This window comes from Haliotis rufescens, unplaced genomic scaffold, assembly GCF_023055435.1.
Source record: "Haliotis rufescens isolate VD_foot unplaced genomic scaffold, xgHalRufe1.0.p SCAF_5, whole genome shotgun sequence".
Taxonomy (NCBI): domain Eukaryota; kingdom Metazoa; phylum Mollusca; class Gastropoda; order Lepetellida; family Haliotidae; genus Haliotis; species Haliotis rufescens.
In genome coordinates, this window is record NW_025964223.1 from 4,312,867 (window position 1) to 4,373,265 (window position 60,399).

At 40.2% G+C, this 60,399-nt stretch overlaps 1 protein-coding gene across 2 annotated transcripts; it reads left to right on the plus strand.

The window, feature by feature from the left end:
• The first annotated feature begins 8,873 nt into the window (after positions 1-8,873).
• On the plus strand, positions 8,874-39,695 carry LOC125373176. Of its 2 annotated transcripts, XM_048384098.1 has the most exons (4): positions 8,874-9,244; positions 26,593-26,622; positions 35,425-35,585; positions 37,842-39,695. In XM_048384098.1, exons 1-4 carry the CDS (start codon positions 9,112-9,114, stop codon positions 37,914-37,916), a joined length of 399 nt encoding a protein of 132 aa, XP_048240055.1. In that variant the 5' UTR covers positions 8,874-9,111; the 3' UTR covers positions 37,917-39,695. The 2 variants fall into 2 exon arrangements, with proteins under 2 accessions (XP_048240055.1, XP_048240056.1); XM_048384099.1 differs by lacking the exon at positions 26,593-26,622.
• Positions 39,696-60,399: the final 20,704 nt, after the last annotated feature.

Below are 60,399 nucleotides of genomic sequence, written 5' to 3' on the forward strand. Positions count from 1 at the left end.
CCAAGTAAGGCTAAATAAGCCAGACAGGATGATTTTTTTTTCAAATATAAGATAGCTACGCGATATATCGTAAAAAAGAACAATGAAGAATATATTTGAATATGAACAATTCTGATCCCTAGGATCTTTTGGTTTCGTGTGTTGTTTTATGCCGCACTCAGCAATATTTCAGTTATATGACGGCGGTCTGTAAACAATCGAGTCTGGACCAGACAATCCAGTGATTGATATCATGAGCATCGATCCACGCAATTGGGATCGATGACATGCTTCAACCAAGTCAGCGAGCCTGACCACCCGATCCCGTTAGTCTTTTACGACAAGCATAGTCGCCTTCTACGGCAAGCATGGGTTGCTGAAGACCTATTCTACCCCGGATCTTCACGGGCCCTGAGCCCTAAGAGGTGTAGGCATGCATATATACTGGAACATTAACTGGATCATTGTCTGGGTCATGGTCCAGACCTCTCTTTTCTCTCATTTCAGCTACATGTGTTCTTGATCATGTTAAAAATCCAATGTGTGCAATTGATAGACAAAAAAAATACCAGTTGTAAAATAAACGAACATCAACGATACCTCCATTAATACTTTTATAACCGTTGTCTTGAAATTATCAAGTTCGGTCATTTCTAATGATACTTCATGCTCTGAGTATTCTGGCCGTTTGAGTCATTTCAAATATTTCACTGACACCTCTCCGTTTCTTTGGAAGTGCCAGAGCCCAAATGGTCTCTGGAAGTGTTTTATAATTACCTTTTATATTAACTTTCAACAAAAACCTTATCTCTGGTATATTTCATGACCAAAAAACACCAGTACAGATTTCACTTTACTGGGTACTCGCACAGGCGGGGACGGACATTAGACCCTCGCCCCTCCGTGTATCGCTGATGCAGCACCCATACATCTGTCTGACTTAGTCCAGATACACACGCGCTCTGTAATATCTTCCGGGGGGGGGGGGGGGGGGGGGATAGGAGGAGGGAGGTGTGTGTGTTTGATCAAGGTTACGGCATTCAAGGCCCTAGTAAATTTTCCAAAACCTCTGTGGTAGACATTTTGACACATCAGTGACGAAAAGGATGTCCGATGCAATTCCCTAATTTGATTTGTACCATATGTGCCCGTGTTTTTTTTAGGTGGATAATTTGCTTGCCTTTGCATGTGTTTGTGTTGGCGCTATCTTGAAATATGAAGATAAAAGCGACAAAACGCTTTCCATATTCATAAGAAATCTGTCCCAAAAACAAAGTCGATGGTACGATTCCGACTTTATCAAGAGCATGTGTTTATGAATCACTATCAAATTGTGATGATACCGGGTGTTCGCGAAAAGGTGAGCGTATCCTGCCCCACAAACACATGCAAAGGCAAGCAAATTATCCACCTAAAAAAAACACGGGCACATATGGTACAAATCAAATTAGGGAATTGCATCGGACATCCTTTTCGTCACTGATGTGTCAAAATGTCTACCACAGAGGTTTTGGAAAATTTACTAGGGCCTTGAATGCCGTAACCTTGATCAAACACACACACCTCCCTCCTCCTATCCCCCCCCGATAACACCCGGTATCATCACAATTTGATAGTGATTCATAAACACATGCTCTTGATAAAGTCGGAATCGTACCATCGACTTTGTTTTTGGGACAGATTTCTTATGAATATGGAAAGCGTTTTGTCGCTTTTATCTTCATATTTCAAGATAGCGCCAAAAAGTTTCGCGTGAAAACGATATTATCAATTCATCCTGGCGTTGTGTCAATTATAGCTTTATTAGGCTATCAATGTATAACCTTTGTGAGATCAACATATTCTCAGATTATTACCAAAAACAAAATAAGCGTAAAACACTCGAACATATGACAGGCATTGAAAGCATGTGACACAGCAACTCCGTAAGCTTATCTCGAAGTGGGGACTAAAGGAAGCTAAGCAAATCTTGAAAAGTTTCCTTCTAAGTCCCTATTATGAGGTCATATCGCTCATTGTGAGGCGAAAGATATGACGACACAGTGGTATATAGAACGCACCAAATTTCAATCTCCAAATTAGAAATATATACATTCTTCGTTGATTTCTATCGTGATTTCTACACAATATGTATATGGCACACCCTTTAAATATTGGAGTAACTAAACCTTTGCATTTTCCATATAATTGTAGATACAGTTATTTAAGATTGCCTACCGACAATGATTGAAAAAGAAGTACTATTCTATAAATATTAGCTTCCGCGGTTATGCGGCTGTCAAATCAGCTGTTTCAATTAGAGATGTTTTATTGTGATTTGATAACCTCTGATTGACCCATCAGGCTCGAACAAACTCCAACTTCATGATTGAATAATTTGTTATCCATGAAGTGGCGCAAGTCAGTTGGTTGATCAGCTGTAAGAAAGTCACGTAAGAAGAGCGTAACACATTAGCGTCTGAGCTTACTGAACTTGCAGTGTCTCTGAACCATGTGCCATGTATTGAAGAGGCTATGGCAGTTTTCTTTAACAATTCATTCATTATATATTTTTCTGTAAAACATGACTGTAGGTATTTCTAGCTGGAAGCAGGCAGACATGAATGGTGGGTGTCATTTGAAGGATGAAATGATTTTACTTATGATGAGCATTGCCTAACACAGACTACCGTGCCATTGATTTGATAGGCATGCTCTGGGGAGATTCAAAACTTGACAAGACCCTTCTATTCTCCTGGTAATTGCGTAAAGAATGACAAGCGCCACCTCTTCCTCTGAGTGCTCAGTTATCTTTCCGTGATCAGACTGACTGAATCTAAAGAACCTACCAATTGATATGTGAATTTTTTATATTTTCCCAATAAAGCCGGGACAAAATGGTTTTCATGCAAAAAGCGATCGTTGGACTAGCTGAAATAAACACACACACACACACACACACACACACACACACACACACACACACACACACACACACACACACACACACACACACACACACACACACACACACACACACACACACACACACACACACACACACACACACACACACATGCATGCATGTCGCTGTATAAGTGCAATAATCTTGAACGCGACATTGAACCCCATTTCACCTCACCTGGATTCTCGGCATGATGTACATTGGTGAGATGTACTTCCCTTTCATATCACCACATGGGCATTATGCCTTAGTGTGCTGTGTATGTACCTAGCAACAACGTTTTGAGCAATTCCTGGTGTTGCCAGTCTGTCGGTACCAACCACAGAGTGACGATTAACATCCAAACACCTAGCAACAACGTTTTGAGCAATTCCTGGTGTTGCCAGTCTGTTGGTACCGACCACAGAGTGACGATTAAGATCCAAACACCTAGCAACAACGTTTTGAGCAATTTCTGGTGTTGCCAGTCTGTCGGTACCAACCACAGAGTGACGATTACCATCCAAACACCTAGCAACAACCTTTGAGCAAGTCCTGGTGTTGTCAGTCTGTCGGTACCTGCCACAGAGTGACGATTAACATCCCAACACCTAGCAACAACGTTTTGAGCAATTCCTGGTGTTGCCAGTCTGTCGGTACCAACCACAGAGTGACGATTAACATCCAAACACCTAGCAACAACGTTTTGAGCAATTCCTGGTGTTGCCAGTCTGTCGGTACCGACCACAGAGTGACGATTAACATCCAAACACCTAGCAACAACGTTTTGAGCAATTTCTGGTGTTGCCAGTCTGTCGGTACCGACCACAGAGTGACGATTAACATCCAAACACCTAGCAACAACGTTTTGAGCAATTTCTGGTGTTGCCAGTCTGTCGGTACCAACCACAGAGTGACGATTAACATCCAAACACCTAGCAACAACGTTTTGAGCAATTCCTGGTGTTGCCAGTCTGTCGGTACCGACCACAGAGTGACGATTAACATCCAAACACCTAGCAACAACGTTTTGAGCAATTCCTGGTGTTGCCAGTCTGTCGGTACCGACCACAGAGTGACGATTAACATCCAAACACCTAGCAACAACGTTTTGAGCAATTCCGGTTTCAACAATTGCAACCGCTCATTTTCAGATAGGCGTGGCGTAACGGTTATAAGGTTCGGCTGTGCTTTTTACAGTTAAACACTTCAACGATTTACTCTGTGTTTGAAATGTCTCGGCCCCACTTTCGGTGTGAATGTGTGACGAATATATATATATATAATGATCGGGATGCACGTGCAATGTCAGGGTCATCATGGGTAATCCTGTTTGTACATGTGGTTATCATGCATGATTCTGAAGCACCAATGACAACTATATTTTAATGTGATTTTTAGGGTCCACGGGAATGTTTTGCCGCTGGTGTACAATAAAACAAATATAGCTCTTTCATACAGTTAACGCCTCTTTTATGAGCCTTTTATGGAAACGTATTAGAGCCGCAGTCTAAAGGTTTTTTTTATCATCTACGTATATGATACCTACATCTACGTAGAAGATACTTTCATCTACGTAGAAGATACTTTCACCTACGTAGTATATACTTTCATCTACGTAGTATATACTTTCATCTACGTAGAAGATACTTTCACCTACGTAGAAGATACTTTCATCTATGTAGAAGATACTTTTATCTACGTAGTATATACTTTCATCTACGTAGAAGATACTTTCACCTACGTAGAAGATACTTTCATCTACGTAGAAGATACTTTCATCTACGTAGTATATACTTTTATCTACGTAGAAGATACTTTCACCTACGTAGAAGATACTTTCATCTACGTAGAAGATACTTTCATCTACGTAGTATATACTTTCATCTACGTAGAAGATACTTTCACCTACGTAGAAGATACTTTCACCTATGTAGAAGATACTTTCATCTACGTATGTGATATTTTAATCGTACGTATCGCTACACAGATAGTGATATTTATGTTTTCAATAAAGGTGGTTACGTAATTACTATTAATTTTATTAAATGTTTGGGAGCATTTTGGTTGTATATTTTCATTTGGCCTTTTTCCGTATATTTACAACAAACGGAAATCATTTCACCTTGTTAAACTATCAGCGCTAAAATAAAACTCAAACTGCAGAATTTTGTCTACAGTGTTTTATAGGATGATGATAAGTATTGGTTTGATATAGGTTAAAAGTTTGAATAATTCTCCCCCTTCATATTCGCGTTTTACGTCTTAAACCTAATTTCCGTCATGGAGAACTCATGAGGATCAACATATTCCTCTGGCTTTAACCATGGTTAAATGGTTTATATATGATCTTGCTAAAATTTTGAATAATGACCTATAGCTGTTTATTTGTTTGTAGTTTGAAGAACGTGTTGTGCTCTCCCTTCTTTAATACGGTTGTAAGAGGGTGTGGCGTGTGTCATTCTCCAGTAACCTCGACACACTGAAATGAAAATTTACTTTATTCAGTGTTCAAATAATACCACAATATAGTCATGTCAAGGTAGAAGTCATACAAATCGGTCATTATTACTTAAGCCAGTGGTTATATACAACTGACCCGGAACTAGGGTTGATTACTCGAGACAATATTGATACCTAGATAAAAGTATCTTCTACGAATATGTCAGCAGTATCATCGACGTAAATGAAAGTATCATCTACGTAAATGAAAGCATCATCTACGTAGATTATTGAATTATCTACGTAAATGTAAGTATCATCTACGTAAATGAAAGCATCATCTACGTAGATTATTGAATTATCTACGTAAATGTAAGTATCATCTACGTAAATGAAAGTATCATCTACGTAAATGAAAGCATCATCTACGTAGATTATTGAATCATCTACGTAAATGAAAGTATCATCTACGTGAATGAAAGTATCATCTACGTAGATTATGGAATCATCGACGTAAATGTAAGTATCATCTACGTAAATGAAAGTGTCATCTACGTAGATGAAAGTATCATCTACGTAGATTATGGAATCATCGACGTAAATGAAAGTATCATCTACGTAGATTATGGAATCATCGACGTCAATGTAAGTATAATCTACGTAAATGAAACTTTTTAAGTATTATCTACGTAGATGAAAGTATCATCTATGTGGATGAAAGTATCATCTACGTAGATGTAAGTATGTTCTACGTAGATAATACATTGATGACTGTGGCACTAATACGCTTCCATAGCTTTACAAAAAAACACCAATGGGGAATATATTTCGCCAAAATTAAATCGTGACCGAGAATGTCAATAATATTTCTGACCAAAATATCCTAACTTTGAGTACCATCGAAAAGGAAACGTTAGGGGGTGCAGTATCATGGGGAATTACACGACGTTAAATGTACTGAGGAATACAGGTAACTGACATGATCCACATGCGGAGTCATTATATTGAAATTTCCAGATTAAAATGAAAAATTGTAGCAATATTTCAATAATATCACAGCGTGGGACATCATATAATGGAGAATCGAACCTGGGATTGCAAGACCTGACCTATTATTCATTGGGTTCGGAATAACGGGATTTCACTGTATACAGCCACGACAAACAGCAGGCGTCCGGATTAAAGGGTGTTTAATTGACGGGGTCCGGAATAATGGTATTTCACTGTATACAATGCTTTAGTGGGTGAGTGATTTGTGTTTAACGCCACTTTTTACAGTTCTATCACGGCGTGTCAGCCCGAAGTGATGTAGGTCTCAGACGTTTACCACTTTGGTGAAACCCACGAGCACTGGTATGGTGCCGCCAAACCTAGAAACATAATAGGGGCGAACCGGGATACGACCCCATAATCATAGGTTTCTGGCGTGTCCAAGGGACGCGCCTCAGACAATTTGGCTGGCCGGGTCCCCACTGTCGACAGACACTACAAACAGTAGTCGCCGGGATTTAAGGGTGTTTGATTGACGGGGTTCGAAATAATGGGATTTCACTGTATACAGATGCTAAAAAAGTGTGTGTGTGTGTGTGTGTGTGTGTGTGTGTGTGTGTGTGTGTGTGTGTGTGTGTGTGTGTGTGTGTGTGTGTGTGTGTGTTGGGAGAGAGAGAGAGAGACGGGCGGTAGTGTACTTAACACTATAATTTGTAATTACCGATACCGCAGCACCAGCTATGAAACACACAGACGGTAACGACAATAATTTGCTATGATTAACCTGATGAAATTAACGATAGAATACGTAATCCATCTCTCTCGCTGTTGGAAGTATTAATTAATGTAACATTGGAAGTTCCAGGTGTGTGTCATGTGTGTGAAGATACACCTGTTGTTCACACGCTTCACACGCTTTCGGTGTTTAATTACCAATTTCACCTGTGACTTAACACCAGCGGTCGCATTAAGGTGTGTTGTTAGGTAACGGCGCTAATGACAATTATGTTTGCCTATGTATGAGGTGATGAGGTGAAATGGGGCTTAACGTCGCGTCCAATATTATTCCACTTCTATAGCGACGTGCATGCACGTGTGTGTGTCTGGCTGCTTGTACTAGTCCGAACTAATGGCGATTTGTTTTCAAGTATTAGCCCACTGAGATACCATACCACAGTTTAACATGAATACCCCACCCAGACACAGTATACCGACTCCGAGCCGACTTAGCCTTTTTAGCCCCTTAATACCGAGTGCCAGGCAGGGTAACAACAAGTACCATCTTTTGACGTCTTTTGGAATGACGCGGCCGGGATCGAAGTCCGGACCTTCCGAACTCCGGGCGGAGGCTATACCACAAGACCGCGGATGAGGTCTGATTATGCATGAAGTGTAAGTGTTACTTAGACCTGAATGTAGCGTTCATAGCTGCCTGTCACACACTCTTGCACACAACTGTATAGTCACCGTAGTATTTGAGAATGTTTTCACTTATCACACTGAAATTGGTTATCAGCACAAAGCTGAAAACTTCCCATTTTTCTTTGAAGACATAAAGTATAATGGTGTGGTCGTCACTGGTCGTCAGTTGTTGTTGTTTGTTTGTTTGTTGTTTAACGCCGCACTCAGAAATACTCCAGCTATATGACGGCGGTCTGTAAATAATCGACAATCCAGCGATTGACATCATGAGCATGGATCCACGCATTGTGGATACGATGACATGCATCAAGCAAGTCAGCGAGTCTGACCACCCGATTCCGTTAGTCGCCTCTTACGACTAGCATAGTCAGTCGCCTTGCAAAATTGAGTCTGGGCCAATTTGATATATGCCACTTGGTTTGGTTGACACTCATTTCTGTACCGTCAAGCAGTACAGAACCATCAACAAAATCAACATTAACATTATGTCACACACCCTTGGCTCTGTTAAGAAAACTGTGGAATGCCTTGTTTTCATCATTAGTCTTGACATGCTTTACACGAGGATCATCAGACAAATAAATGTGCACAAAAAAGCTACCATGAAGAGCCTCCACGTTAATGAAACCCATTATAATTGGTAAAATATAAGCGATTGAGGGAAAAGCGATTCTGGTAGGATCTATTGCCTGACATGATTCTTAGTGTGAGTGTCGACACCCTGAATATCTTGTTTCTTCGTCGTCTTCTTCTTCCTCCTGACTAAGACCGTGTACTCCTGCAATCGGGCAATCAAGTGACGGACCCAAAAAGACCTGTGACACGATGGCGCGTTTACTGATTTTGTTAAAACATTAATTGGGTAACGTTAATTTTCAAGTGTGTCTGCACGAAATTAGCACCTGGTTGTTAAGGTTACCATGATGCCATATCCGACACTGACAGTGTCGCTAATCAGAAACTTATTACAAGGGCACATTCACCCTATTCCATTCAACCACGTTTCCACCGATCAATTCCTCAACCACTAACGTGAATCTCCCACCCGATTGGTTTCTCCCACTGACAAGAGCTCGGCTTAAGCCCCGACAACAAGCATGCGTGGGCAGACGCGGCTATGACAACCTACAGGGAGCAGGATCGTCAGTCGATCACCAATACCCCCGCATGACACCAAGTAAATTTGAGACATGCTGATCGCGTTCTACCTTGAGGGAAATCTATATATGGCTATGCAATGTAGATCTTTATAGTAGTAAGCTGTTGATACCACTGCACAACAAGTTGAAACGTTTGACAAGTACGCCGGTGCCGCTTGGGCGAGAGGCTCATTCACAGAAGAATATACTTTCCAAATGATCAGGCACGGTTTGTTGGCGGTGTTCACTGTGCATCTGACTCTATTGTTCCCCATCTGCCAGTTTGCCTCGCTTCCGCAGACAACCAATGATATAAAAGAACATTACTTTGGGAAAAGGCAAACGCTTGGTAAGCTCGCACCTGTTTGTTGTGATATTGATTACTGTGTGGTGATGGTCGTCGTTTCTTGCTTGTGTACTTTTCTTTTAGAAGCCGGGTAACGCCAATTTGTTTGTTTCCATTTGATAAATTCTTTGTATTTTCGTTACGAAAGTCAAATGTGATATGAAATTCAATGCTAGTGAATCTTTTGCAACGTTTCATTAATTTTCAAACTTAAGGTATGTATCTTTAACTGATCTGTATTTCAGTTTCCCGTTAACCGATATCAGTTGTTTTTTTTAAACACGAGGTGATTAAGAATTTTTGTTTGTACATAATGTTGTCTTCATATCTCATGAAAAAATTAATATTGAATTACTATTTCGACAAAATAAACATGAAAAACAATGTAAAACTTATTCCTACAGCAGAAGGGCTACATACTTGCATATTATATACTAAAAAACTAAGATGGGGATCGTGCAATTTATGTGATATTGATTGTATTGAAGACTGAGCACACAATTTCATAAACATATCTAACAAAATATTCATGATGCCTTACTTTCTTGTTAAGTATACAAAGAAGAAAAATACATGTGTCGATATTTTCTGTTTGAATTCTGATATTAATTAAGTTAATTTCTAATATTTATGTTACCATTAGGAAAAAAAATATATATCAGTTTATCTCTACTATTCATTAGAAATAATGCTTTCTGTGAAAATATTTATATCCTATTACATTAGATGACGCGTTTGACTTAAAAAGTACGCATGCAGTTACCATGAATACATTAACCTTTAGTGAACAGATTGATCATATTGCAATTGTATATCAGAGTGCACCCTTTCGGGGTCTTACTTTGCGAAAACTTTAAGCCATGAATACATAATTGATAAGGATATTTAGGTCGTTCTCTTTCAAAACGATGTTGAAAACTATTTAAATAATCACGATACTAACGGCCTTGTATCCAACGAGGATGATAAAAGCCATTGCATTAATACTTCTATCAAATTATTGCTACTGCTTTTTACAGACGATACTGTCTTAAGAGTAAGTAACACTTAATTTACAGAAACAAATTGATACTAGAAGGGTATATACCACTGATACGTTCTCAAATAGCTGCAACGAATGGAAATTATAGAAACATATCAGTACAACAAAGTCCTTGGCGATACAAGAAAGGTTTATGAGACGGTATTTATGTTAAACAGAGTAGCCCTTGAAAATGACACAACGTACAAATACCTTCGAATTACCTTAAGTAAAACATGCTACCTTGTGAACACTAGACAGACATAATGTGAAAAAGGAATGAAAGCTATGCACTATGTGATAGCAATAAGCAGATTTAATCTTTTGTCCATCAGTTGTCAACTTAAATTATTTGATGTATCAGTAGTACCAATCTTACAATTTGGTAAAGAAGTATGGGAATATGAAAATATGTCTATGATCCATACTGCAGTTCTAAGAACAAATCTTAACCTTACAAGTACGCCCTTGTACTCGGCTAAAAAGGAAGGAAATCTTTATATAAATCCCCTTGAAGACCCGGGTCTTCAGCAACACATGCTTACTGCTTAGGCGACTAACGGGATCGTGTGGTCAGACTCGCTGACATGGTTGATGCATGTCATCGTATCCCCATTGCGGAGATCGATCCTCATGATGTCAATCACTTGATTTTCTGTCCCTGCAAGATTATTTTAAAGACCGCCGTCATTTTAGCTGAAGTATTACTGAGTGCGACATTAAAGAGAAAATACCCAAACTTTATATGTCAGTGTTTACACAAGGGTAATTAGATTCTTGAAAGAATACTCTGTTAAGGCCACAATATATCGTTCATTGTTCATAATTCTTTACTAAAATACACTACCAATGAATCGATGGGTTTTTTTTATGAACAATTTTTACCTAACTTGCAACACTGATATCTGGGACGAGCACACCTTATCATCTTTAGAAATATCATCTTTCACATCTTTAACATCTTTAAATATGACATTTCTACCGGTCTCCATGACCATTTCTTCAGAAATGGCATTGAGATGTAGAGAGGTCATCGAAAGTAAGATTCTATATATTATTCAAAAGCTCATGTAACTTTGAATGTTTTCTATTTACAACATTTCTTGAACCTGTTAAAATTCAAAGCTTCTTGTCATCAACTACCAATTGAGAAAGGACGATGGAATATATAAGAATATATAAGAATATTCTTACTTATCTGCATATTTTATCAGAACATTCTGTATGTGAAACGACCCCTTAATACAATCACATAGAATAAGTGTTTCAAAGAAATATCAAGTTCCTAATTTTTGCAGAATAATTGTAACAAATGTCAAATAGTCATCATCAAAGACAAACATGCTATTCCGCTAACTTTAACAAACTATGCACACAGTATATAGAGGTGCCAGCTCTCATTTCAGCTTTCATCCTGGACCCTTCAGATGATGAAAAGAGAAAAAAGCTTATCCTTTGTAAATTTTTGGGTATAAAACCTGTGGCTAACAGGGATAAGGCAACAAAAGACATGCATTATATTCTCTCCAGAACCAAACTACCCAGTGTATTTGCTGCTTGTCAGTATAATTTATTTGATGCTGTTGTCAGTTTGATGTGGGAGGAAAGCCTGAAGTGATACAGGTTTCAGACGTTTACAACTTTGATGAAACCCGCAGCGCGAGAATGGTGCAGACAATCATAATCGGGGCGAACCTGGATTCGAACCCATAGGTTTACATGTCCCTGAAACTGTGACAATGCCTGTATATATAACGTTACTTACGAGATTAGTTACCACCTGGATACAGCTTCGGACAGGAATCATCCAAGTAAAATATGATCATCCCAACTACCTTCCAAAGTATCGACAGGATGTTTGTTTGTTAGTTATTCTATAATATTTCAGCTATCTGACGGCGGTCTGTAAATAATCGAATCTGGACCAGACAATCCAGTGGTTAACATCATGAGCATCGATCCACGCAAATGGTATACGATAACATGCATTAACCAAGTCAGCGTGCCTGGCAGCCTGATTCTGTTAGTCGCCTCCTACGACATGCATGGGTTGCTGAAAACTAATTCTAACCCGGATCATCACGGGTCGTATCGACAGGAAAATTGGTCAATGTACAAACTGCTCCAAATATTTCAATCCCAAAATGTAAATTTTCTGACACTTTATATAAATGCATACTGTCAAGTAAAACCGTCATCTATCTGTTCATCTCTTTAAGCCCTCAATATACTATTCATATATCCATCCTTGTGTGTCATAAACGTCTGTTCTGATTAATGAGACCGAGAGCGAACACGATGCCTGCTTCCCAGGGGTCTTTCAATGGCAAAAAAATAACGAGGACTATTTCATCAGATATCGACAAAAAACGATCAAATGTCAGGATACAATGTTTAATGTTGTGGGTTAGAGGTACATGGTTTGTACAAACCCACCAGAGAAGAAACACGCCATGTAATGTTCATTTCAGAGAATACCAGGTTATTGTTACTTCAGTAAATCTTACTTCAGCGGAGGCACAGGTCATTCTAAAGTTTGTGGAAACCTATTTTAGCGGAGGCACAGGTCATTCTAAAGTTTGTGGAAACCTACTTCAGTTGGGGTACATGTTATTATAAAGATTGTGGAAACCTACTTTAGCTGAGGCACAGGTCATTCTTAAGATTGTGGAAACCTATTTCAGTTGGGGTACATGTTATTGTAAAGATTGTGGAAACCCACTTCAGTTGAGGAACAGGTCATTTTAAAGTTTGTGGAAACCTTCTTCAGTTGGGGTACATGTTATTATAAAGATTGTGGAAACCTACTTTAGAGGAGGCACAGGTCATTCTAAAGTTTGTGGAAACCTAGTTTAGCGGAGGCACGGGTCATTCTAAAGTTTGTGAAAAGCTACTTTAGCGGAGGCACAGGTCATTCTAAAGTTTGTGGAAACCTACTTTAGCGGGGGCACAGGTCATTCTAAAGTTTGTGGAAACCTACTTCAGTTGGGGTACATGTTATTATAAAGATTGTGGAAACCTACTTTAGCGGAGGCACAGGTCATATTAAAGTTTGTGGAAACCTACTTTAGCGGAGGCACAGGTCATTTTAAAGTTTGTGGAAACCTACTTCAGTTGAGGTACATGTTATTATAAAGATTGTGGAAACCTACTTTAGCGGAGGCACATGTCATTTTAAAGTTTGTGGAAACCTTCTTCAGTTGGGGTACATGTTATTATAAAGATTGTGGAAACCTACTTTAGAGGAGGCACAGATCATTCTAAAGTTTGTGGAAACCTACTTCAGTTGGGGTACATGTTATTATATAGATTGTGGAAACCTTCTTCAGTTGGGGTACATGTTATTATAAAGATTGTGGAAACCTAGTTTAGCGGAGGCACAGGTCATTCTAAAGTCTGTGGAAACCTACTTTAGCGGAGGCACATGTCATGCTAAAGTTTGTGGAAACCTACTTCAGTTGAGGAACAGATCATTCTAAAGTTTGTGGAAACCTATTTCAGTTTGGGTACATGTCATATTAAAGTTTGTGGAAACCTACTTCAGTTGAGGTACATGTTATTATGAAATTAATGGAAACCCACTTCAGTTGGGATACAGGTCATTCTAAGGTTTGGGGGAACCTACTTCAGTTTGGGTACAGGTCAAATTAAAGTTTGTGGAAACCTACTTCAGTTGAGGTACATGTTATTATGAAATTAATGGAAACCTACTTCAGTTGAGGTACAGGTCATTCTAAAGTTTGTGGAAACCTACTTCAGTTTGGGTACATGTTATTATAAAGATTGTGGAAACCTACTTCAGTTGAGGTACAGGTCATATTAAAGTTTGTGGAAACCTACTTCAGTTGAGGTACATGTTATTATGAAATTAATGGAAACCCACTTCAGTTGAGGTACAGGTCATTCTAAAGTTTGTGGAAACCTACTTCAGTAGAGGCGCATGTTATCATATAGTTTGTGGAAACCTACTTCAGTAGAGGCGCATGTTATCATATAGTTTGTGGAAACCTACTTCAGTAGAGGCGCATGTTATCATATAGTTTGTGGAAACCTACTTCAGTAGAGGCGCATGTTATCATATAGTTTGTGGAAACCTACTTCAGTAGAGGCGCATGTTATCATATAGTTTGTGGAAACCTACTTCAGTAGAGGCGCATGTTATCATATAGTTTGTGGAAACCTACTTCAGTAGAGGCGCATGTTATCATATAGTTTGTGGAAACCTACTTCAGTAGAGGCGCATGTTATCATATAGTTTGTGGAAACCTACTTCAGTAGAGGCGCATGTTATCATATAGTTTGTGGAAACCTACTTCAGTAGAGGTGCATGTTATCATATAGTTTGTGGAAACCTACTTCAGTAGAGGCGCATGTTATCATATAGTTTGTGGAAACCTACTTCAGTAGAGGCGCATGTTATCATAAAGTTTGTGGAAACCTACTTCAATAGAGGCGCATGTTATCATATAGTTTGTGGAAACCTACTTCAGTAGAGGCGCATGTTATCATATAGTTTGTGGAAACCTACTTCAGTAGAGGCGCATGTTATCATATAGTTTGTGGAAACCTACTTCAGTAGAGGCGCATGTTATCATATAGTTTGTGGAAACCTACTTCAGTAGAGGCGCATGTTATCATAAAGTTTGTGGAAACCTACTTCAGTAGAGGCGCATGTTAGCATATAGTTTGTGGAAACCTACTTCAGTAGAGGCGCATGTTATCATATAGTTTGTGGAAACCTGCTTCAGTAGAGGCGCATGTTATCATATAGTTTGTGGAAACCTACTTCAGTAGAGGCGCATGTTATCATATAGTTTGTGGAAACCTACTTCAGTAGAGGCGCATGTTATCATAAAGTTTGTGGAAACCTACTTCAATAGAGGCGCATGTTATCATATAGTTTGTGGAAACCTACTTCAATAGAGGCGCATGTTATCATATAGTTTGTGGAAACCTACTTCAGTAGAGGCGCATGTTATCATAAAACCTGTGGAAACCTACTACAGTTGGGGTACATGTTATTGTACAATTTGTTGAGACTTTCAGCTACTTCGGTGCAGGTAATTTAAGCAACTTAATTCAGTTGAGGTACATCTTATTATAAAGTTTGTGGAAAACAATTTCGACAAAGATATAGATTATTATGAAGGTTGTGGAAACCTACTTCAGTAGAGGCGCATGTTATCATATAGTTTGGGGAAACCTACTTCAGTAGAGGCGCATGTTATCATATAGTTTGTGGAAACCCACTTCAATATACTATTCATATATCCATCCTTGTGTGTCATCAACGTCTGTTCTGATTAATGAGACCGAGAGCGAACACGATGCCTGTTTCCCAGGGACCTTCAATGGCAAAAAAATAACGAGGACTATTTTATCAGATATCGGCAAAAAACGATCAAATGTCAGGATACAATGTTTAATGTTGTGGCTTAGAGGTACATGGTTTGTACAAACCCACCAGAGAAGAAACACGCTATTGTAATGTTCATTTCAGAGAATACCAGGTTATTGTTACTTCAGTAAATCCTACTTTAGCAGAGGCACGGGTCATTCTAAAGATTGTGGAAACCTACTTTAACAGAGGCACAGGTCATTCTTATCTTTGGGGAAACCTATTTTAGCGGAGGCACAGGTTCTTCTAAAATTTGTGGAAACCTACTTAAGCTTTAGCGGAGGCACAGGTCATTCTTAAGTTTGTGGAAACCTACTTTATCGGAGGCACAGGTCATTCTAAAGTTTGTGGAAACCTACTTCAGTTAGGGTATATGTTATTATAAAGATTGTGGAAACCTACTTTAGCAGAGGCACAGGTCACTCGAAAGTTTGTGGAAACCTACTTCATTTGGGGTACAGGTCATTCTAAAGTTTGCGGAAACCTGCTTCAGTTTGGGAACAGGTCACTCGAAAGTTTGTGGAAACCTACTTCAGTAGGGGTACATGTTATCATATAGTTTGTGGAAACCTACTTCAGTAGAGGCGCATGTTATCATATAGTTTGTGGAAACCTACTTCAGTAGAGGCGCATGTTATCATATAGTTTGTGGAAACCTACTTCAGTAGAGGCGCATGTTATCATATAGTTTGTGGAAACCTACTTCAGTAGAGGCGCATGTTATCATATAGTTTTTGGAAACCTATTTCAGTAGAGGCGCATGTTATCATAAAGTTTGTTGAAACCTACTTCAGTAAAGGTACATGTTATTATAAAGTTTGTGGAAACCTACTTCGGCGAAGGTACATGTTATTATTTAGTTTGTGATGCAGGTCTCAGACGTTTAACCACTTCGGCGAAACCCACGAGCACGGGTTCGGTGCAGACAAACCTAGAAACATAATCAGGGCGAACCGGGATTCGAACCAACAATCATAGGTTTCTGGCGTGCCCAAAGGGACGCCACTCTGCACAACGAATCGCGGCCTTAGATGACTGGGTCACCCGTGCCCCCGTACAAGTTATTATAAAGTTTGTTGAAACCTACTTCAGTAAAGGTACATGTTATTATAAAGTTTGTGGAAACCTACTTCAGTAGACGTGCATGTTATTATAAAGTTTGTGGAAACCTACTTCAGTAGACGTGCATGTTATTATAAAGTTTGTGGAAACCTACTTCAGTAGACGTGCATGTTATTATAAAGTTTATGGAAACCTACTTCAGTAAAGATACATGTTATTATAAAGTTTGTTGAAACCTACTTCAGTAAAGGTACATGTTATTATAAAGTTTGTGGAAACTTACTTCAGTTAAGGTACATGAAATTATAAGGTTTATGGAAACCTACTTCAGTAGAGAGATGTTCTTGTTTAGTTTGTGGAAAGCTACTTTGGAGAATATACAGGTTATTATAAAGTTTGTGGAAACCTACTTCGGCGAAGGGACATGTTATTATAAAGTAACTGGAAGTCTTCTTCGGCGAAGTTATAGATTATTAAAAAGTTAGGAGCCGTTGGTTTGGCAGACCATATTTTATTCCTCTAAAGGTTTCCGGGACAAACTAAAATATTGCTGCATATGTATTAAAATACAATTCACTTATTCACTTTGTCGGGTAGATCACTTTTTTTAATTAGTTCAATAGTAAAATGATAATTCTGTTTGATTTGTTGAAAGAGAATAAGTCCATCTTCACTAGTGTACATTGTGAGATCAAAGCATGAATAGCATTGACCAGCTGTCTTCTAATGCGAGGCGGAACTTGACAGGCAATCTTATTCCGGACTAATATTTCTCAGTGCTTTATACTTTAAACTTCGTTTTTCCATGCTGCTGTTGAAAGGGCCAATAGGAAGCTATGAATAAAAAAAACCTATCCAATAATATCCACTTGTACTTCATCAAATCGTCTCTTAACTGATTTTGACATTTGTCATACTCCCAGCATTGTCAATCACTTTTCTGTGATAATCAGCTGATAATACACACTGTCAACCATTTGAAAGGGGAATCGTAATTCTCAAAATACTAAGAAGGTCAAGCTGTTAAAAACAACAACGTGGGATACAAAGAACTGCGTAATAAATGCCAGAAAAAACGAGAGAGGGGGAATATGAATCATCCTCATCTGTGACATTACAATTAATGGTACAACTGCATCGAAAATACTAAACAATTTTGCTACACTGATAAGTATTTGGTGAAGCAAATTCAAGAACTCACAAAATAGATTTTGTAAATGTTACCTTTATGATAATGTTGTTTCGGCCAGAACACGCGTATGTATTTACAGACGTTTTATCTTACAGGACGTCATCGAACGTTCACACCAAGCTATTTCTATTTACTAGCTATAAGGGGCTATTTTTTTAATGTCATGGGGGTTTGTAGACATGACCTAACTTGACGTTATAAAATCATTATCTTGTTTAAAAAGGGTATTGCATTGTGACGTATTCAGGTCATGTGTTACTTTAGATCTTCCAGCCTTTGGGAAACGTTCGATGTCTTCCTTTAAATTCCTACTCTATTCCAAATGTATGTAAACGGTATCCTATTATGTCGGAACAACAGTCAGAAGAAGGATTATTTGTTTCAAGCATTTCATGGGTAATTTATTTTTTCAATTGAATCCTCCATTCCCCCCAACCCCGTATATCAAATGGACGCTCCGGAACTCCCATTTCGGTGATATTCTTAACTATCTATGTTAATACATATCAGTGGAATAAAATAATTATCTGCTAGAAATAGATACCAGGGGGAGTAAGCACATAGCAAACCCTGTGTGTGCAACATACACCACAACAGGGCAATAAAGAAACTAAATAGAGGGAAGCATTGATAGCATAATGAGGTTTTTATGAGCATAATAAACTGTCTACGCTATCTTCCACATTATTGTTTTCATAATAATGTCAACAAGTTCCATTATTGCAGACCATACATAGTTACATTGTCACGAACCAATCAACACTTACTGCTAAAGACGATTGATCGATGTCCGAAATAAGCCATGGTCAATACATCGATAAGACGTTTATAACTACCAATTGATGCCGCACTACTTATCGATAACATCTATACTATCGATTAACGTCATTTAATGTTAAGATGATGTTCATAGTTATTGCTTCTATTCTTTTCTTTTAATCGAAAATCATCTTGCTTTGTGTGCGCGTGTCCATTCATAATGTGTTCCCATAGATACTTCCGCACAATCCTGATGCAAAGAGGTATCAAGTCTCATAATGTCTTACGGAATGTAATTGTACCTTGACGTTAAAATGTCTTGGAAAGTTTAAACGTGCGAAGGTTAAAAGTATCTTGAAAATCCTAAAGTAAATGTTAAATACACGCCAATAAGTGAGTGAGTGAGTGAGTTGCGTTTTACGCCGCTTTTAACAGTATTCCAGTTATATCGCGGCGTGTCAGCTTAATGTGGGAGGAAAGCCCGAAGTGATGCAGGTCTCAGACGTTTACCACTTCCGCCCAGTCGTCTAAGGCGCCGCGATTCGCTGTGCAGAGTTGCGTCCCTTGGGCATGCCAGAAACCTATGATTGTGGGTTCGAATCCCGGTTCACCCCGATTATGTTTCTAGGTTTGTCAGCACCATACCCGTGCTCGTGGGTTTCACCGAAGTGGCAAACGTCTGAGACCTGCATTACCTCGGGCTTTCCTCCCACATTAAGCTGACACGCCGCGATATAACTGGAATAATGTTAAAAGCGGCGTTAAACCCAACTCACTCACTCTATGAAGGTTCATACTCCAATGAACTCACACAAAGTGAAAGTCAAATCTTATAAAAAAAAATTATCACTATTTTGGACCTCAAAGGATCTAGATCTATAAGCAATATTTAGTACGTGTGACTTCATGTTTACACTGGTAGCCATGCAACAACCAGCTGTATCGCGGAATAAAATAGTTTCTCAAAACGAGAGGTGACATGAACGTATGTAAGCTCAACATGTTCTACAGAAACATCTTTTGTAGTTTAAAAAAAAAAAATGTATTCAAATAATATCCTCATTAGATGAGAAAGGACTGTTAAGAACCACCTCGGTAAGTCAGTCACAATGAAGCGCGTCGTAATACATTTACATCAAGCACAAGACGTAAAATGGCCGACGATAAACGTGACGGTAGAGATCTCGGATATTATAAATGAACCTGTGGCGGTTACATGTGTTAGTCATCATTGATCAACTGGCCGATCATTGGAAGGTGATTAGGGGGCACGGTTTGGCTCGGTCGTCTAAGGCGCTGCGATTCGCTGTGCAGAGTTGCGGCCACTGGGCACGCCAGAAACCTATGATTGTGGATTCGAATCCCGGTTCTCCCCGATTATGTTTCTAGGTTTGTCAGCACCATACCCGTGCTCGTGGGTTTCACGGAAGTCGTAAACGTTTGAGACCTGCATCACTTCGGGCTTTCCTCCCACATTAAAGCTGACACGCCGCGATATAACTGGAATACTGTTAAAAGCGGCGTTAAACCCAACTCACTCACTCACTCACTCACTCACTCACTCACCAACTCACCCACCCTCCCACCCACCCACTCACTCACTCACTGAAAGGTGATTAAAGATGTGTTAAAGATTAGACACTATAGTAAATTTCATAGATTGCTGTAGACTGTCACTGTCAGCCTCGGCACGGATGGAGTCGATACTACAATAGTTTGAATGTGCATTTCTTCGTTTTGTTCACTATAGTTTCGGTATTAGCGAGGATCATGCAGTCAAATTCTCTGACGTTGCTCAATGAGTACAAAATCCCTGAGTTTATGATTAAAGTTTCTAAATGATCAGACAGAACGCTTTTGTATGTATTCGTTCAAAGGAATTCTCAGGGGTTTCCCAAGGAATGTGGAGGTAGTCCGTCAGTGTTTACGTCATTTCAAGAAGACAGTCTCGTGAAAAACGTATGAACGTCAAATGGTGTCGTTCATACACATATGAACGCCAATTTCGCGGTCATGTGATCGACCACGTATCCAATGGAAAAGCCGTATATCGTGTAAACTTCAAATTATATAATTATTATCACATGAACACACCTGATAACTCCCATAATGATGTGTGAAGGTTAGCCACATTTCATAAACAAGCGGACCGCCTCCGTGGTCTAGTGGAGAGCGGAAGGTCCGGGGCTCGATACCTGGCCGCGTTAATTAACCCTTTGTCGGAGAACTAAATACTGACCTAGCAAGGACCTCATTATCGGCCATTAATGCATTTTTGCAAAATAATGTTGGTTCGCCCTGTTGAATCCAGCGTCTCCAAACGTGTTGATGAGAACTTGTAAGCATAAATTAACAAATAACACGCTATATAGAAAAAAACATAAACGCATTTTATGATATTCTGCATATTTTTTTTTATTATTAATCATTTGGGGGAATAAATATTTAAAGGAGTTTATGTTATATATTTTTTTAATAAAAGATCACAAACTGAGGCATGTGATACATACATGTTCAATGACACGTAATTGTATGCCTATATACTATTCATAACTAGTGTCACCGGTGCTCCAAACGGTGTGCTGCTTTCTTCCCACAATGCCTCTCTGCGTGAAGAACTTTCTAATCAGCCAATCAACGTCGAGGCATTGCTGAGTGAATCATTCAGATAAACACATCTGACTTTAAAATCTCAAAAAACGAATATATTCGGGGAGTTCCGAATGTAAAAGAATATAGCAGCGCTATTATAGATATGTTGTAGTGGATAGTTTGTGGATCATGTCGTTTCCGAGTTCCATGAACATCTACACCCAAAAGATCTACTACTTTTTGTGTCTTTTTGAGTTTGCTAAGACCAAAATTTCCAAAACGACGTAGTAAACCAATGAAGCCAAATTTTTTTAGAAAGCTGACATTTGATTGGCTAAAAAACCCACGCGTTCAACCCCATGGTTCAACTGACGCGGCCTTCAAGCATAAGGGTGTTGTATTTGAGTAAAATCTGATGTTTTTAAAGAACTTACTTCATGAACTAACAACGAGTTAAAGAACACAACGATATTAATACCAAGCCGTGGGCGTATTTGTCTTGAGCCCCATATATACATTGTGTCCCTTGGTTGCTCCAGGATCCGCTGATAGTTGAAATGATTACCAGATATGATCTATGTTTTGTTTTCACTGTACCCGTTGTTATTGGTTTCACCCAATGGCAAGTGTAACGTCAGTCCCCCTTCCTAATTAATCCGACACCTTGAATAGTGTTCAAAGTGGAGTGAAATTCAACGCACTCCCTCACAAACTTGAATAACTAGCCGGAACATGTAGGTGGAAATATTTCAATCTCAGATGTTGCCTGCGTATTGAACATGTCGGGCTTGTCAATTGACATGAAACAGTTGGGACCGACAACCGATTATTCCAGTGTAGTGCAAACGACTTGATCGCCCAATGCGTGCTGGGCGATATCCATTGAATTACTCTGACACACGAGTCCATCAGCTAGGGGATCTCCACCCCCAACGAGACGTGGGTCTGGTTTGGAGTGGTGGGTCAATGCGTGGTTGATGATGCAGTCTTAGACAATGACGATATTTGTCAAGATGTATGTTTACTGTAGTCGAACAGGTTTAATCCTATATTTAAAAAAGGGAAGCTGTCACGTTTCTTTTGAGTAACTTGCATTTTCTTCACTTACCTCTACAATAAAAGGGGCGGTCGACTAGCCTAGTGGTTAAAACGTTCGCTCGTCACGCCGAAGACCCGGGTTCGATTCCCGACATGGGTACAATGTGTAAAGCCCATTTCTGGTGTCCCCCGCCGTGATATTGCTGGAATATTGCTAAAAGCGGCGTAAAACCATACTCACTCACTCACTCTAAAATAATACGCTGCGTTGGTCCATATATTTGTGGAAATACATGTTTGTTTGTTTCTTGTGTTGTTAAATGCCGCGCTCAGCAATATTCCATCTGTATGACGGCCATCTGTAAATAATCGAGCCTGGACCAGACAATCCAGTGATTGACATCATGAGCATCGATCCACCTAATTGGGAAACGATGCCATGCATCAACCAAGTCAGCGAGCCTGACCACCCGATCCCGTTAGTCTGCTGAAGACCACATCTTCCCCGGATCTTCACGGGTCGGAAACACATGTATGAATATCTGTTGTCGTGGGTCAATGTTTCCAAATCGCACTGAAGGATTTCGTATGGAGACTGGATATTGTATCAGCTACTGCTGCAAAACCAGATATGTAATTAATTAAAATTATCAGTTAATATTAAAAGAAGACTCATCTCGGAACAATGTATATTTTGTGACATGTAAATTCTTATTTCAACTGTGTGAAGCATGATTTTTTTCAAGCATTTCCTGGTGCAATTTATTTGAATATAATATAGAATATCAAGTGCATTCGTCAACACTCGTCCCTTTCCGTAACCTGCCAAGAAGACTCGTCCCCCTATCGATGAATTTTATGTGTTATGAAAATACGACAAACCAATCAGAATGCGCGTATGATTTCAAGTTCTTCGTCAAATAATCCCTCAGAAATATTTTTTGATTGTACATATGTCTTACATCTAAAAATATACCAAAGACACAGTGTTCAATCACACTGTATAATTCCGCATGTCCCGATGTGCTTTAAATTGCATCTGAAATATATATAATATATGGGGAAATGTGAGTGAACCATTAAGCAACGAGTTGACAGTTGTTTTAGGTATGCCCGTTTGCGCTAAGACGGAACCCGGTCGCAAAAATGGTCACGAGCGGGGCACGAGTCGCCATTAGGCTTGTCCACGTTGGTCACGAATGTATCAAGTGGTCGGCCCCTAAGATGAAAGCCGATCCACGTAGGCACCTAATGCAGTATTCTACAAATATTTCAGGTGCCATCTAAATGAGTAAACTATAAATATGGAATTAAATCATTTCTAAAACATATACTGAGTCATATTAAAAACTTCTTTAAAAAAAAAAAGTAATCCCATATATGATATACAACGGACAAATGTGTCAGAGAAGGTAATTTTTAATCATTAATGTCCAAAGAAGGATTTTAATTAACGGTGGTAACCATAATTTGTTCCAAGCACCTACGGTATTCGGTAATAACATCAACAGTTTAAATCATAAGTCCCAAGCACGAGAATCTGATGGCACACAAGTTCAGTGGCGTGTATGGCCACCATGTGCGTTGACAACTGCCACACAACGCCTCCGCATGGACCTTGTGATGCGTGTGAACACATGATTGGGAGGACGACGCCATTGTTGCTGCAAAATGGTGCCAAGATCTTGTAAATTCTGTAGTTGGTTCTGGAGAGTGCGCAGACTTCTGCCAAGAGCATCCCAGACGTGTTCGATGGAATTGAGGTCGGGAGACCTTGACGACCAGTCCATGACGTTGGCTCCCGCATTCTGAAGGAAATTCCTTGTCAAAATTTCTGTGTGGGGTCTGGCATTGTCGTGTTGGAAGATCAAACCGGGTCCATGTGCTGCCATAAAAGGCAGAAGTTCTGGTGCCAGTACCTGGTCGCGGTAAGCAGCAGCGTTGAGGTTGCCACGGATGACAAGAAGCCTAGAACGTGCATTGCCACAGAAAGCACCCCACACCATGACACTTCCGCCTCGAAATCTGTCAACTTCCTGTACACAACACTGGGGGTAATGTTCATGACGGCGCCTCCACACCCTCGCCCTACCAACAGCAGATCGAAGATTAAATCGGGATTCATCACTGAAGACGACTTGATTCCAATTCCTCTGAGTCCATCGTAAGTGTCGCTGTGCCCACAATTGACGTTGACGTCTGTGTAATTGAGTCAGAATCGGCCCGCAGTATGGCCGTCGTGCTTGAAGGTGAGCAGTTCTCGTACGGTTTCGAACAGTTTGCGCACTCAGTCTACCCCTAAACAGTTCATTTCTGGTTGATGTAGCCGTCAAAAATCGGTTGCGGAGCTGACGTAAGACAATCTGACGATCCTCTTCATGTGACATCACACGTGGTCGACCTGGCCGAGGGCGATCAGCGGTGGTATCCGTTTGCTGTAGACGCGTCTGTAAATCAAAAACAGTCCGTCGACTACAACCCATTGTCCTTGCGACTTCAGCTACGGACGTTCCCGTCTGCAACATGCCGATGGCACGTTCACGTTGCACATTTGAAAGGCGTGGCATGACAAATGGCCGTAAAGACTTTTGTTTTCTTGTGTTTTTCTTTTTTTGTTAATGACTGCTAAAAAGTATGCCTGAAAACACGTGCGGTATTATGGCCACGTGACCAGTTGCACGTGAAAAAACACTTTTGCCACTATAGTGCTGTGCATATGATTTTGATCGATTCACCTGCACAAAAACGGAAGTTATCTGAAGACAATACCTGGCCATTACTGTTTAAATACACAATAAGGGCCCACAATGATAACTGGTCAAAATGTTAAAATTTTAGGATTGTGAAGTTTTTAATTTGGTTCAGTATATTAAAACAAGTATCTAGAAGAAAACAAATCTGAAGGCAATATTTTTGGAAAAAAACGTAGAAACCTACTCATATTCCGGAAACTACCGAGAGTTAATGAGCAGAGTTGTCATCACGTGACTGACGTCATAGTTGACTTGCAGACGATCACTGTTTCTGTATCTGTCTGGTAGATGACAAGCGTTCGCCATGGCATCACCTGACAATGCCATCGATGAAAACGTTGATTTTTCGCTCAGTGACCTAACACATGTTCGTCCATATCGATATGAGCCGGAGGTTAGTCAAAATAGTCTTGACAGCAGAAAATCCAAGTGGCTGTTACTGACGGTATACCGTCTCATATTAGGTCAGTGTCAACCATCTTGGATTTTTACTGACGGTATACGGGCTCATGTGGGGTCAGTAGTTCTGCTCTCTGATTGGTCAATCTCACAATGAGGCATAATAATGAACCTAAATGTGTTTTCTATCCAAGTAATGTCGTAAGAGGCGACTAGCGGGATCGGGTGGTCAGGCTCGCTGACTTGTTTGATGCATCGATCCCAGTTGTGTTGATTGATGCTCAGGATATTAATCACTGGATTGTCTAGTCCAGACTCGATTATGTTACAGACCGCCGTCATATAGCTGGAATATTGCTGAGTGCGGCGTTAAACAACAAACCAAACTATCCAAATGAATGTTTGCTGATAAAACTGTATTGCCTAGTGACAGTTCATACAGTTAACACATCGGTTTTTCGATTCATACCACAATGAACCGAAAACAATACACAGTCAATCCTTAAATATACATAAAACCGACACACAAATACTTTTTTTCACATTGACATTTATCGTAAAATCATTCCTGAGGCAAATACATGTACTTGATATTTTTTCTTCATTTTTCATGTCTAACTTTTCTCCTCGCTAAATCGGCCTTTTCGCTTGGACATTTCAAGAAATTACACTTGGTACTTTTGTGTGATGAACTAGTACGCCCCACGCCCACACAATTCCGCATACGCCGCGAATAACGGAAAATCACTTCATTGTCATGTAGATGAATGGACTGTAAACGACAACAAAATGGCAAACGCCTCTCCCCTATGACGTCTCGGGTACACTTTCAATTTGCATACACGCTGGTTGTGGCATCAGAGCAGTTGTTTGTTGTTTTTTAGATAACAATGAAATCACATAGGACTCCTATTTGGTGTTAATGTGTACTTTGTAAGACTCTTTGACATGTTTAAAAAGGTGTTTTTTCAAAAGATCTCCTTTAAGACCATTCCAAACTCCGTCGCACTTGCTTTCACGAAGACATAATGATCACGTCATGAGGCCTGTGTGCGGGGGTTATCGATAAACTGTTTCTATATTTCTCCACTCAGCTCTAATGTCACGTTTTATTGTATATAACTTTGCTTATTTCAGGAAAGTACCTCATACATTCTTATTATTCACGTGAGTATTTCACTAGTGATATCATCATAAGTAGAGGTAGTAGTTGCACTAGTAGTATCACTAGCAACAGCAGAGGTAGTAGTTGCATTAATACAATCACAAGCAGCAGAAGTAGCAGTTGCATAAATGGTATCACCGGCAACAGCAGTAATAGTTGCACTAATAGTATCACCAGTACGTTGCACGAATAGTATCACCAGCAACAGCAATAGTAGTTGCACTAATAGTATCACAATAAGTTGCACTAGTAGTATCACCAGCAACAGCAGTAAGTTGCACTAGTAGTAGCACTAGCAACTGCAGGGGTATTAGTTGCACTTATACTATAATCAGCAAGAGCAGTAATAGTGACACTATGCATGTTACCAGCAAAGCATGAGCATGAGCCCAAGTTAAAGTAGTGGCACAAGAAGTATCGCCAGCCAAAGTTAAAGTAGTGGCACAAGAAGTATCGCCAGCCCAAGTTAAAGTAGTGGCACAAGAAGTATCGCCAGCCAAAGTTAAAGTAGTGGCACAAGAAGTATCACCAGCCAAAGTAAAAGTACTGGCACAAGAAGTATCGCCAGCCAAAGTTAAAGTAGTGGCACAAGAAGTATCGCCAGCCAAAGTTAAAGTAGTGGCACAAGAAGTATCGCCAGCCAAAGTTAAAGTAGTGGCACAAGAAGTATCACCAGCCAAAGTAAAAGTAGTGACACAAGAAGTATCGCCAGCACTAGCAGTAGTGGCACAAGAAGTATCACCAGCCAAAGTTAAAGTAGTGGCACAAGAAGTATCGCCAGCACTAGCAGTAGTGGCACAAGAAGTATCACCAGCACTAGCAGTAGTGGCACAAGAAGTATCGCCAGCCAAAGTTAAAGTAGTGGCACAAGAAGTATCACCAGCCAAAGTAAAAGTAGTGGCACAAGAAGTATCGCCAGCACTAGCAGTAGTGGCACAAGAAGTATCGCCAGCCAAAGTTAAAGTAGTGGCATAAGAAGTATCGCCAGCCAAAGTTAAAGTAGTGGCACAAGAAGTATAACCAGCACTAGCAATAGCAGTAACACGTTTATCATTTTCAATGTGGACTGCATTGATGGATGCTGATTACTTTTTTTAACATAATCCCCTCAGAGCTTCACACTCTTCTGCCAACGATGCTAGAGTGTCTGATGCCACTGATGTAGAAAGCTTCCTGTTACTGGTGCAAAAGGTCCTCCACAGCAAAAATGGTCATCATTTGCTAAAAAAATCTTCAAGTTTGAGTGGTGGAAATTCAAAGCCACAGTCTAGGATTGCAGCCGTGGCGACAACTGACTTGTGCACAGGTGCAGTGTCCTGGTAGAACAGCATACATTGAGTGAGGTTTCCACAACGTCTAGCTTTGATGTTTTCACGCAGATGCCTTAGCTGATTAGCGTGAATCCCAGAAAATCGAAGTCGTCATTTTGCCAACTAATGAAACAGACTTTGTCTTCTTCCCCGATGAAGCATCATGGAGATTATGAGCTGCCCATGTACCCCATTCCCCACGTACACATTAGAGTAGTTGGATGAAAAGAAACAACATATTTTTGATGGAAAGGTCTTTAGTAACCTTTTCTATAATCACTTTAGAAATGTCTACTAAAAGCAGAGTCCATTGATACAATTCACATTATATCGTAAGCATGTGTTTATGAATCACTTTCACATAGGGATAACACCAGGTGATCTCGAAAAGGCGAGTGTATACCGCCCCACCGGTGACACCCGTCAAAAACACATGCAAAGGCAAGTCAAGTATTAAACTGAACAAACACCGGGACATTTTTGTAACTGATGCGTCAAATTTGGAAATGTCTACTGTTAACCGTTTTGAAAGCTTTACTACGGCTTTGAATGTTGTTACCAAGATCAAATAACGTTAAAGCAATACGCGCTTTGAAATCTTCTTACAATGAGTATGCTCGATTGCATCTCAAAAGTTGTTGACTGTATGCACCAAAGGTTGGAGCTGCTGTAATATTGCTCGACGTAAAGGGAAAGGTGACTGTTGCAAATTTGAAGTCCCTCTGAATCTCTGGCGTACAAGCCAAGGCCATCACTTCTGTGTGTAATGATTATGTCATCTCTAATTGTTTCACACAGTTACCACGCTACTTGATCACACTAAAGTGAATATAAAAGGCTGCGACTTGGAACAGTTGAAAGCCACTGTTGAGGGCTTATCATGATCGTTTCCCCCTTTCTAAAGAAGTGCTTTAAGTAGCCATAAAGCACGGACAATATCCATCCAGACCTACAGGTAAAGTAGTCTAAGTAGCCATAAAGCACGGACAATATCCATCCAGACCTACAGGTAAAGTACTCTAAGTAGCCATAAAGCACGGACAATATCCATCCAGACCTACAGGTAAAGTAGTCTAAGTAGCCATAAAGCACGGACAATATCCATCCAGACCTACAGGTAAAGTAGTCTAAGTAGCCATAAAGCATGGACAATATCCCTCCAGACCTTCAGGTAAAGTAGCCTAAGTAGCCATAAAGCATGGACAATATCCATCCAGACCTTCAGGTAAAGTAGTCTAAGTAGCCATAAAGCACGGACAATATCCATCCAGACCTACAGGTAAAGTACTCTAAGTAGCCATAAAGCACGGACAATATCCATCCAGACCTACAGGTAAAGTAGTCTAAGTAGCCATAAAGCACGGACAATATCCATCCAGACCTACAGGTAAAGTAGTCTAAGTAGCCATAAAGCATGGACAATATCCCTCCAGACCTTCAGGTAAAGTAGCCTAAGTAGCCATAAAGCATGGACAATATCCATCTAGACCTTCAGGTAAAGTAGTCTAAGAAGCCATAAAGCATGGACAATATCCATCCAGACCTACAGGTAAAGTAGTCTAAGTAGCCATAAAGCATGGACAATATCCCTCCAGACCTTCAGGTAAAGTAGCCTAAGTAGCCATGAAGCACGGACAATATCCATCTAGACCTTCAGGTAAAGTAGCCTAAGTAGCCATGAAGCACGGACAATATCCCTCCAGACCTTCAGGTAAAGTAGTCTAAGTAGCCGTGAAGCACGTACAATATCCATCTAGACCTTCAGGTAAAGTAGTCTAAGTAGCCATGAAACACGGACGATATCCATCTAGACCTTCAGGTAAAGTAGTCTAAGTAGCCATGAAGCACGGACGATATCCATCTAGACCTTCAGGTAAAGTAGTCTAAGTAGCCATTAAGCACGGACAATATCCATCTAGACCTTCAGGTGAAGTTGTCTAAGTAGCCATGAAGCACGGACGATATCCATCTAGACCTTCGGGTAAAGTAGTCTAAGTAGCCATGAAGCACGTACAATATCCATCTAGACCTTCAGGTAAAGTAGTCTAAGTAGCCATGAAGCACGGACGATATCCATCTAGACCTTCAGGTGAAGTAGCCTAAGTAGCCATGAAGCACGGACGATATCCCTCCAGACCTTCAGGTAAAGAAGTCTAAGTAGCCATAAAGCACGGACGATATCCCTCCAGACCTTCAGGTAAAGAAGTCTAAGTAGCCATGAAGCACGGACGATATCCCTCCAGACCTACAGGCAAAGAAGTCTAAGTAGCCATGAAGCACGGACGATATCCATCTAGACCTTCGGGTGAAGTAGCCAAAGTAGCCATGAAGCACGGACGATATCCCTCCAGACCTTCAGGTAAAGAAGTCTAAGTAGCCATGAAGCACGGACGATATCCTTCCAGACCTACAGGCAAAGTAGTCTAAGTAGCCATGAAGCACGGACGATATCCATCTAGACCTTCAGGTAAAGTAGTATAAGTAGCCATGAAGCAAGGACGATATCCATCTAGATCTTCAGGCAAAGTAGTCTAAGTAGCCGTAAGGCACGGACGATATCCATCTAGACCTTCAGGTAAAGTAGTCTAAGTAGCCGTAAGGCACGGACGATATCCATCTAGACCTTCAGATAAAGTAGTCTAAGTTGCCGTAAAGCACGGACGATATCCATCTAGACCTTCAGGTAAAGTAGTCTAAGTTGCCGTAAAGCACGGACGATATCCATCTAGACCTTCAGATAAAGTAGCCTAAGTAGCCATAAAGCACGGACGATATCCATCTAGACCTTCAGATAAAGTAGTCTAAGTAGCCGTGAAGCACGTACAATATCCATCTAGACCTTCAGATAAAGTAGTCTAAGTAGCCATGAAGCACGTACAATATCCATCTAGACCTTCAGGTAAAGTAGTCTAAGTAGCCGTGAAGCACGGACAATATCCCTCCAGACCTTCAGGTAAAGTAATCTAAGTTGCCATGAAGCACGGACAATATCCATCTAGACCTTCAGGTAAAGTAGTCTAAGTAGCCGTGGAGCACGGACGATATCCCTCCAGACCTTCAGGTAAAGTAGTCTAAGTAGCCATAAAGCACGGACAATATCCCTCCAGACCTTCAGGTAAAGTAGTCTAATTGGCCATGAAGCACGGACGATATCCCTCCAGACCTTCAGGCAAAGTAGTCTAAGTAGCCGTAAAGCACGGACGATATCCCTCTAGACCTTCAGGTAAAGTAGTCTAAGTAGCCTTGAAGCACGGACAATATCCCACCGGACCTTCAGGTAAAGTAGTCTAAGTAGCCATAAAGCACGGACAATATCCCTCCAGACCTTCAGGTAAAGTAGTCTAAGTAGCCATCAAGCACGGACGATATCCATCTAGACCTTCAGGTAAAGTAGCCTAAGTAGCCATGAAGCACGTACAATATCCATCTAGACCTTCAGGTAAAGTAGTCTAAGTAGTCATGAAGCACAGATAATATCCATCTAGACCCTCAGGTGAAGTTGTCTAAGTAGCCATTAAGTACGGACAATATCCATCTGGACCTTGAGGTCAAACATTTCAATCAGTCGTAAAGCTCGGCCATTTTTTATCCACCACTTCATGGCCAATATTTTATGCAGTTGTGAACCTACGGAAATTATTCATCTTGAACTTAAAGTCATATATTTAAAAAATAGTATTACAGTCTTGCATAATGATGGATTTCAAGATTTGTCGAGACAGCATTGAAGACATGCTCTAAATACTACGACTATTAAAGTCCGAGCGAAGATATGTTACTTGTCTGGTTAAGCATTCATATATCTTTAAATCGGAAAAAAGTCACTCATGACTCATGACGATATGAAACCACTATATCAGTGAAAGAAAGACAATTACCGACATATGATATTCTGGTGGGAGAAGTCTGGCTTTCTTTTATACAAAAAATACACGTGACTCAAAAAGTTCCCAGTGACACTTTTTGTTTTGTTTCTAACAAAAAATCCCATCTCGCATCTATACTTCAATAGACATGAAACAAAGTTGTCCTACAATTGTGATGAATGGAACGAATGAGCATGACTGGTCTGTACAGAACATTTGACGAACGACGGTTTCAATAGATTACAGACATATATCATTATTGTGTGGAGATAATACAGCGATCTAAATGAAATCAACTTGAAGAAAAAATTGAAACATGTATATGAATTCGCGCCGTGTCAAGTCTTTTTATATGTTCTTCTGTACACCTCTGTACACCTCTGTACACTTCACACCTCTTTACACACACACACACACACACACACAGACACACACACACACACACACACACACACACACACACACGTGCGGTGTTCATTTCTGGGAGCATTCGCACTGCAAAAGGATCAATAAGCAAGACTCCGAGCCTGGTAAGGTGTTGTGGTGGTTTATGTTACGAAGCCAGGTAAGTATTATTAACGAAAGCGCGTAGTATTAATTCAATGACATTTATTAAACACACTGTTTGTTCTTATATCTTTCTTTATTCTTTCACAACGTTTTCATAACAATAGTATTTACATTTTTCTGAAATATAGCACATGCACATTTATCAAATGCTAATGATGTACATTGTTTCAATGATATTCGTCACTTGCATGGTAAACACCACTATAATGTACTGGTCGACTCGAAATACTGAATACGGCGTTCACTCATACAGTCGATCACTGTAGTTGCATTGTTATCACTGGAAAATTATCGTTTTCTGATGTTTAATGACTGATAGTATTACATCTTCTAAATTAAAACAACATGTTAACCCAGAAATCTGTACATAAAAATATTCAACGTGAAACCAACAAAACAAATGGTATACAGTTAACAATTGTATCATATTAACTAGATTTACAAATGAATACAAATTACTGCAGAGTAATTACAGTGGTAGTACACAATAGATGGCAGGAAAAAATTCAATACAAGTACAGTGGCAGTATAAATTTCAATACAAGTACAATGGCAGTATAAATTTCAATACAAGTACAATGGCAGTATAAAACATACAGCGGGGATGTTGCAGAGTTCGACGTTAAACAATATTCCTGAAACATGTTGAACATCAAACGTTTTTGCTCATTCAAACTCGTCCATAATGAAGAATAATTTACAGTCATTGGAGCAGGAATGTTTTCCCCTGGACACTACTCTATTCTCATTATCGCAAAGGTGATGAGTCTAGCCGAAATTCTCTTTGTTTAGTAGCACTGTACACTAGCTAATCCATTTTTCATACTTACTTGTATTTTCTTCGTTATTGTAGGGGGCACGGGTGGCCCAGTCGTCTAAGGCGCCGCGATTCGCTGTGCAGAGTTGCGTCCCTTGGGCAAGCCAGAAACCTATGATTGTGGGTTTGAATCCCGGTTCGCCCCGATTATGTTTCTAGGTTTGTCAGCACCATACCCGTGCTCGTGGATTTCACCGAAGTGGTAAACGTCTGAGACCTGCGTCATTTCGGGCTTTCCTCCCACATTAAGCTGACACGCCGCGATATAACTAGAGTACTGTTAAAAGCGGCGTTAAACCCAACTCACTCACTCGTTATTGTCATAAGCTCCTTGGATTCTTTAAACATCACGGAGGGTGTTTCTAAAAAGCACTCAGAACCTATGATACATTTCTACTTCAAAAGACTTACACCAGTATTATTATTTACATCTATAGAATCGGATTTAGTTCATACATTTACTTATATACCTTCTACTTACCTATCTATTGATACTAAGAATACTGACTGCAATTCTTGTATATTCATAGGAACCCGGATGGTGGCCATGTTCTTATTTTGTCATATTGAAATTAACTCTCGGTTTCTTTAAGTTTGACTTAACATCCACAACAAACACTTTCTGAAGATATTTACATTTCTAATTAGGGCCCGTGAAGATCCGGGATAGAATAGGTCTTCAGCAACCCATGCTTGCCAAAAAAGGCGACTATGCTTGTAGAAAGAGGCGACTAACGGGATCGGGTGGTCAGGCTCGCTGACTTGGTTGATCGTATCCCGATACTCATTGTGACAATCACTGGATTGTCTGCTCCAGACTTGATTATTTACAGAGCTCGGTCATATAGCTGGAATATTGCTGAATGCGGCGTTAAACAACAAACAAAACTATGGTTGTGTTTATACCGATTTTACAAGCTGGAAAGGGAAAGGAAGTTTAAGGTGTGACTTGACAGGTCACGGGTCTTGCGGTCTTCTCATGTGGTTTGGTGGCTGTATCTTCACAGGGGGTTGAAGTATCGTAAAACAATTGTCCCCCTGGGAAGGTACGTAAGTCCGGTATCATTCAACGTATCATTTCATTTCTCTGTGATTTTAATCGTAGTATTTATGTTGATTTTAACTCTTTGGCTAATCTTTCTGATCATCGCCAGTGGCCAGAGGGATGGTGTAAATCCTGCTGGGGTACCATGTAGGTAGCAGAAGTACCGTAAGTCCCCATGGTCCCTAGTATGGTGGCCTAACTTTGGTTGCTGGCGATCTACAGCCCGTTTTTTATATTGTGTCGTCTGTTATAATCTGATTATTTTATTATTCTAAAACTAGTTTTACAATTATCATCTGTGATATTTTGCTAGTTGTTGTACTGTCCTTCGACGACGGGTCTTAATATATTATATAAATACATAACTTGCTCAAGTCACGATATGGCTGAAATAATGCCGATGTGACTTTAAATTTTAACTCACTCACTCACTCATGTGGTTTGGGGTATCCATAGTTAGAAAGCTAGTCAATCTGTAAGGTCATATAGTCCATATCATAATTCTAATTATATCTATCAATAATTTTAAATGATCACAATTACTGTTGCCTCGAGTAGCCTCGCCTCCAGCAGTGAGTTCAAACACTGGCACCTTTTGATGAATCTGATTCCATCTTCCATCCTCATCCCTACGTATGATTGGTGTCACCATTGACTCACCAATACAGTCATCTGTAGACATACTTTGATCGTTGCTATCTCTGATATTTAGATAGTATATGTGTCTAAGGTATCATTTACTATAGGCGGGAGAGATAGGGTTTGTTGGGTGTGTAATTTAAACTACTACAAATACCGATGATTATGTGTTTAAAAAACAGGAGATGAAAGGCTTTAAGTGCTTTGACGTCAGATTATAAAACATTGATCTAAGTATGTAAATGAATAATGTCTTAACCTTTTAACAAAACGTGACACACACATTTAATCAGTTGTATGAAGCTTGCACGTATTTGTGTTGTACTGAGTTGTTCCTTTGGAATGTTAGGCGAATTCCTTCATCAGATGATTATCTGTATTTTGAACACGAGGCTGTTGTTTATATGTTTGTGTTTACGGGCAGGGTGCAGTTTAGGCATTGTGTGTCTCTTTCTCGATCTGTGAACGCTCTGGGAAGAAACTGTGGTCGACAAGATCAGGTATGCGGTTATGACAACACTGCGACAGATTTTAGAATAATATGTCTCTGTTCTCAGCCTGTGAACGCTCTGCCAATGGTCTGCGCAAGTATCGCTGCCCGACTCTGGACCAGTTTGGCAACATCCGATGTATCGATGACAACAGTCTCTGCAATCACGTGCCAGATTGCCCTGAGGGGGAGGACGAACAACCTAGCCTGTGTCTCTTCTACAAAGTTGTAAGTCTTCTTGAAGACATTGGGGAATAACTTGTGATACTGCCAGGTCCAATGTCCCCCGCCAATGGGGCGTCATTGTTCCCAGCTCCAGTATTGTGCTGCGTATCAGTCGATCGATACTTTTCTTTAATAATTTCCCTTAGACATGCAAGGATTCTCAGATCGTGGGTTCAAGATACTCTCTAATAATGATCCCACTCAACCACGTTAATTGCAACGGGTCGCCCAGTTGTCTAGAATGGAGTCGCTTATTCGTCCCTGATTTATAGTCATGCGTTCGACTCCAAGATTCGCCCTGATTATGCTTGTTGGTTTGTAAGTACCATGCCGATGAAGTTGGTATCACCGAAGTGGGAGTGAGTGAGTATGGTTTTACGCCGCTTTTAGCAATATTCCAGCAATATCACGGCGGGGGACACCAGAAATGGGCTTCACACATTGACCCCATGTCGGGAATCGAACCCGGGTCTTCGGCGTGACGAGCGAACGCTTTAACCACTAGGCTACCCGACCGCCCCTCACCGAAGTGGAAAACTGCATCACTTTTCCTATCCGGTAAAGCTAACACGCCGTGATATAACTAAAATACTGTTCAAAGCGGCGTTAAACACAACGTATTCTTTCAGAATCTAAAACAAAATCATTTTTAGCCAGAACTAGCAGAATATTTGTGCAGGTAATCTGATCACTAAGCAGTTCACATAGTTCATACTTACAACGGAAGTGCTTGGTTAGGTCATACGCATATTATTCCATATTCCCTTAAACGTGATACATCTTTTCTGACATTTCAAGTTAAGATATACACAAGTACACAAGCGCTCTTGTTCCTTCGTAACAATGTAATATTTCTCAGTATACTCATTAAAACGTTTGTTGTCCCATCATTTTAAAGGACCGCCTCCGTGGTCTAGTGGTAGAGCGGAAGGTCCGGGGTTCGATCCCCGGCCGCGTCATACCAAAAGACGTTAAAAGATGGTACTTGTTGTTACCCTGTCTGGCGCTCGGCATTAAGGGGCTAAAACAAGGACTGGTCGGCTCGGAGTCAGTATACTGTGTCTGAGTGGGGTATTCATGTTAAACTGTGGCATGGTATCTCAGTGAGCTATCACTATAAATCGGCATCAGTCCGGACTAGTACAAGCAGCCACACAAACACACACACGTGCATGTACGTCGCTATATAAGTGCAATAATCTTTGACGCGACGTTAAACCCAATTACACCTCACCCACCACCATCATTTTAAACGTTTCTCCCACATGAAGTTGACTCGCTGGTTTATGATGATGTCATGATATAATGTTGCATTAATATTAACTCACTCAAATCGCTACGACATCATTTTGCCTTTTTGCAATTATGATCTTTCGTCTATGCTTCATATATGTGACCCGTGAAGATCCGGGGTAGAATAGGTCTTCAGCATACCATACTTGCCGTAAAAGGCGACTATGCTTGTCGTAAAAGGCGACTAACGGGATCGGGTGGTCAGGCCCGATGGCTTGGTTGATATATGTCATCGATCACAATTGCGTAGATCGATGCTCATGATATCAATCACTGGATTGTCTGGTCAAGATGCGATTATTTTACAGACCGCTGTCATATAGCTTGAATACTGCTGAGTGCGGCGTTAAACAACAAACACACAAACAAACTTCATATATGTTTGATATAAACAACTGTTTTATGAGACACTGTTTTGAATATAAATGAAACGTCAACACCAGAGAACAACCAGTCTCGATTATCCGACGAAACACATTCCACTGGGTGTAAAAGGCAACGCCGCGGTGAAACCTATATGAATGGACCCCTGAAACCAAGTGATGACACCAAGCACTCGCGAAACAGCGAATAAGACACGGCTTGGTCCGCGAGCAGAGGCATCCAGCGAGTACTCAGATCAATGATCTGCATGGCACACATGGCAGTGGTTCTTGTGCATTCCACAATTGTGATTCAATTACAAAGTTGCTTGACAACGGTATAAGGATCTATACCGAAACGTCGCCTTTACAGTAAATAAAGAAACTGTTATCCATAAAATTATCTCTACTTTGCATGTATGTAGTAGGGCTCATTAGACTACAATGAGGTGTAAACGGCTTCATTTAATTACCTCAAAGCGGTCGTATGTATTCACGAGTGATGGAAGAACGGGGTGTATACAATATAAAACGACAACGCCAGAGAATTGCCATACAAAATCCTGTGTTTAGCTATTGACATTGAATTGTTTCCATGTTTCAGATTGACCGCGACCTGAAGGCATTGTTTGACTTCATCGTTGAAAGGTTTGAAACACATCTTCACCGTCGTCATTGACAACGCTCTTGCTGTTCCAGGAATGGATGGAGCTGACCTCTCGCCCTCTTCTGCCTTTATACAATAGACCGCCCCACTGGTCTTGCAAGACTTTGTGAATATGAGAACTTTGCACATTGATCTTTCAGTGAACACCTTACACCATTCAAAAATGTATTTTGTGAAGCAGTTGTTTTTATTATTTTAATATTCTAATTTTATATTTCGTTGTTTTATGAAGCCTTCTAATCACTATGACATTTTTAGACCAATTGTTAAGACATTGCTCCTCGACCGGTCGTCATAATACAGTCAACTCCGGCTATAACTAAGTTGGATATTACGAACATTTGGATATTACGAACAGTCGGATATGACGAATAGTCGGATATAACAAATAGTCGGTTATGACGAATGGTCTGTAAGGACGAAAATAGTCGGATGTAACGAAAACAAAAGAACACACGGGTCTAAAAAACGGATATTGTGAATAGTCGGGTCTAACGAACACATTCCGAACTCCCCATTAATGGGAATAAACGTAACCGTTCACATGGATAAACAAATTCGGATATAACGAAGTCATTAGAAAGGTTCTAATGAGTTCGTTATATCAAGGGTTGGCAATAGTTACAATCACGCTTGATGTCGCTCTGACTATTGGTGTTATTCACGTTGGAGATAGCTGTAAACTCAATCTTCAGTTCAGCAGAAATAAAAGGTAGCCATGAAACCTTCATTCTACGGCTTCATTCCATTAACCCTACAACGTTGCTTACGTTATCGTCCTATTTTAAGCGTTATTTAGTCCTAACTGGTAGTATGTACACTGGTGTCTTGTACATACAGGACATTCCGTTGTGACGTTTTAGGGCACGTGTTACTTTAGGCCCTCCAGCCTTTGAGTGTTGTTTGATGGCTTCCTCTTAACATCAACTTCACTGATACATTTGTTTGATGATGGTAGAGGGATAATCTGAGTTTAGACTTATCTTTACATATTTATTGAATACCAGATAATATATGCAGTTGCCGTTTTTGCAGTCATCTGTTTGATATGCATTCAGGGGTGCACGGGTGGCCCAGTAGTCTTAGGCGCTGCAATTCGCTGTGCACAGTTGCGGTCCTTGTGCACGCCAGACACCTATGATTGTGGGTTCGCCCTGATGTTTCTAGGTTTGTCAGCACCATACCCGTGCTCGTGTGTTTCATCAGATTGGTAAACGTCTGAGACCTGCATCACTTCAGGCTTTCTTCCCACATTAAGTACACCGTTATTAGGGTAATATAGTGAATAGCACTGACAATCTCACTCACTCCATTTTACGACAGTCCAGAAAGGGGAAGACTTGTCCTTAAAGGTTGTCATCAAGCGTTAATTTCCAGCGCTGCTAAATCCCCAAACGGTGCTTACATATTCCTTAAGTTTTAGCATCATTGGGTTTTCTGCCCATATGTGTGCATAATTAAAATCCCATTGTAACGTATTTCGGTCACGTGTTACGTAAGGTCTTCCAGCCTTGGATATGCTCCATGGCTTCATTAAAATCGAATTCTTCTGCATAAGGTGGATTGTAATTGGATTATCGAAGAAGAAATCTTGCTCGTCATTCGACAATGTACAGATTCGAATGTATATACATGTTCCAAGAAAGGTAATGAAATAATGGTACCTTCGTTGATATTTAATTATTTGGCCGCAAGATAATTCTATTAATTTAAATTTTCCAACTTTATTCTGTGTTCGCCATTGTGTATTTGTTCATGTATAATACCGGAGAAATTCTGAATAAATATTAATTTGACAATGTTATCTCACAGGCGTTCGTTTATAATATCAAAGTGAGTGAGTGAGTGAGTGAGTATGGTTTTACGCCGCTTTTAGCAATATTCCACTAATATCACGGCGGGGGACACCAGGAATGGGCTTCACACATTGTACCCATGTCGGGAATCGAACCCGGGTCTTCGGCTTGACGAGCGAACGCTTTAACCACTAGGCTACCCAACCGCCCCTATAATATCAAAGACAATTATATACCTATTAATGGTATGTTTGTTTATATGTTTATCGTTTAAAGACAATATGGCAGCGGCCTGTAAGTTATCGATTCTTGTCCATACAAACCACGGAATCGGTGATACGATCCTCTTGTTACGTTCCAAGAAACGACGTTAAGATGGTACTTCTTGTCACCCTGCCGGTCGGTACTAAGAGGATTAGCAGGGATTAACCTGCTTCAAGTCAGCATAATGTGTCTGCAGGCTGTATCCATGCTTAACGGCGGAATAGAATCTCAGTCGGCTAGCACTATATAATCGGACCAGTACAAGCAGCCACACGCTCTATAAGTGAAAATATCCCATATCACCTAACCAGACAAACACGTGATTGATAATATGGCAAGTTACCAAGCCTACTAGGGACGATGACCACGCAATCAACCAAGACACTGAGCTTGACCACCAGATCAATTTAGTCAATCTAACCAGAATCCGGTAAGATTTCAGAGTCCCGTAATGGGACTCGAACCACAGACCTTCTGATCCGAGGTCGGACGTATTTCCACATGACCAAGCAGCTTAACCCCGTCAGCAAACAGACAAGGCAAGGTGAATGAATGTTACCGTACACCACTGTTCGTGGCGCTGATATTATCAAACAGTGTGCTTTCTGAAGTCATGAAGCAGGAGCAGCGATGTTTTTGTTCTCATGTTTCTCAGCCTACACGCAATAGCAGCCTACAATCAACAATAGTAGCCTACCATCATCACCAGGAGCTTACACTGAAAACTAACAGCCTTCACACACCGATAGCAGCGTACATTCGACAATTGCAGTCTAAACCGCCTATTAGTAGCCATCACAACACAAGCAGTCTACACTCAATATAACACATTACACTCAACAATAGTAGCTAACACTCAACAGCAACAGCAAAGACTTAACAATAGCAGTCTACACTCAACAAAAGCAGTCTACACTTAAACATAGCAGTCTACATTCAACAATATCAGTCTACACTCAACAATATCAGTCTACACTCAACACTAGCAGTCTACACTTAACCGTAGCAGCAAACACTTAACAACTGCAGCCAACACTCAACAATAGCAGCGAACACTCAACAGCAGCAGCAAAGACTTAACAATAGCAGTCTACACTCAACAATAGCAGTCTACACTAAACAATAGCAGTCTACACTCAACACTAGCAGTCTAGACTTAACCATAGCAGCAAACACTTAACAACAGCAGCAAACACTCAACAGTAGCAGTCTACACTCAATAATAGCTGTCTACACTCAACAATAGCAGCCTACACTCAACAGTAGCAGTCTACACTCAACACTAGCAGCCAACACTTAATAATAGCAGTCTACACTCAACAGTAGCAGTCTACACTCAACAATAGCAGCCAACACTTAACAATAGCAGTCTACAATCAACAATAGCGGTCTACACTGAACAATAGCAGCCAACACTTAAAAATAGCATTCTATACTCAACAATAGCAGTCTACACTGAACAATAGCAGCCAACACTCAACAATAGCAGCCAACACTCAACAATAGCAGTCTACACTGAACAATAGCAGCCAACACTCAACAATAGCAGCCAACACTCAACAATAGCAGTCTACACTCAACAATAGCAGCCACACTTAATAATAGCTGTCTTAACCCAACAGTAGCAGTCTACACTTAACAACAGCAGCCAACACTTAATAATAGCAGCCAACACTCATCAATAGCAACCAACACTCAACAATAGCAGTCTACACACAACAATAGCAGCCAACACTCAACAATAGCAGCCAACACTCAACAATAACAGTCTACACTCAACAATAGCAGTCTACACTCAACAATAGCAGGCAACACTTAATAATAGCAGTCTACACTCAACAATAGCAGCCAACACTTAATAATAGCAGTCTACACTCAACAATAGCAGTCTACACTCAACAATAGCAGCCAACACTCAACAATAGCAGTCTACACTCAACAATAGCAGTCTACACTGAACAATAGCAGTCTACACTGAACAATAGCAGCCAACACTTAATAATAGCAGTCTACACTCAACAATAGCAGTCTACACTCAACAATAGCAGCCAACAATTAATAATAGCAGTCTACACTCAACAATAGCAGCCAACACTTAACTATAGCAGTCTACAATCAACAATAGCAGTCTACACTCAACAATAGCAGCCAACACTTAAAAATAGCAGTCTACACTCAACAATAGCAGTCTACACTGAACAATAGCAGTCTACACTCAATAACAGCAACCAAAACTCAACAATAGCAGCTAACACTTAACAACAGCAGCCAACACTTATCAATAGCAGCCAACACTCAACAATAGTAGTCTACACTTAATAATAGCAGTCTACACTTAACAATAGCAGCCAACACTCGACAATAGCAGTCTACACTCAATAATAGCAGTCTACGCGTGTCTACAAAGTAGACACATTTAATGGATAACAACTTCTTCATCGCCTTTACAGTAAATTTTGAAGTTGTTATCCATAAATTGTGCCTACTTTGCAATAAATCGGTACTATAGAATTCAAAGGGAAAACATTTTGTTGTGTGTAACAACGTAAATATCGGGACGAATGGGCATACAGACGGAGGGGCATACAGCACGAGCCTTCGGCAACCCAAACGTGGCAGTGAGCTAACGCTAATATAAATTCGTATATGATGACAATAATCTGCATCTGAACTCACAAATGGTGCCGCAGAATGATTGCAGCAAGAGGACAAATGCATTGATATCCGATACTTGTCGTTGATAAAAATATCAAACTTGTTGCCATGGAAACTCGAAAAGATAATTTTTAAAAACAACTAAACCAGTCTATGTGCCAAGTTTTTAGGATCTGCTCATATCCCCATATTCAGTCGAAGTCAAAGTTGTTGCCATGTAAACTCGAAAAATATTTTTTTTCATAAATGCTCCGGAAACAGGATCTTGCATGGACGGGGAACGGGGAACAATTGCCTTTCCAACTCGGAGGGAAAATGTGGGTGTGCACATCTGTGACTGAGGTGTGATTAGTAGAGGTCAAAAAGTGATATAATCAGTGACACATTGGTATATGCATGTATATATTGCGCCTTTGGACGTTTCACAAACCAACAATTTATCGCATATCTCAACTCAAACTCAATGTTCACCCCCCTGGAGAGTATATAAGCTGACCTACAGTACCTTCTCGTGCAATCGGGGACCCATTTCGAACAAATGCGAACCTCATATTTCCTAATCTGTGATTCAGAGTAGTGCTGATTCCTTGTAACAGTTAGGTGTCATGTTTGCCGAACTCGGTCACCCATCCAGCTACACTCCGCCGCCGGCGTGACTTCCTTTCACCTTATTGTGCGACCTGTGCGCGACGCACATGATCACATGCAACCAAAGTGAACGTAGAATAGTACAATCATGGCAAAAAAATACTCATACATTTTAGAAATTGAATTCTTGAAATTGAATCACGCAGGGTGAGGCGAATGTTAAGGTTCATATCAAAAAATATTTCCGATAATAAAATGAGGCTGACATGAACGTATTGAAACGCGCGTCCGGTTACAAATAAAGCGATAAAACCCTAACCACAGGCAATAGAAAATATCTGCATAAATCAGAATCGATGGTACGATTCCGACTATATCATGAGCATGTGTTTATGAATCACTATCAAATAGTGATGACACCAGGATCCACTTGCACAAAGCGATCTTAGCGCTAAGACTATTGTAAGCCTATGCTAAAGTATGGGAGTTAAGATCATCTTAGCGCTAAGATCGCTTTGTGCAAGTGGGCCCTTGTGTTCGCGAAAAGGTGAGCGTATCCTGCCCCACCGGTGGCACCGATCACAAAAACATGCAAAGGCAAGTTAATCGTTCACCTGAAAAAAACCACGGGAACATATGGTACAAGTCAAAATAGGGAACTTCTTTGGACATCATATTTGTCACTAAGGCGCAAATTTGGAAATGTCCTTCACATGTTTATCATAAAACTTTTTGAAAGCTTTACCGAGGCCTTGAATATTGTAGTCTTGGACAAACCAACCAAACCAAGCATGATCAATTGTGCTGACGGTAGCTTATTGGCTAAATCTTCGTGCAACCAAACTAAAATGATATTAAGAATTTCGAAACAAGTATGGCTAGCGATTAGTAGTTAGAATGTCCATCTGTCTCCAAAGTGAAAGCAGTTCTACAGATTTAGTTAAAACTTTACTTTTTCCCCGGGGGTAACATACATCTTGAGTAAACTTACCCGCCCGTTCCACATATACCAATGCAGAGCTCATATCAAAGAAACCATCAGACACAACGTCGCCCACATGTCTGGTGTTATTAAAGAACTTTTAATAGAGTGAAGAACATTTAATAAATGTCACGTACACGAGAGTCTGCACGTAAGTTTTCATTTGTAGGTTATTTGTAATATAGAATATCAAAGTGCTTTTAAATATTGCGTGTGTGTGTGTGTGTGTGTGTGCGTGTGTGTGTGTGTGTGTGTGTGTGTGTGTTTATTTCAGCTAGTCCAACGATCGCTTTTTGCATGAAAACCATTTTGTCCCGGCTTTATTGGGAAAATATAAAAAAAATTCACATATCAATTGGTAGGTTCTTTAGATTCAGTCAGTCTGATCACGGAAAGATAACTGAGCACTCAGAGGAAGAGGTGGCGCTTGTCATTCTTTACGCAATTACCAGGAGAATAGAAGGGTCTTGTCAAGTTTTGAATCTCCCCAGAGCATGCCTATCAAATCAATGGCACGGTAGTCTGTGTTAGGCAATGCTCATCATAAGTAAAATCATTTCATCCTTCAAATGACACCCACCATTCATGTCTGGCTGCTTCCAGCTAGAAATACCTACAGTCATGTTTTACAGAAAAATATATAATGAATGAATTGTTAAAGAAAACTGCCATAGCCTCTTCAATACTTGGCGCATGGTTCAGAGACACTGCAAGTTCAGTAAGCTCAGACGCTAATGTGTTACGCTCTTCTTACGTGACTTTCTTACAGCTGATCAACCCACTGACTTGCGCCCCTTCAGGGGTAACAAATTATTCAATCATGAAGTTGGAGTTTGTTCGAGCCTGATGGGTCAATCAGAGGTTATCAAATCACAATAAAACATCTCTAATTGAAACAGCTGATTTGACAGCCGCATAACTGCGGAAGCTAATATTTATAGAATAGTACTTCTTTTTCCATCATTGTCGGTAGGCAATCTTAAATAACTGTATCTACAATTATATGGAAAATGCAAAGTTTTAGTTACTCCAATATTTAAAGGGTGTGCCATATACATTTTGTGTAGAAACCACGATAGAAATCAACAATGAATGTATATATTTCTAGTTTGGAGATTGAAATTTGGTGCGTTCTATATACCACTGTGTCGTCATATTTTCGCCTCACAATGAGCGATATGACCTCATAATAGGGACTTAGAAGGAAACTTTTCAAGATTTGCTTAGCTTCCTTTAGTCCCCACTTCGAGATTAGCTTACGGAGTTGCTGTGTCACATGCTTTCAATGCCTGTCATATGTTCGAGGGTTTTTCGCTTATTTTGTTTTTGGTAATAATCTGAGAATATGTTGATCTCACAAAGGTTATACATTGATAGCCTAATAAAGCTATAATTGACACAACGCCAGGATGAATTGACAATATCGTTTTCACGCGAAACTTTTTGGTGCTATCTTGAAATATGAAGATAAAAGCGACAAAACGCTTTCCATATTCATAAGAAATCTGTCCCAAAAACAAAGTCGATGGTACGATTCCGACTTTATCAAGAGCATGTGTTTATGAATCACTATCAAATTGTGATGATACCAGGTGTTCGCGAAAAGGTGAGCGTATCCTGCCCCACAAACACATGCAAAGGCAAGCAAATTATCCACCTAAAAAAAACACGGGCACATATGGTACAAATCAAATTAGGGAATTGCATCGGACATCCTTTTCGTCACTGATGTGTCAAAATGTCTACCACAGAGGTTTTGGAAAATTTACTAGGGCCTTGAATGTCGTAACCTTGATCAAACACACACACACCCCTCCTCCTTCTTTTTCCATCATTGTCGGTAGGCAATCTTAAATAACTGTATCTACAATTATATGGAAAATGCAAAGTTTTAGTTACTCCAATATTTAAAGGGTGGGCCATATACATTTTGTGTAGAAACCACGATAGAAATCAACAATGAATGTATATATTTCTAGTTTGGAGATTGAAATTTGGTGCGTTCTATATACCACTGTGTCGTCATATCTTTCGCCTCACAATGAGCGATATGACCTCATAATAGGGACTTAGAAGGAAACTTTTCAAGATTTGCTTAGCTTCCTTTAGTCCCCACTTCGAGATTAGTGAAGTGAAATCTGTACTGGTGTTTTTTGGTCATGAAATATACCAGAGATAAGGTTTTTGTTGAAAGTTAATATAAAAGGTAATTATAAAACACTTCCAGAGACCATTTGGGCTCTGGCACTTCCAAAGAAACGGAGAGGTGTCAGTGAAATATTTGAAATGACTCAAACGGCCAGAATACTCAGAGCATGAAGTATCATTAGAAATGACCGAACTTGATAATTTCAAAACAACGGTTATAAAAGTATTAATGGAGGTATCGTTGATGTTCGTTTATTTTACAACTGGTATTTTTTTGTCTATCAATTGCACACATTGGATTTTTAACATGATCAAGAACACATGTAGCTGAAATGAGAGAAAAGAGAGGTCTGGACCATGACCCAGACAATGATCCAGTTAATGTTCCAGTATATATGCATGCCTACACCTCTTAGGGCTCAGGGCCTGTGAAGATCCGGGGTAGAATAGGTCTTCAGCAACCCATGCTTGCCGTAGAAGGCGACTATGCTTGTCGTAAAAGACTAACGGGATCGGGTGGTCAGGCTCCCTGACTTGGTTGAAGCATGTCATCGATCCCAATTGCGTGGATCGATGCTCATGTTGTCAATCACTGGATTGTCTGGTCCAGACTCGATTGTTTACAGACCGCCGTCATATAACTGAAATATTGCTGAGTGCGGCATAAAACAACACACGAAACCAAAAGATCCTAGGGATCAGAATTGTTCATATTCAAATACTTAAGAAATAAACAACGACCACGGGCCGTTTATTTCTTATATGAGATATCAACATAATGTGCAGCCTCTTTAAGGATGATGATAAAATGTACAGGCTCAATTTTTTTAATAACTCACCCGCTTTTGGGTGCGATTGCAGACCATCGCGTTTATCTGCGTTGCCCAGCTTCATCTGTGGGGAACAACTCACTAGACACTTCCCTCTCCAAAATAACGTCGTCCAATATACGGCGAAAATAACGACGTCTTCAAGTGGCGAGCGCATGTTCGGATCTCCAGAAAGGACCTTATGATAGAACAACGTTTTATCGTGAAATAAACCACACTTCGTTCTTCATTGTTCTTTTTTACGATATATCGCGTAGCTATCTTATATTTGAAAAAAACCCATCCTGTCTGGCTTATTTAGCCTTACTTGGTTGTTGTTTTTGTTGTTAAGCGCCGCACTCAGCAGTATTCCAGCTATGTGACGGCGGTCTGTAAATAATGGAATCTAGACCAGACAGTCCAGTAATTGACATCATGAGCATCCATTCACGCAATTGACATACGATGACATGCATCAACCAGGTCAGCGAGCCTGATCTCCCGATGCATTCAGTCGCCTCTTACGACAAGCCTTATATGGCAGGCATGGATTGCTGAAGACCTATTCCACCCCGAACCTTCGAGGCGTGCTTTTCAAGAATTGTCACCGACAGGTGGCTTGAATGTTTCCTTGTTATATGGCTTCATTGTGTATGCCGGACGACTTGCGTAGCGGCAATCAGAGAAGAATAGCGTTTCCTGGTTCAGCAGACAGGACGTATTCGTTTAATTGCCTCGAGCTCGTTGCTACTGTGGTTAGAACATATACGGGATGTACAGCAATCCTGTCACACCATACATATCCGGTGTTTACATGACAAGGGTTAAGCATGTTTACATTACACATGTATGATAATCAGCTGATAAGAAATTGACATAAGGAGTACATGTATACGATGAAATGCATCAACCAAGTCAGCGAGCCTGACCACCCACATCCACATTACGACCCATCACTATGCTGAGGGACACAGGGACACTCCAGTTTCCCATGTTAAGAGTCCGGCCTGCCATTTCTGAAAGTGTATTCGCCTAACTGATGATCTATTAGAGGGTATTGGAGGAGTTACTGGTGCGCCTCTTCATTTTGTTGGTTGAAGCGGTTAAGACAAACATGGGTTGCTGAAGACCTATTCTAGCCCGGATCTTCACGGGTCCACGGTGTGTATGATGTACTAGTATATATAGCAGAGTTTACTTTAGAAGTGGTGGCAATAGATTTGTTAAAGGAGAACAAATCAATACAAGTTGCTCTGCTAAGTGTGTTTCAGAAATTGGAGGTGAGGTGAGGTGAAATGGGGTTTAACGTCGCGTCCAAGATTATTGCACTTATATAGCGACGTGCATGCACGTGTGTGTGTGTGTGTGTGTGTCTGCTTGTACTAGTCCGGACTGATGCCCATTTATAGTGCTAGCTTGTTTATGCCGAGCGCAGGACAGGGTAACAACAAGTACCATCTTTTAACGGGTTTTGGTATAACGCGGCCGGGGATCGAACCCCGGACCTTCCGCTCTCCGGGCGGACGCTCTACCACAAGACCACGGAGGCGGCCCTCAAATAGTTGTAAATACCCCTCAGGTTAGCTTAACTTGTTTGGTAGGCATTACTTAGAAGTTGACGGGTCACAAGGTAGACACAAGTTTTGGATAACAACTTCTTTAATACCGTAAACAGCGACGTGTCCCTGCTTGACAACGGTATAAGGATCTATACCGAAACCGCTTTTTACAGTATTAAAGAAATTGTTAATCAATAAAAATTGTGTCTACCAGGTTAGTTTAATCTTTTACATTGGTTTATAAGTGTGTAGACTTTATATGTTCTATTTGTATTGTTTGTGTAAAAATAAAACCAGTAAATTCAACCTTAACAATGGTAAATCTAATCCAAGTGTAAATAACACTTTAGTCAGGTTTTAGTGCATTTCTGAGGATAGAATTAATATAAAAAAACTATCAAATAACTCATCTAATTCATTCAGGTATTTATATTATCACTATGAGTGAATTGTTGCATGTTTGAGTGTTTGAATGACTGATTTCATATATGATAGGAAGAATAGTGTATATGTGAATGGGGATGTCAGTACGAAAGTGATTTTAGCCTAAGCTGTTATGATGTGTTCCATGCGTTTGTAATGATAATAGATATGCTGATTTGTAGCTACTGTAGAATTAATGTTGTATAGTGTTTACACAGATTTTACGTACGCTTGGTACATCTGGCTTGGCGGTGCTAACGTCGTGTGCACCCAAGTAAGTGAGTGAGTGAGTTGGGTTTAACGCCGCTTTCAACAGTATTCCAGTTATATCGCGGCGTGTCAGCTTAATGTGGGAGGAAAGCCCGAAGTGATGCAGGTCTCAGACGTTTACCACTTTGGTGAAACCCACGAGCACGGGTGTGGTGCTGACAAACCTAGAAACATAATCGGGGCGAACCGGGATTCGGACCCACAATCATAGGTTTCTGGCGTGCCCAAGGGACGCAACTCTGCACAGCGAATCGCGGCGCCTCAGACGACTGGGCCACCCGTGCCCCCGTGCACCCAAGTGCCATACACTGGGTAAGAATAATGTTATTTTGCATTCTGGTTTATGTTTATGTGATACTGAGCATCACATCTATTTCATTTGACATGCGTATTGCATTAAGACGTCTGTGTCTGTACCACATAAACTTAATTTGAATGAATGAGTTAATCAAGGAGTTATCGCCCCTTGTTTTATTGTCATATAATCTGTCATCTACATTTCACCTAATTTGTGTAATGGACTGTTTTGAAGCCTCGCGTATATTGTATGACGCTGTATTTATTGAATGATATATTGTTTCAGGGTGTGTCATCAGACACCGGGAATAAACGATCTCACCCCGTAACAAGTGTCTTGTATCTTTGTTTTCTCCACACTAAATAGGTTAATTTTCGGAAGAAGGTATTTTGCAAATTAATGGACATCTTTTAACAATTTATGATAATTATCTTTAGAACTTTTATTATATTTCCTCTCCACTGTTGTAAGAAATGGTCCTTTAACGTTGGAGACTAGCCATTGTTTAGATCGGGAACTAGGGTTATCTAAGATATAAGTTAAACCACAGTTGTTCAAATTATTCTTAACGTGACGTAACCAGTCGACATTATGAGGGGATTTAATAGTGCTATCTGCTTTTATAAGTTTTAGAACGCGGGAAGACGATTTAAATTGGTAAGAAACTGTTTCTAAATTATACCAGTATGTGATCATGTTTTTAGCTAATGTGATATGAACAGGGAATCAGTCGTCCTAATTCACCCCATAAGTCATGAAGGTAAGTATAGATTGGCGAAGTCCAGGAGCTAGTTTCAGAAACTTTAAGTGAAGCTTTCAATGTTATCTATATTTTCGTAACCCCAAATTTCTGAGTCATATACAACACTAGGCAATATTATACATAAAAAAAGATTAAGAAGAGTATCCCGAGCTAAATCTGAATCATGGGCTTTTTTAATAGTGTAAACATAGCTTTTTCAGAACTGGACAATAAATGTTTAATGGCAAAGTTTAATCTCCTATTTGTATGAACGTTAATACCAAGGTACACACACTTATCTACTATTGCAATAAATTTGGAGCCAAATTGGAATGACAGTTTAGATTTGTTTCCAGGTCATCCGCCAAATATAATTATCTTACTTTTGTATGTAAACTGACGGCGAAAAGAAACGTGGCCACTTTCAATATGAAATGGCGAAAATTTAAAAACACAAGCTCAAACTAAATCAATGCAAAACACATGGTCCAAACATAACAACTCTGTGCATAAAGTGATACACGTCCACGGTGCGCTTTTTGTAGACAATGCGATAAGGTAAAAAACACGTACTGTTTAGGCAACCGAAACTACATGTGCAAAACGGGTATATAAATGATATGGACGGCATGTCAGACACTCACACTGATGACAAACCATCACAGAAATGCGACGACTGACGTCAGAACAACGCGAGCGGGTCGTTGGCATGATACACAATGGAGCCACACATACCCACATTGCTGGTGCTTGTGGTTGCTCCCGTGTTGCTGTAACTAATTAAACCTGATGCAGCGTTACAGACAGTCTGGGCAGACACCAGACAGGCCAAGAACATTCAGACCCAGGGTAACTACGCCTAATGAAGACCGGTACTTGCGTACTTTGCATCTCTGTATTCGATTTCTGACAGTGACGTCATCAGCGACGAATGCTTTACGGCATATGGTTTGTGCGACTCATGGCTCAAGGTTTTAGGGCTTACGGACCTTACAGAGAACAATTATTGACAGCAAAGCATCAGAGATTGAGATGGGCCCGGAGTGTACGTCATTGGCAGCGACGTGACTGGCAGTGGGTCGTCTTCACTAACGAAAGCCGGTTAAGTCTGTTCCAAGCTGATGGACGACAGCTTTTTCACGGCCGAAGGTGAGGCCGACGGCGGCACGGTGCATTCAGGAGGTCGTGCCGTATGACGGAGGGGTTGTTCAATCCATCAATGATTATTCAGAATGTAGGCCACCCAGCCTATAGTCCACATAATGCATTGTGTGATTACATGACAATTCAAATATTGGTAACAGCTATGACCCTATTAAAAATATTAGATATACATATCAAAACACAAAGTCCATATCTCCACTATTATGTACTGGTACGAACACGATGATAATATACTAAATTAAAACCGTACCAACATCTTCATTTTGTATGTATATACGTTTAATGTATAAGAGCAATAAATTGCACAATCATTCTTCTCTTGGAATAGGGGGCACGGGTGGCCCAGTCGTCTAAGGCGCCGCGATTCGCTGTGCAGAGTTGCGTCCCTTGGGTTCGCCAGAAACCTATGATTGTGAGTTCGAATCCCGGTTCGCCCCGATTATGTTTCTAGGTTTGTCAGCACCATACCCGTGTTCGTGGGTTTCACCGAAGTGGTAAACGTTTAAGATCTGCGTTACTTCGGGCTTTCCTCCCACATTAAGCTGACACGCCGCGATATAACTGGAATACTGTTAAAAGCGGCGTTAAGCCCAACTCACTCGCTCACTCACTCTCTTGGAATATTAACCTATCTTCCTTTTTCAATATTGAAGTTATGATTTCAGCATCTTAACTTGATCTCTCTTGAATTGAAGACTTTTATGTGTTGCAGATACCTTTCCGGTTCAAACACAGATTTAAGATGTTGGTATAGTTCTAGTTTAAAGTTTCCTTGTAAATTTGAGTTCCACATCTTTAACATCTTTAAGACGTTGAGTGAGGGTTTGTAGAAATATCTCTGCACATCCTACAGATTTAGCTATACATGCATATCCAAATTCTAGTGAGAATAATAACTGCCTCATGTTGCTTTTCCATGTCCTTCTGTCTGCCTTATCAAGATTGATAAGCATACTGTAACATATTCTCGGGTATATATCTTCATGTGTCATATCATTTTTAACTTATATCATATACATTTCTTCATATAGTTAACTGCTAGAGGTAATCACCTTCATTGCTTGTTTTACTTCCAACACCAAGTATCTGTTTACAAAAGACTAGCTGTGTCTTCTTAATTTTCTCAGTATACTGGAATCCCCATATCTCTGAACCATAGGCGATCGGCGCAACCGTTCTATTAAACAAACACAATGACTGCTCAATATCAATATTGTATTTTCAGTTGAATCTAAGCAAGCAGAAAGATGCTTTTCTTGCTTGTTCTTCACCGAATGGTGTTTCTGTGGACGTTAAATTGTCTTGCAACATCACGTTGACTCGATCCAGCTTCCAGCATACCAATGGCTCGCAGACGCTCATTTTCGGACAGGCGTGGCATTTCGTAATGTTGAATAATTGCATAATTTTGTTGTTTTTCTGAGTGGTTATTGTCAGCACGATGCTAAACAATGCATATGGAATCCCGTTAACGCACATATTTTTATACTCCTTCTTTGGTAGTGAAATGCATGGGGCTTGCATAAAAGTCAACTTTTGCATGGAATGCATGCTTTTCTGTAGCAGTTGCGTTTTTGTGACTTGATTCCATACATATACTACAATATGGAAAACCAAACTTTACTTGTTTGAAAAATACACTAAAATATTGGTGTCACAGGAACTTTTGTTGTTGAGTATATATGACGGTGGTCTGTAAGTCATTGACTGTGGAACATTGAAAAACAGTGATTGATATAATGAGAAACCCAACGTCGGCTTGTTCGAAGACACACACACAACCAAAGTTACCGAGTCTGACCATTCGATCAGTTCTTACCTCTTAAGACAAGCATGGTTTTCTGGGACCAATTCAAACTCGGAATGCTCACATTCAGACCATTTTACACACATCAACAAACATTTGACATTTATACGCGTAAATACCATTATTGTGACTGACCTAAAGTATTCCTTTAATGCCGTGATTAAATATAGGTATTGGTGCCTATTGCTACATATGTACGTTTATTCTCCTTGGAAACGTGCTCGTGGGTTTCACCGAACTGGTAAACGTCTGAGACCTGCATCACTTCGGGCTTTCCTCCCACATTAAGCTGACACGCCGTGATGTAACTGGAACACTGTTACGTTATACCCAACTCACTCACTCTACTTGGAAAAATATAATTTTCATTTCATTGCCTCCCCATGGACGTCTTGCAGCGGGAGCGTTAGATATATTTTACGGACGCTTTACTGTGCTTGCGAAAGGCACTGAGAAATTGTGTACGTCGGGTGCATCACGAGGATTGAAAAGGTTGTTTTTGTTGTGATTGTTACGTTACTTTTTCGTTAGGAGAAAATATTCATGTCGACGTGTTAGTGCCAATAGATAAGCAGATAAACACTAAGAAACGTTTGTATTGTTGTTCAAACATGGGTTGTATTAACAGAAGTATATTCGGTGATTCTATTTCACTGGGCCCTAACAGCCGTCGTTTGCCTCACCTCAATCAAGTGCATAACTCTGCCAGAATTGGGAGGAAGCCATATTGAAACTGCATTTCTTAGTTTCACAAGTTCGCGTGACTATTCCTTTCCACTATACCATCTTTCGAAGCCCATATATAAATCCTTCTTTGTCAGTGTTTTTAACTAGTATTGATAAACCATGTAAAAGATATTTACGATGAAATCATGCCAATACTCATTGCTGTCGAGGTTTTTTTTCAGGTAACGTATTAAACAGTGTTGATCCGTTCAAAGCAAACATGTTGCATTGAGTGAAAAGCATTTTGGTTATATTACAGCATATTATGGGAGACGTTTGCCACTTGTCTAAAGCCCAATGAATAACTTTATGATATAATTGTATTGTACACTTTTGCATACTTTTATTTGTCTGATGGTCCCCTTGTGAAGTATGACAAGACTCATGATGAAAACAAGGCATTCCACAGTTTTCTTAAACGAGCCAAGGATATGGGACATAATGTCAATGTTGATTTTGTTGATGGCCCTGTATTGCTGGACGGAAGAGAAATGAGTGTCAACCAAGCGAAGTGCCATGTGAAATCGACCCAGACTCAGACCCAGAGTTTTTTAAGAAGAAACTGAACGACCATTGCATCGAGTTTATGTGCAGTGTGTTGAAAAATTCAGCAACCCTGCAGAGTCCTCGCTTGGATGGAGTCGGCTGACCTGAAAATGGAAACAGAAGGCTTTCTCTTTGCTGCTCAGGACCAGTCACTTCCCACTCGAAACCGTCATATTTTGCGATTTCGCATCAAAATGTCAATATGAAATGAAGATTATGCAATGAATTTAATGAGACTGTCCAACACATTGTCATTGGATGCCCAGCTTTGGCGCAAACACAACATCTTAAGCGACATGATGGTGTGACTAGATCCTTTTATTACTGTCTTCGTCATGCTTGTGGTTTTGACACATCCACGGTACGACCCAGAACATGAAGAGGGCGTCATGGAAAATGATAATACAAAATTCTTTGGAATAAGCCCGTATACAAACCTGATCTTGTCCTTTTTCTTAAATGCAATGAAATCAAATACCACTGACTTGTCTGTCCCTTTTGACACTAATGTGAATGACAAGATTGATGAAAAACATGGTACAAATGTTGACCTCGCTTTCGACATGACATGCATCCCAAGTACTAAGTTGTCCGACTCCTCATTGTTCTCGGTGCCTTAGGTTTGGTACCTCCCAATCTGTTGGCTCACAATGGGAGAGTACCCGGGTTTGCTGCCCGGAATACAATTCTTTTGACAACCTGCAGAAGGCTGCAGTGTTGGGGAGTCTTCACATTCTCTGAAAACCTCTGGGTGGGTTCGAATAGGCAGCGCTGCCTGGGATTCGCTGTCTCAACTGCGTGTAGAGGGGGCAAGGACCCTGAGCTGATACTACTACTACTACTACTACTACTAATAATAATAATAATAATAAATGCAACAAAATACCTTCCATAATAATGAAAAAAATGTCCTTTGCACGATTCCGACAATATCACAAACAAGTGTTCATAAATCACTATCGAATAGTGATAATACCGCGTGAGGGTATCCCCCCTTAACCCGGTGGCCCCCATCACACATACATGCAAAGGCAAGTCAAGCGGTAAAAAATACGGGAACATGGAACAAGTCAATCAGGGAAATGCAGACAGACAGATTGTTTATTAAAGTTACACCTTTCATAAAATGGTTACGTACAAATAGTACATTATAAAATCATTTACTGTGAGCAAGCTGTTTGGGGTTATGAGAGTCTATAAAGCAGTATTAAAATAACATACAAATTCATAGAACATATTTGAACCATAAAATTACCATACTCTCTATTAATAATAAGTAAAATACATTTCAATGCATTATATCATGCTGACATAAAATTACACAACCATTGCTGAAAATGAAATCACTTGTGTTTTAGGAAATCTTTTCTCTTCTCCAATAAAGGTTTGCACGTTCTGGCTGTAAAATGTGCAGCATCTGGCCTTGACAAAATATAATCATCGCACATCCTTAACATCATTAAAAGCGACAAAACTCTTTCCATATTCATAAGAAATATCGGCTAAAACCAGAGTCGATTGTACGATCCGACTATATCATGAGCATGTGTTCATGAATCATACCAGGTGTACAAGACAAGGTTTTTCAGGTTGGTCCTTGGCGTGGGTCCTTCAAGCGAAACACGTGACTCATTAATGGCCTCGATGAAAGAAAAGGTATGATGTCAGGTTGATACTGAGGACGCAGGAAAGAACTTGGTATAAGTGACACATGAGTGAGTGAGTGTGGTTTGACGTCGCTTTTAGCAATATTCCACCAATATCACGGAGGGAGACACCAGAACTGGGCTTCACACATTGTACCCATGTCGGGAATATAACCCGGGTCTTCGGCGTGACAAGCGAACGCTTAAACACTAGACTCCTCGGCCCACCCAGTGACACATGAAATAATAACAAGATAGTCGTATAAGGCCAGTAGGTTAAATGAGGAGAAAATCTACCAGAACCACGCATAAGTATTATCAACTTTTGACTAGCCTCTAAAACCAAATGACGTGTCCATTCCTCATTTGTAATGGATTCCAATGCTGCATTGGTACATATGGTCCAGCACATGTACCAGGAAATCTCTGACTCAAAGATATACTATAATCTGTAATACACGGAAGGACGTCTTTATTTGTATTCACGGAAAGTATTTGAGACACCTGGAATTACTACCATGTGGATTCTCAAAACAATCTCAGGAACGAACCAAGTTTAATTATTTCATAACATAAACATTTGATTTTTCACTTTGTAAACCTCGTTCCCACACGACAAACTGAAGAAAAAAGTTCATTCCTTGTTCCATGAGGTATTTGTTAGTGAACGTGGAGACCACAGTTACATCTCAACCTTCAGATGGTCAGGACAATTTACAGAGAAAACAATGTGTGAAATGCTGGACTTCCTCATTGATAACATCCATATAAATTGTGAGGACAGGACATAAGGAAAGAATTAGGTATCAGCATCTTTTTATGCATTTGAATCGGAATCGACAGTATGACAAATGGGATGCCTTTAACTTTCCAAAAGTCAACTTTCCCTTTATGTCGAGTAATATTCCATCAGCTTCAGCTTTTATTGTCTACATTACACAAGTTTTGAGGTCCAATCCAGCATTCATTTCTACGAAGACTTCACAGAGAATGGACTCTGCTTTTTAGAAGGGATTGTTTATGGTTATGGAAATGTTTCTGGCGCTTTTATTCAACAAGAGATTGAATACATTATGTTTTTAGAGTGACTGTATGACAAGAGGGATGACTTCAACTTTCTAATAGTCCACTTTCCCTTTATATCGAGCAATATTCCAGCAGCTCCAGCCTTTGGTGTCTACATTTTACAACTTTTGGGTACAATTGAGCATGCTCTTTCTACCAGGATTTCAAAGAGCGTCATACAACTCTTGCCCAGAAGTTGTTTGATCAAGGTTATAACATCCAATGTCTCCGAAGAGTGTTCTTGGTAAACACGTGGAGGACATTTCCAAACTTGACGCATCTGTGACAAAAGGAATGTCCGATGTAATTCCGTATTTTGCTCTTTCCGATGATGCTCTTTATACGGAGATGTGCTGAGGTGACATCACAGTTTTACTGTCCAGGATTACTTGCTACCCACTGACTTCTGGTTTGGCTTGGACAGCGCTTACCACCTGTGCAAATAAAAAACAAACAAGGCGGGCTCACTGGTCGCTTCTATTTTAAGTTCAGATGGGTACATCGGTGGAATGGGATTGGTTATTTGATCGTTATTGAACGACGTCAGGTTATCGATAGATAGATATGTAACCATACCTATAGGCAGCACATGCCCAATGGATCAAGGAAGAACGTTTTTTTTCTTTTGTGGGATGGTGAAGTACAAAGTTGAAAATCCATTTTTTTGGAATAATTGTAATTGAACTTGGTTCTTTTCTGAGAAATCCAAATGGTATCAAGCCATAAGTCTGTGGTACTGTTACACCTCGTCTCATATCAATAATCAATAATGACAACAAGGTACTTCAAAACTTGGTATCTTTACTAAATCCTCAGTCACAACTGACCTCTCAGCATACATGTCATTACAGCCCACAAGATCATATATGCATACCCTAACTAACGATACATGACTTCTTTAAGTGGCATTTAGAAGTTGGTGTGATGAAGTAAGACGAGTTCTATGGATGAACAACTTCTTTATTACAATTGGTGCGACGTTTCGGTGTAGATCCGAACACCTTTATCAAGCAAGTGATGGATAGTGCTAAACAACATAGGCATATATATTTATTAACATCAATGTTTATACAGTAAATTGATTGATGGACACAGAGAGCTGATTAAGATAATTGGAAGCCAGTGGATGACTAATGAACACAGAGTCAGCAAGCAGACTGATAGAGATGATGGAAGCCAGTGGATTAATTGGATGGACATAGGTATTTAGCAATTAGGTGATGGTAAGCAGGCGGGATGTAATAGCCTTGATCTCTGTTCATTGCTGGCTGGATACATGATCATACATTCCGCACCGTGTGAGATGGAACAAACTGTTTACAAAGGGACATAACTGATGGGAGAAAAATATTAGCCTGACCCGTGCCCACCAAGCTGAGGGGTGCCTGATGGAGATCTCTGCTGTGGCCATGTGGCTGTGTAGCCATGCACAATATGTCATTGAACGGCACTTCTAATGTACATTTAGCTGAGTAAAAACTTCTACAGGAAATGTTCCAAACCATTGTTGTAAAAACATTCAAATAATTGTTTCTTGTCAATAAGTACAAACTATCTACACCACACTCTGGCGATTAACTTTGTTTATGTTTTTTTCTATTATAGCAAAAGTACATTAGAATTTTAGTATTTTAATTTATTTAACTTCTCTCAGAAATAATGTTTGGCTATTTATATCGTGAATCACACATACTTCCTATTTTAAAGAATTGTCAGAGGTTAAATATGTTTCTTTACCAACCTCTCTTTCATTTATCATTATTCACTCATGGCGAAACACTTGTGGTGACAGTGGTAATGGCCCCTGATAAACATCTGTCTTCAGTCCCCTACCCCCTGGGTGTGTTTACAGTCCTCGGCTACACCCTTGTCCCCTCACACCTTTCACATATGGACTCGTCAAACGTCAGAAGTTTTGAAATTCTTTTAAAAAACTCAAAACAATTACTGACACCATTAACTTGAACAGTCATACTGTCAGAGAAATCACAGAGAAATAGATCGCCTCCGTGGTCTTGTGGTAGAGCGTCCACCCGGAGAGCGGAAGGTCCGGGGTTCGATCCCCGGCCGCGTCATACCAAAACACGTTAAAAGATGGTACTTGCTGTTACCCTGTCTGACGCTCGGCATTAAGGGACAAAAATAAGGACTGGTCGGCTCGGAGTCAGTATACTGTGTCTGAGTGGCGTATTCATGTTAAACTGCGGCATGGTATCTCAGTGAGCTATCACTATGAATCGGCATCAGTCTGGACTAGTACAAACAGCCACACACACACACATGCATGCACGTCGCCATATAAGTTAAATAATCTTGGGCAACTATAAACCCAATTTCACCTCACCTCATAGAGAAATATGCTCCCGAGAAGACATGAAAGGTGACTATTCGACAACAAACTGCTTGGTATACTAATGAAATCAAAGCCGCTGGGCAGGAGCGTCGCAGATTATAGATTAGAGGGACAGATGCACAAAACCTCACTTACTGTCCACTGCCAGATGCATGCCACGCAGAGAAACATTGTAAATGTTTATTGACGAGGAAAAGAAGAAATATTTCACATCATAGATACACACTGCTCAAGATTTGAATGTTAAGTTGGACATACATTACTGTTCAAGAAAACGCAAGCCATTACCCTACAAAAACAGAGAAGCTTGCTAACAACCTTATCAGCTTCTCCGCTGAAAAGATACAAAACATCCGTTATGGCCTCAGTTCATCAACAGACAATATGATGCCAAATGCAGCTTTTTGGGTCCAGACGGCAAAGTCATCTACGACCAACTTGACATGCTTTGATTCCACAAGTGCTGACAAAGTAGGACTTTTAGCAAAGAGTCCCACAAAATCTTGCAGTCTGGATCCTTGTTACTTAAACATGGTTTCTTAAACAGTGTCGATGTGTTCTCTTGTCAACCCTCACTTTAATAGTAAATCAGGTGCTGGCTCAACATGAGGTTTCTCCTGCACCAAAAAAAGTGATAATAATGCATCTTATCAA

Coding starts and splice junctions, on each gene's coding strand:
- LOC125373176 (XM_048384098.1), top strand. CDS start 9,112: ATGATCAGGCACGGTTTGTTGGCGGTGTTCACTGTGCATCTGACTCTA. Junction 9,245..26,592: donor TGGGAAAAGGCAAACGCTTG/GTAAGCTCGCAC, acceptor TGCTTATTTCAG/GAAAGTACCTCATACATTCT. Junction 26,623..35,424: donor CATACATTCTTATTATTCAC/GTGAGTATTTCA, acceptor CTCTGTTCTCAG/CCTGTGAACGCTCTGCCAAT.